The sequence below is a fragment of the Ostrea edulis genome, chromosome 9 (assembly GCF_947568905.1).
Source record: "Ostrea edulis chromosome 9, xbOstEdul1.1, whole genome shotgun sequence".
Lineage (NCBI taxonomy): Eukaryota > Metazoa > Mollusca > Bivalvia > Ostreida > Ostreidae > Ostrea > Ostrea edulis.
This window is the reverse complement of record NC_079172.1, coordinates 18,205,181-18,276,735: the sequence shown is the minus strand read 5'-3', so window position 1 is coordinate 18,276,735 and position 71,555 is coordinate 18,205,181. Positions and strand designations below refer to the sequence as shown.

Genomic DNA, 71,555 nt, shown 5'->3' with positions numbered 1-71,555 from the left:
AAGGTCATGACCCCTTTCAAGGGGACCCCCCCCCCCCCACACACACACACAAAATCCTCTGTATCCAAAAAGGCAAATCTTCCTCATAGAATAAAGGTTTGAGGAAGTAGGAAGTTTTACATAGGAACAAGAGAAATTGTGTTTAGCTCACCTGAGCTGAAGACTTTTCTGACCAAAATTTGTCCGTTGGCGTCGTAAACTTTTCACATTTTCATCTTCTTTTCCAGAACCACTGGACCAATTTGAACCAAACTTAATAGAAAGCACCCTTGGGTGAAGGAGATTCAAGTTTATTCAAATGAAGGACCATGCCCCCTTCAAAGGGGAGATAATGTGCAAAAATAGGGTGGATTCATTTAAAATCTTCTTCTCAAGGACCTGAAATTTACATGAAAGCTTCCTGACAAAGTGGAGATTAATTTTGTAAAAATAATGACCCTTGGGGTTAGAGTGGGGTCACAATAGGGGATCAAAGTTTTACATACAAATGTATAGGGAAACAAACTTGGTACAAAGCATCCTTAGATGAAATTTGTTAATATGAAAGGCCATACTCGTCTGCAAAAGTATATGATAATTAATAAATTTGTTGTCAAGTTTAATAATTAAGTTTGATAATTAATTGATATTTAGTCATTACCTTTGAAAAGTTTTTTTCTGAACCAATCTGCTCGTATAATGATAGTTTTGCTTAAGCTTGTTTATAGCTAGGAACTGCTGTTCAGGTGAGCGATGTGGCCCATGGGCCTCATTAAAAATCTTCTCAAATCCCCCAAGAGTAAATTTGTCAACTTTATAGGCAAGCATTTAAATATAGTTCAGATTCAAGTCCACCCTATGACTTCTTTGAGACCCTAAAGGAATTTAGAATATTAAATGGGAACATGAAAGAAATTTTTTTTAAATCCTCTTAAGAATCATAATGGCACAATTTGTCATATGAATATACACCATCACCTGTGTTTTGATATCATATTTCTGTGTTCCATTAGTAAAAGTTGCAATGTTACATGTGCTTGTCACTTCACAACATATTCAGTCATCATGTTGCCGACCATGACAAAAAAAGGAATGGTTCTATATGTGTTTTAATATTTTTTTTTAGAATGCACAAGCACCGAACATCACACTATCTGGCAAAATTTTAAGAACTAAAGCAAAACAATTCAAGAACCAAATGCCTATATGTATTTACATGTTTTGGACAACAATAAAAGGACAATAATTAATTAATTCATTAACCTCATTTATTCTAAAATTAATGAACCTAAAAATAGTCAAACTCTTTATAATGCCACCCTCGATATGCTGCTCAGATGAGTGACGAAGTCCATGTGCCGTTTGATTCATTACTATTCATTACAAATTTATAATGAAGCAATTAATGGAATTCTTAAATACATGTTATTATTTCTGCTGCTAAATAGATACTTAAGCAATACATTTGATTATTTCTGATCCTTGACGATACTTAGGCAATACATCTTATTATTTCTGATACTTGACGATACTAAAGCAGTACAATTTATTATTTCTGATACTTGACGATACTAAACAGTACATTTTATTATTTCTGATACTTGACGATACTTAGGCAGTACATTTTATTATTTCTGATACTTGAATGCTGATGCTTTCTTCAATGACAGGTTCTTTACCCTGACCAGAAAAGCTATCTCATCACTCCACAGAAATCTCACTTCACCAAGCTAAACCCGCTCCATTACAGATTAAACTCCGAAGTGATAGTTTCACATTCCCTCTGGTCAGGTAAGTTCCACAGTTATCTCCCTTTGGAGGAGGTCACGTGATCATCCAAACTGAGAAAACAGTTTGGGTGGATCCAGAATATTTCCTGGACGTTTATTTATGGAAGATATTACTGTATATCCACATGGAGATTAGATTTCTCTATAGGTCTACCAATATGACTTGAAAATTCAGAGGATAGGGGTCTCATTGGGATCCGGGTTAGAATAGGTCCTCTGTAACCCTTGCTTGTTGTAAGGGGTGACTAAATGAGATGGTCCTTCGGATGAGACCGCAATAACCAAGGCTCTGTGTCACAGCAGGTGTGTCACAATAAAGATCCCTCTCGGCTCAAAGGCCATTAGCGCTGAGCATAGGCCTAAATTTTGCAGCCCTTCACCAGCAATGGTGACGTCTCCATGTAAATGAAATATTCTCGAGAGGGGCGTTAAACAATATACATTGTACAATCAATCAATCAGAGGCGAGAGAGGAAACTTCACTCCTGTAGGATCCACCCATGATTTAACAAGTCAATAAGTCTGTAGTCTGCAGATGACAGCCCCAAGATTTCTAAGAATATTTAATGTTATTGATTGCAGAAAGAGATTATGATTGTTCAATCTGAGTACATCTCCTATGTTTTCAAGAATTTTATAAGCAAATTAGATCTAAATATACTTTTCAGTGCAGTTTCATCCTATCAATAACTATTTAAAATCAGGAAATAATATACTGTTGATGACTGTGTCTGGTTACTTACTGTTTTTATTTTTGTTTTCAGATCAGTCACACATAGAAATTGGTATCGTTTTAGAAAACCAAGACAACGAGTCTGTAAGTCATCAAGAACTGTGTCAACCAGTGCGGGTTCTGGTAGCTCCCAAAGCTGCCAAACGTTGAGGAGACCATGTTGTAGTGTGTGTCTTTGTAGCACTCAAAGCTGCCAAACATTGAAAAGACCTAATTTTAATTAATGTAATATTGTAATTAAACTATTTTCATACACATGTGTAAGGCTTTGTTCTTCTGTGGGTTATCTTCATTTGTTTGTTTACATACTCTGTAGACTGAAAAAAGGATTAAGATTTCTCTCCATTTATAGTCCTGCAGTATAATGAAAATGCAGACCTTGGTAAACTCATTATCTATATATTACTTGGAAATATTATGTTCATTTGATGTAAATGATTCCCACATTTTGTTCACCACTAGTTCGACTCTGCCCTGAGATAGTGCATATGTAGATGAATTATGAAAAATTTATGATTATAGTTGCTTAGGGCTGTTCCAGTAAAACATACATGGGACAGGGGGAAGGCACTTAAAAATTAGGATATCCACCTATAGAAGTGATTGATTGATTGATTGTTTGCTGTTTTCCACCACACTCAACAATTTTTCAGTTTTCTGGTGGCGCCCAGTTTTATATTGGTGGAAGAAAGAATCCAGATATGTACCTGGGAAGAGACCACCGACCTTCCGAAAGTAAACTGGGAAACTTTCTCACTTACCGGCGTGAGCGGGATTCGAACCCGCACCAACCAGAAGTGAGAGGCCATGTGATTTTGAGCGCGATGCTCTAACCATTCGGCCACGGAGGCCCCATAGAAGTGATTTTGGTACACTCCTATCCACCCATAGAGACAAATAATGAAGCTTTATAGGCACCTATAGAAGCAAATTGGTTTATTTGAAAAGTAGAATTTGAAATATTCCCAAATCAGATTTTTCTCCCCATCATACAACACAAAATACCTTTTCATCTTGATATCAATTTTATTTCAGTATTCAGTACATCTATATGCAATTCCCTTTCAAGCCAAGGACGCCAAGATTGCCTCTGTCATTTGTATGTTCTTCTGATTATTTTCCCACAGATTACCCTGGGATATGGTTTAGTAAAAGCAATTTTCATGCAAAAGCCACCTACCATAGAATCAATATCCCACCAGTGTGAACCACCCACAGATTTTTAAACTGCCTTCCCCTGGTACCCCATATGTTTTAATGGAACACCCCTTATCACAATTAAATAGATATGATTGAAATAAATCTTAACATTCTCTACCACTCAGTAGTGGTTGATAACTTGTAGTTATGATATAACATTAATTTGTTTACCAACATATGATACAACATTAATTTGTTTACCAACATATGATACAACATTAATTTCTTTACCAATATATGATACAACATTAATTTCTTTACCAATATATGATACAACATTAATTTGTTTCCCAACATATGGTATAACATTAATTTGTTTACCAACATATGATATAACATTAATTTCTTTACCAACATATGATACAACATTAATTTCTTTACCAACATATGATACAACATTAATTTCTTTACCAACATATGATACAACATTAATTTCTTTACCAACATATGATACAACATTAATTTGTTTCCCAACATATGATATAACATTAATTTGTTTACCAACATATAATATTACATTAATTTGTTTACCAATATATGATATAACATTAATTTGTTTACCAATATTTGATATTACATTAATTTGTTTACCAATATATGATATAACATTAATTTGTTTACCAATATATGATATAACATTAATTTGTTTACCAGCATATGATATAACATTAATTTGTTTCCCAACATATGATACAACATTAATTTGTTTACCAACATATGATACAACATTAATTTGTTTCCCAACATATGATATAACATTAATTTGTTTACCAACATATGATATAACATTAATTTGTTTACCAACATATAATATTACATTAATTTGTTTACCAATATATGATATAACATTAATTTGTTTACCAATATTTGATATTACATTAATTTGTTTACGAATATATGATATAACATTAATTTGTTTACCAATCAAGTGCTCTTAGGGTCATATATACATATACAGTTAAACAGTTAAAAACAACAAACACAATAACAGTAACTATTGTTCATTTGGTTTGCTAGTATAACAGATATTCATGGTTAACTGTATCATGCAAAATACAGTTGAACTTACTATCTCAAACATCGATATCTCGAATTCCATGGATATGTCAAAGAGAGATGGAAATTCCAACTAGCATATTCTTTATGGGACCAATATGTCGAACCCTCGGAAGTTTTTTAGATAACGAGAGTTGACTGTATAATACTCCCAATTATTGATTGCATGTTGAAGGTTCCCTTATTGCAATCTGAAGATTATTATTACACACTACAACACCATCATGTTGCTGCCGCCATGTTGTTCTGTCAGGGAGGTGGTTTGAATGGTTTTGATGAACTTGTTCTGATTTTAGAGGAAACAAACAGTAAACCAGTTTCATTCAAATCCAGTTTAAAATTGGTCTGAGAAACAAATACATGCAGAATTTTTACCAGTTGAGACTATTCTAGAGTGCATGGCGTTGTCCTTTTAAACAATCTAATCTTTGTATTGTAGTTTCTCTCACTTCATCAAGATGACAATTCGAATTTAAATTACAGTATGAGTTATCACAAAAGAGAGTCTAGAAGAAGAATGGTCCATCGATTATAAATCAAACAAACTTCACCAAATATTTAGGGGAGACGTATTGTTTTTGTACTTTCTGTTTGTCCGTCCGTCTGTCACAAAATCTTGTGAATGTTTCTCCTCCTATATAGCTTATATGATAGATTTGAAACTTTGTACATTGCTTCAATACCATGTGTAGATGTGCATATTGTATGGACAGGAGGATCCAATTGTCCTAAGATATAAGATGAGATAAGATAAGAAAACTTTATTTCAATTCGGCATGTATAAAACACAAATAACATAAGCTCTATAGAGCTTTTTACCGAATATAAAACATATACATCAACATTAAAATAATAAGACAACATGCAGCAATATTTAAGATTCATGCAATCTGGTATTTCATATAGATCCTAGCCGGAGATCAGGTGGCAAGCGCCTCTCTGTCCAACGACCAACATCTACATGCAATATGACATACAACAAACAGGGAGAAAGATTAATTTTTCATGGTTGAGTAAAAATTTATAAATACGATTAAGACATAGAACTTAGAATTTAAAATAACTAGATGATTTCTAAAAATATGGTTATTTTAAATAAATATTATAAGCTAAAAAAAAGTTACAACTGAAAAGGAGCAAACCAGAAAATACAATCATCTGCATGCAGAACAGCAACATTTAGTACCATTCCAGGACTGCATTAAGCTCTTAAATTGAGAGAAGCTATTTTCAGTCCTGAAATGGTCTGGAAGGCTGTTCCACAGTGTGGCAGCAGCAAATTTAAAAGATCTCTTGCCATATTTTGATGTTCTGACTTGTAAGTTATAGTGGACCTACAGTACACGACACGAGTTTTATACACCCCACCGTGGAAAGACCACGGTGGAAAATCCACGGAGATACACCGTGTCCTCCGTGTTCCATGGTGTGTGTTATTTGCGAATACACACAGCTGCTAAAAGCTTTGTTCTAGCCACGGGCCTTGCGGGAGATGTGAAAATGTGCCGCAGGCCAAATAATCAAGATAAGGGTGGAATTTTAAGAAAAGAAAAAAATGTCATTATTTTCCCTCCTGATACTTATATTGTTTTTCAGCATTTTGAGCCAATTCTAACGATACCAAACACTATATATTATGTTTTTAAGAAAACCTGGTTTTGAATTTTTTTCTTTAATAGTTTTCTTTCTTCATTAAAATATTCTTAAATTCTATGTTTAAATAATGGGTACTTGCAGGCAATTCCTGTTTTGAATGCGAATTAGTATATTCAATAAATGAAAAACATACATGTACAACATGTGATAGGGATATTTAATAATTACCGATGTGCTCTCTCTCTCTCTGACAAATGCGCTGTTTAACATAATTATTTCCATCATATTGTGTTAATATGCATCTTGACAAATATAACTTGATCCAATATAGAAATTAGAGCATTGTCGATGATTAACAAATTGGAATTAATTTATTACGTAATTAATAGAAGCAAAAATACAAACCATCGAATGATTTATTTTTAAAATCCCGAGTTAATTGCATTTGACCGAGACTTATGTTCGATGTACTTTGATAAGAGGTTTTCATTAAAAAAAATATTCATCGGGAGTGTCTGGATAATTCAATGATTTTTGTATAATAAGTATATGCCATGCAAATTCCTAGGGTCTTTGTCACAGTGTAACTAAATTACGGTTAGCTAGTTTGGGTTTTGACTTCTTATGAAAAATGTGAAATATATTGGGTCGGCGCGATATCAGATCTAGTCTAAGATCACGGGTATCTTGCGCCGACCCAATATATTTCACACTTTCCGCAAGCTCTTCTGTTGATTTCAAATACACGGATTAGCTGACCCCCATTGTTCTACTGAGGCGAAAACCCCTTCGAATTTGCATGGAATGTACAAGTTATACACAGGTCATTGTTATAGTCATACATCATAGTACTGCAAACCCGACAAACATTTTTTTTTTTTATTTTGAATAAGTTATTGAATGACGAAGTATGATCAAACTGCAGATTAAACTTTATAGAGCCCCGTGTTAACATTACTTATATTTTTCAATGTATCAGTAGGGGTATGTTGCCGGTTAAGTTGTGTAAATTTCTTGACAAGCAATAAAATAACAACAAAAATGGTGCTTAAATTGTCCGATTACGAAAACCTTAAATTGGGAGAGAGAGAGAGTGTGTGTGTGTGGGGGGGGGGGGGGGGGGGGTGTTAGTTGACTGAAACTGTCTCAATTCCCCCTTCCGACTTCAATTTCTTAAATCGTGCAGTGGGTAGGTCGCTACAAACTACAAGGCTAAATCCTTAACTTTCAAGTTTTCAAATTACACCCTCTCCGATTCTACGTGCTTGTAATCAATATTTAAGGATGTAAATCTGCAACTACATGTAGTTCATGAAAAAGACTAATATCAACATAAACAGAAATGACTTACCAATTATTTGCTGTTATTCATATACGCTATCGATTATTAAAATCTTTAATTTAATCTTTAGATGTATTAGATAATGAAAGCAACACGAACACACACACACAGAGAGAGAGAGAGAGAGAGAGAGAGAGAGAGCCGGCATTGGCAATCATTGATTATAATAATATTTATGATTGTATGCAGATACGGGAAGTTTAATACGTTCAATATAAATCTTGAAAGTACAATTTCTTTCTGATTAATTATCCATTCCCTTTCATTCTGATATTGTTTTTTATTTCCCATTTTGTTTTCTTTACATGTTAATTTTTTCGGCTGGTCCGGGTTAGGACTAATGAATGAGCCCCCCCCCCCCCCCCCCTTCCAAAACGATGTTACGTGCTTAGCTGTCTATCTCCCTCTCAGTCAAAAATAAAATAAATACATGCTATATATACTGCAACATCATTGGATTTACTGGATAATTCTTCGATTTCACCTTCATAATACATGTTAATGCAAGCGGACTATCTAGGCTCCCCCCCCCCCCCCCCCCCCCCCCCCCCCCCCCCCATCTTCGCTAGCCGAGATTATTCGTCCACGAAGGCACAGTTGACTCAAAACCCATTGCTAGCGGAGATTAGATGAATTTTACCCCCGTATTATGTTATAACTGACCAAAACCTAGTACGTTTGTTTTACAACTTTCATTCAGAAGACCCGCAAGTTATTGAGTTACTAAATAAACGAGAAAAGGTCTGCATTTTTATTTTAATGGTTGTCAACTCACAGGCACTCGACGTTTTAAATATCTATAATAACTCACAGGCACTCGACGTTTTAAATATCTATAATAAAAATAAAAATGTCTTCCTGTAAACATAATATTGACAAGGTCAATATTATGTTTACAGGAAGACAAATTTTTTTATTATAGATATTTAAAACGTCGAGTGCCTGTGTGTCAACTCTATACTTTGTGTAGCTGCAGAACTGTAGCTCTCTGAAAAAATATTTTGACATAACAGAGAGCTACAGAGCCACCCCTTATAAAAACCTTCGATTTACGGCGCACAAAAAGCTGCGCACGGTTGAGGCCTTATATCGTTGTATTCTTGAGTTACTGTCTCATAAATTTAATATCAAAAAATTCTTAACATATTTTCCTACTATACTTGTGTCTAAACATACCTTCAAATATTCATTAAAGCCCCACATGACCTGAAAACTCCCAGCTTCAAATGATTTCGTTTGTTGACGTAGCCATGTTAGGTAGCCGGTCAATTCGAATCCTGATTAATTTCCATACTTGCACAATAACGTCTAGATGTGAACTAATATCCCCACAAATATTTTAGCTAAATATTTTAAATCATATATCATCCCAGTGCCTTTAAATAATAATTATTCAAATAGCTAAACTCACGACAATGCGGCTTTCATTAGTCTGGTCCGGTCTCCATCCCTGTCACACGAGTGTTAAGGACTTTAGTAGCATTTTCATGAATCAAGAGCTTATTTTACCTTTAGAAAAACTTTATTTTTTAATTTCTATAAATTATTGGTATTGATAATAAATGAAGAGCGAATACATAACATATAACGAATTTTATGAATATATACCAAAAACAACAGGGTACGAGCTGACCCGGCTACCTAACATGGCTACGTCAACAAACGAAATCATTTGAAGCTGGGAGTTTTCAGGTCATGTGGGGCTTTAATGAATATTTGAAGGTATGTTTAGACACAAGTATAGTAGGAAAATATGTTAAGAATTTTTTGATATTAAATTTATGAGACAGTAACTCAAGAATACAACGATATAAGGCCTCAACCGTGCGCAGCTTTTTGTGCGCCGTAAATCGAAGGTTTTTATAAGGGGTGGCTCTGTAGCTCTCTGTTATGTCAAAATATTTTTTCAGAGAGCTACAGTTCTGCAGCTATACTTTGTGATATTTCAAGACTTCATGGATTGTACTCAACTCAATTTATTGGATCTCATCACCATTATGCAATGGTATACAAAAATATAAAGACAAAAAGCTGTTATATATACATTTAGTAAATAATACATGCGTGAAATAAAGTATTTTTCAAGTTAGAAAAAAACCCTTAAAAAACCGTGTTATTATTAATGTGAAGTATGGGCATTCTAGGTAGGGGAGCACATCTTATTTTATTATTTTCTTAATGAAAGTACGGAGTTTTCTAAAGGTTTGTTTAAAAGTAAAGATATTCTTAATTTTTATTTGTTTAGGTGATAAAAATTTTATTCTTTGCTCACATTGCTTCACAGTTGAGTACATAATGAAATTCATCTCCAATGTAAACATGTACATGTATATAGCTGACCTTAATCACATATTCCTAATTACAATGAAAACTTTACGTAAAAATAAACCATTGCTTATGGTACACATTTCTTTGAACTGCTATTTATCAAATTGAAATTACTGGCATGTGATTGTCGTTGTTCACGACCCTTCTTTTATTTAGTGAAATTCTGCTGCACGTGCCGTGAAACAATGTACCGACGAGTGGTAGGAATAACACAGGTGTTTATATACAGGATGTCGAGAATTTGGGCGTTTCATAAAAAGGTGTGAACGTCTGCAGGGAAGTCTACAATCGGATATGTACCGAAAACACCAACGTATCATTAAACAGCAATTACAAGAATTGAATGATTGATAGCTAATTTCTAAATAAGTAATGGGGTGGGGGCTTGCTTGCTGGCTAAGCGAAAAGGTCTTTGGGGTGAATCATTTCGGAAATTATTTCTTTGTTTTATCACACGGAGGTACACGGTGGCATCGACGGAGGTACAGGTGACATCCACGGAGATGCGCGGTGGCATCCACGGAGATCCTCCGTGGACTTCAATGTCTAGCTCGCGCGGAAAAATAGGACTTCAAAGGTGCCGACAATTTTAAAGGTCCACCGTGTTTGGGGCAAATTTGTTCCACCGCGTTGCGTGGAACACGCATAAAACTCGTGTCGTGTACTGTACGGGGTGGAGGGTGTAAAATAGTTTGTGAACACTATGTGGCTTATCGGAGTTGATAATGTTGATGTTCCTGTTCATGCTTTCTCCTCCATGGATACCATGCTGTACATAAAGGGGAGGAGGTTTCATTTCATTAAAAAAAAGCGATCTCTAGTTTACTAACATGACGTTTCCAATTACATGTAAGTCAAGGTATATTATTACACAGGTATTCCATGGCTCAGTGGTTTTGCATTGAATTCATTGTATATACATGTACTAGTATATTAAACATACATACATAGGCTCGGGTATGAAAATATCCGTTTGTTTTATTAGTCAAGTTGCGTAGCAAATATCGGCTTTTAAATTGGCGAAGGATGGGTGTTCAGTCGGGCGGGTGGGTGGGTGACAATTAGTTTGTCCGGTCTCTAACTTTCATACTTTTTGGTGCATCTTTGTGAGACTTGCATATCATGATCACATCCAAAAGAGGAAGGTTCCTATTTATTTTGAGGTCCAAACGTCAAGGTCACTTTATCACTAAATGCCATAGATTTGAGCTTGTCCGGTCTCCAACTTTCATACTACTTGGTGCGTCTTTGTCAGATTTGCATATTTTTATCACACCCAAAAGAGGAAGGTTACTATTTATTTTGGCGTCAAAAGGTCAAGGTCTCTTTTTCACTATATACTGTAGATTTGAGCTTGCCTCTAACTTTTATACATGTACTTGCTGGTGCATGTTTATCAGACTTCAAATCCTGATGACATTCAAGATTCGTGTTGCTTTTAAAATCCAAAGGTCAAGGTCATTATCACACTTAAATGCCTATTACAGCCATTCAAAGCTTCATACTTATAAACTATATTAAAATTTAAATACGTGCATGTTTCTACTTTGTGAATGCAAGCGTGCATAATTTTATCGGAAATATTTGCTTCAACAAACATTATATTGTCCACAGAGAGGTTTGTTCTAACTTCAAAGTAAGTATTTTCCCTTCTCTTAAATGTTCTGTGTAACTTACTGTTCATTTTTACTAAAACAGTGTTCACATTCACAAATTAGGGTCATTCCAATTAACATTCCAAACTGCAACTCGGCCATACGCATCTTTAATGCGTTCTAGCGATTTTTACTTTATTTAAAGTAGTGTATCTTAAGATTTTTTAGCTTATAACATATGATATAGTTATTTTGAATTCACGGTATGTATATTAAGAATATTCATATAAATGAATGATATCTGTCTTTTCGTCTAGATTTTAATTGTTCCTCTAACCCTAACCATGTCACAGTTATCATGTGTATAGGTACATGTAAAGGTCTAAAGGAATAAGAATGTTCCTAACTTAAGATGTTCCTAAGACATCGTCGAGACACATCCTAAGGCATGTCCTTTGTTGATCTTGGGATTTTCCTAACTTTTTTTTCGTAAGTTATATCTTGCATATCTCTGGAAAGTTTCGTGAACATGCCTGTTGGTCTGTATTAATGACGTTTGAGTTTCATACTTTAATCCAATGATATAAATTGGCAACAAAATACCTTTAATCCAATGATATAAATTGGCAACAAAATGTTGATGCTCACAAGCTTGATTGTTGTTTATTTCAATAGCTCGGTGCAACTTCACCAATGACGTCCATTTTAAGGAGGTATGCTACACAAGAGAAATTTGACATGGATGAAAACTGGAGGATAAGTACAACAATACTGAATAGACAAACATTGCTGATATTCATATTTCCCTCCATATTTTAAAAGTAAGTCAGCCATTATGACGATGTACAGTACTTTCTTAAGATATGGAAAACTTTTATAGATAACCTGTTTTTGAGCGTTGCTGTGATGAATATGTTGTTGTGTATATAAAACTGAATCAATCAAACTCCATAACTTTGATCGTTTGTTGTTGTTTTTTTAGTTGTTTTGTTTTTAGTTGGGTTTTTTTTAGGTGTTGTTTTTTTAGCTGTTTTTTTTTAGTTGTTTTTTTTTTATTAAGAACACAAAAACCTGCTCTCACAAACCATACAGTACAATTTTTTTTAAAATTCTCCTTGACAATTTATGAAACATTGAGCAGTGTATATATATATGACAAAATGTTTTGTGGAAAAGGCAACTGGATAGAACCTTCAGTGAATCGTGTACAAAGAGATTGTCAACTCTTTCTTCAAGTCTCTTCTTCTAGAACACCTTTATACAACCAGAATTTGACAAAAAATGACAATTTTTGAACCACACAAAATCTGAACTCGGTCATTGTATTGGTTTGTGAAATGTAAAGACGGTATTATGTCAAAAATGTTCGCGGCTGTTGCTGCACGGTACAAAACGTGACTAGAGCTTATGTTCAGGTCACGTGAAAAGCTTTCTCAAGCTAGCACCTGAGTCTTGGGGCGTCTTTTTTTTGGGGGGGGGGTGGATTTAAAGTATAATTTTGATATCTATATTGAGGAGGAATAATGAATTTAATAAGAAAAACTGGGGTCATGGTGCTTCTTTTTGACTTGTATAGTGTGTTAAACTTGACCTTACAGCACTTCAAATTTACTTACTATTTATTCTCATAAAGTCGTTTTGTCTGTTGATGTCAACAAACATAAAGGATAAGTAACATAAATTACACATCAAATGAATATACACCCATGTCTTCTAACAATATAGATACAAAAAGTTCAATGCTAGTAAATTTAAAAAAATAACCTCATCTTGAATTTGAGAGTTTAAAAGAACATATTATGAGTATTGTCATTATTTTCAAAATTGCACATAAGTTATAAAATTTTGAATTATTGGCCCAAACACAAAATTTTTATTCAAAATTTAGAGTAAATTGATATCTATGTAAATGTTTTTAAGAATCAGTGTTCTGTTTGGATAACTGATACTCACCGTTTTATCTGATACAAGTCTAAAAAGTGTATTTATTTCCATTTATAAGAGTTAAAACTAGTAAATCATCAAATAAAATATACAGGTCATCACAGTTTTAAGATGCTAGTCATACATAAACAGAATCATATATGACTATCAGAAAATTGCAAAGTTCCTTAAACAGTGTTACCAACATTCTCTCTCTCTCCCCCCCCCCCCCAAAAAAAAACCCCCACACACAACTGGTTATGACGATATAATAGCATTCATAACAATTTCATGAAACTCTTCACAAAAATATACAAAATGTCTGTAAAAAAAAAATAAAGGAAATATATCGCGTAATAGACTTATTAAAGAAATTAATAAAAACAGAGTTATTACCCTTGGGTGCAGTATTTTAAAACTTATCGTTGATTATTCATCTATAGATAACTTAGACTTTTAAAGTAGTTTACTTTTAACAAGATATTTTTTACAATTAACTATCAGAAAAGACTCTAACAACATTTATGTTCCTATCATGCATCAATCTAAATAAATCATTCATTTTGCAAAATCTGATGACATCACAGGAGGGTGGAATTACTTAAACCAAATGATTTGAATTAGTTCCAGGCCTCTACTACATATATCATAAATACAAAATTGAAACACACGTCCAGGAGTATATTTGGATATTGACGATATATTGGATAAAACATAAACTGTAAAATCGTGCACATTTAGGACTATTTGATCAAGCAATTCTTCCGCCACAAAATATAGTCCTTTCCAAAGCCCTTTCAAAATTTAGCTGACGTGAAATTTTTCAACTGGATAGATTTAAGTAATAAATATATGATATGTTTGGACCAATGAAAAAGTATTGGGCCAGTATCTACACAGTTATAACATCCTGCGCAGTTGTGCTCAGACGTTAACTTCCTATTTCTCAATCTGGTTTAAGACAAGTATCATTATGACAAAATCGTAGGTAGGTTGGAAATCATGAGATTTAAGGTAAGATTTTTAAAGATTGGTGGCCCGAAGACCTGGATGATGGTATCGGGCAATTGAACTCTGACCTGTTCCTAACACTTCTGGGAAAAAATCTTGTCGATTACCAAAGTTTCCATAAATTAACCAGAAATATAGAGAAATAGAAACAACGTTACGCCGACGTTAACGAGCAAAAATATCCAAAAGCATAAAAAGTCAATAGCTGACGTCACGTCGCCCCATTCTACGTCAGCGTCCGCTGACTGTTTCTCTTCATTTTCGTCAATTTTCTCCACAACGGTAATGTCCTTTCCTCTGCGAGTACAACGTGTTTTAACGCATCTCAAGCACTGTCCGATCTTCACTATCCTCACAAAGAATTTCGATATACCGTGGTCGCTTTTTCTGTGATGGAGACGCAACTGAAGCCCCGATATGACAAGTACTAACTCGCCGATTACCATCTGAAGAATAACATAGAAACTCAGAGTGGACGTACTCTCAGAATTTGTTGGAAGTTCAGCGCTGATAATTGTCAGGAATACCGCAAACGACAAAAAGACTGTAATAGAATACGACATCTTCTCTCCTGCATCAACAGGAATTACAAAAACAAGAATGTTTAAAATTCCCAAGCAGATGATAGGGACAATCATATTCATGACAAAATATTGAGGTTTTCGTTTCAAATAAATAGTAAACGTTATTCTTGATTCATAGGTAGATTGAATTACTTCAGCTTTGGTTGATACTACCGTCCAAACACTGTTTTCCTGGAATTCATAATTATCTATCCCTTTGGAAGATTTTCTTATGCTAACTTCTGAATCGAAGTAACTCCATACGATGAACGTTATATCACAACTTTGCTCATCATAGGGATAATATGTGATGTCCATGGAACAACGGGTTTCCAGCACCTCGAACGGGTACCAGTTGACTTGGCCTTCATTAGTTATACGAAGCATGTGGAAATTTGCCCCCATTTCTTCGAACTTCTTAAAACCATTTTTCAGCACCAAGTCTGGTTTCCAGATTTCGTTCTGAAATGATTATACCATGGTTAAAGGTAGTATGTTCATATTTGTTTATAAATTTCTCCTTTCATTTCATATCATGTTCTTTGACCTTGTGACCTTGTATTTTTACCTACTGTTGATATGATATCTCCTGAATTGGTCGCGGTAACTCCGTGAGATCGGTCGCTCCGTAACCGGGAGGTCGTGAGTTCGAGCCCCGCTCGTGTCAAGGCCGCGTCAAACCTTAACACATGTAGTGATTGCTCCTTCGCCAAAAGCTCGGCATTTAGAAGTGAGAATCATGGGTATTTCGGATATGAACTTAAAATCGGAGGTCCCGTGCCGCGGCAGGCGTTGGTACGATAAAGAACCCTCACTGCTACGTGTACGTACAACCCTGCGCGCTTAGCATAGGTCTAACTTTGTGGTACTTCACCCTCAGCTGGTGACGTCTCAATATGAGTGAAAAATTTTCGACGGGACAAGCAATCAATCAATCATATTTGGTTTAAGAAAAATTCCGGGTGTGTGCTAAAACGCGGAACGGATAACGGAACTAAAAATCAAAAATATTTTTTGTTATATTATTGTTTTATGCGTGCATTAATTAATATCAATGCACATTAATTCATGTCAATCAAGATAAGGTACATTATTCAATTATTTTACGCACGGTCATCAATTTTTGCTCTCATTCCACTTAAATTATTTGTGTACCTATATATAGAGCTAGAAAATCGCCAAATTTGAAAGCCACGGATTGCCGACACGTTTAAAAAGGACATTCTCATCAAGGACAAAAGGGTGCAGAAAACTGCTGTCATAAAATTTGCGATCAAACAAAACTGAAAACTTTGTTTAAAATTTTGTGATCAAATTCTGTTCTGGCCAAAACGGGTAAACAGAAATAACGAATACAGCGAAGTCGTGAGAAATGAAGGACCGGGGTTCTGATTTTTTTTCATTTCCACAATTGCAAAACTTATCCAGACTTGGATTACTGTGTATACAGATCTATATGATTGTATTTATTAAATAAAGTTTTCCCGATTTATAATATAATATAGAAATATCATTTTAATTTGTGAAAGAAATATCGCGACAGTGTCCAGTCGGTATTCATTCGAACAAAATTTCCATGATACTCGCAGCACACAATTAATTTACAAATGTCAGTAGTCAGTTAATGAATGGATTTCTCTCTCTCTCTCTCTCTCTCTCTCTCTCTCTCTCTCTCTCTCTCTCTCTCTCTCCAAGCATATATACCTGAATGACATGAATTTCCTTAATGCCATTATTCCTGTCTGGAGTCCACGTCAGGAGTTCGTCATACCAACTCAGACTGATGTAACCTGTAGTGACCATCTTCTCGTCCACCTCATCTACTTCGTTCACAGTGGAGAGGAAAAAACTCACATCGAGGGTGATGGCGTCATTCTGGTCAGTCACTGGACGAACAGAAGGGTCGTAATCAGCAAACAGATCCGTCCTTAGCTTGTTAACATCAGCTGGTGTCGTCTGACATTGGACAGATCCTCCAAGACACACTAAAACTACATACCCGAAGGAAAGGTGCATCTTTGACTTAGACATTTGTCCTATAAGATAAGAGCGCGCTTTTTTCTTCTTTCGAAAAACAGGTGTGCTTGAATTTTCTGAGGATGAGGATGGATCGATTATTTTATCTACTTACACCGTCATGGATAACTGAATAAAGTCGGTCCGATGTATATCAGAGCAGTAAAGCGTTTTACATTAGCAGACGGTTATCTGGAGTCAGAGTGAGGTCACCAATTATTTCTCAAGAAGATTGAGCTTTTAGAAGTCTTTGAATGTTTTTCTTTCAGTAGACAAAATAAATGTTAATTAGGTGTTAATTTTCTACGAATTGTATTGAAGTGATATTCACTGACCGCTTGTTTCCGATTCTAAGAGGTATATACATGTGACATGAGGTTTCAAGATCGAAGACAGAGTTCCGTGGGGATCCGGGTTAGAATAGGTCCTTGAGCAGTACCCCATGCTTGTCGTAAGAGGCGACTAGATGGGACGGTTCTCCGGATGAGACCTTAAAAAATCGAGGCCCCATGTCACACCAGCTGTGGCACGATAAATTCCTTCCCGCTCAAACGCCGAGCAAAGGCCTAAAATTTGCATTCCTTCACCGGCAATGGTGACGTCTCCTTTTGAGTAAAAAATCAGATAAAAGTTTGAGTAATCTACATACAGGTATAATTGTAAAATCAGGTGACAATTAGCAATTGTTTCATGAAAATACATCAAAAACATGATCAATACATGTATCTAGTTACTTTTTTTCAGATCAGGCGCGCCATCAAATCTCCCAGACAGCCCTTATGACAAAATAAATCACCTCCTCGATCCGCTCCTTTATTTTTATGATGTCGCTATACGAGGAATAAAGGAGCGGATCGAGGAGCTGATTTTGATCAGATTGACAGATTTTGTACCACACAATTTAGGATTTCAGTGTATAACTCGAGATGACGTAATTCAGAAGCACACACGTAAACTCGCCAAATATCTCTTCACTTCCGGTTTTACAGGGTCTTGGATGGCTCTTAGGTACGCATACAAAAGAGGCCGCAGGAGATCGTGCAGTCTATATAAACACAGCCCCTTCTGAAGCCTGAATTGTTTCAATGATATTAATATACCGAGGTCATAACTTATTTACAGGAACAAGTGCCTTAGTGTGGATTAGTCCTCGAAAATCCCGAGACTAAACTAGTGTCAGTGCGGACCAATTACACGACGCATATCATCATTACTTATAAGGTTTTAGAACCTCTGCATGATTTTTCTGTTGTACATAGTTATCAATGCTGACACTTCGTAACTGGAAGGTCTTGAGTTCGACCCCGTGGGGACCCGGCTTAGAATAGGTCCTCAGTACCCCTTGCTTGTCGTAAGAGGCGACTAAATGCATGGGGCGGTCCTTCGGATGAGACCGCAAAAACCGAGGCTACGTGTCACAGCAGGTGTGGCACGATGAAGATCCCTCCCTGCTCAAAGGTCATAAGCGTCGAGCATAGGTCTTAATTTTGCAGTCCTTCACCAGCAATAGTAACGTCTCCATATGATTGAAATATTTTCGAGAGGGGCGTTAAACGATATTCAATCAATCGTGAGTTCGAGTCCCGCTCGTGCCATGGCCGCGTCAAACCTAACACATAAACATAGGCATAGGTAGTGATGGCGCCTTCGCCAAACGCTCGTGATTTAGAAGTGAGAATCACGGGTTTTTCGGGTGTGACCTTTGATAGGAGATCGCAGCAGGCGAACCCTTACTGCTGCGCGTGGTAATTAATAATCTACAACTTGTAACGTCTCAAAATGAGTGAAAAATTCTCGATGGGACCTAAAACAAATAACAACAATTAATGCTGACATGATATTGCTATTCATTTGTTCAAATTTTTTAGTTTCTAATATTGCGCCCCCCCCCCCCCCCCCCGATTTTAAAGGGTACCTGTAAAGTGCGAAACGAAATCGAAACGAAACGAAATCTGCCGAAACAAAACGAAATCCACCGAAACCTAACGAAACGAAACAGATTGTATAAACAAACTCTTTTAATTATAATAATTAAAAAATGGTATCTTAGAACCCTGTGAAAGTTACAACATATAAATAAAATTCGCCTCCCCTTTGATGTAGGCTTTCGGCTTGACTGATACAAAGTTTTGAAAGTTGGAAATTTAAGGGGTGGGGGGTGGGGGTGAGTAAGCACAAAATATCCGAAGTTGATTAAATACCATATGCAATTAGTTTCGGATCCATAAATTTCAGAACGGAGGGTTACAGTCTCACAAGTCAGAGGTCTGGGGAAACATTCTAAACGAGGAGTGGGGTCGCCGGCGCTGGATCCGCCTTTTGGGCATAAATACATGTTTCAGTATTTTTTGCTCTAAAGACAAATCTATGTATACATGTGGGTATTGTGTATTTGTATGTAGTGCATCAAACGGTGGACTCTGAGTATGTCCTCCCGTGCTCTTTGTAATTTCTGCTTCCCTTGTTCATAAGCCTTTTGATTTTACAAAATGCTGACCTCCTCCTGATATTATTGCATTAAAAAATCCGTTTTCCGTCCCGTTTTCAATTCTCCGTCTTAGCAACACCCCAAATGTATAGAGTTATCTTTAGACTCACTACATATCAATAATAATGTTTAATAACACATGTATATATATCTTACCGAATTGCATTCATATAATATGGTATACTGTTTAAGTTTTTCCATTATTGAAAGTACTCGCACCTAGCAGTTAGAGAGAAAATAAGAGGTTAAGAGTTCTTCCTGCTTTCAACTTTCTAAGACCCCAGCTTCTTCAAACAATGTATATATGTCCAAAGGCGGATCCAACGCCGGCGACCCCACGTCTCATTTAGTGTGTTTTCCCAGACCTCTGAGATTGTAACCATCCGATCTGAAATTTATGGATCCGAAACTAATTGCACATGGTATTTAATCAACTTCGGATATTTTGTGCTTACTCATCCACACACCCCCCCCCTTTCCAACTTTAGTCAAGCCGAAAGCCTTCATCAAAGGGGAGGCGAATTTTATATTTATGTGGTAACTTTCACAGGGGCCTAAGATACCATTTTTAATTATTATAATTAAAAGAGTTCAGTTTCGTTTCGTTTCGGTAGGTTTCGTTTCGTTTCGGTAGATTTCGTTTCGTTTCGATTTCGTTTCGCACTTTACAGGTACCCGATTTTAAAGCGTTTTTACTTTGTAGTGTGTTGTACAAAGAATTCCGAGTGCTGTATCTTACTTGTAAGTCAACAACTGATATTCAAATTTCGGATGACCATTAGAAATGCTTCAATTAAGCTTTGTGAACAATAAAAAATGGAAAACTAATATTTGAAAATTTTCAACCCAAATCATGTCCATGCGCTTTTTATATGAAAACGAACCATTTAAAATCTCTTGATATTCTACATGTATTAAATGATGACATCCTAAAGATTGGTATACATTTTTGTGTTGTCAATTTATGTGTCTCTCATACGTGCCTTCTACCGAACACTAGTGATCAAATATATCTATTTTCTGCTTGACTTTGATTTTTCATCTGTAAACCGTAAAGTATGAAACACAGGCTATGTTCAATACCTTTTGAATTAATAGCTCGAAGTAAAGTTACCAAAATAAGACAAGGGTATTAGCGTATAATTTAAGAATCCTTTCTCAACAGCAATGATGCTTTGTGTCCTTGTTAGCAGACATAAATTCTTTACGCCATGATGCCCAAATTAATCCAAAATGTCTTTTGTCAGTCAAGGGTGGTACGCAATTAATTTTTTATTCGTGTAATTTTGATGAAATATTCCTATTGAAGATTGACTCTAGCCCTTGCATGTTTATTAATTAATGAACAAAACAGTTCATTTTACAGGGGAGAAAAAATAATATGTTCATACGCATGGATGTTAAGTCTAGCATCAATCTTACCTTAGTCGTATATAATAAACAGATTATAATTATTCATCATCTTAGATTATACTTTTTAAAATGAATCGGGAACAAAATTTTGTTTCCGTACAGTTATGAGGGCTGTCCCAAAATAGGGTAAACAAAATTTTTCCTTACTGTCATCAAAGTTCTCGGAATATCGCTTATGCCATTAAATACAAGTCCGGATAAAATTCTGTTGTGTTTTACATTGTGAGTTACATTGGTGATAACCAAATCTTCAATTCAGTGATATGACGGTGAACCCACCTTTGGTGTTGCCATTTTTTTTTTCAGAATGCAAGCAACATACTGACATATCTAAACATCATAATTTCTTTTGAATTCCGTCATATAAAAAGACGCAAAAGAATTCTGAGAGAGAAAAAGCTGTAAAATATTGTTATAAAATACTTCATTTATTTAGTGTTCGGAACATTTTACAGCATTTTTCCCCGCGGAATGTTTTTTTCTTTTCTTGTTCGCAAATCAGACCCTATAAGTGTACATATGTGATTTCTTTCATTTGAGGAACGAATTAGACAGAAACCAATTTCGTTTCCCACCTCGCAGTTCGTGTTAGAAATAGGTGAACACTTCAACAATATTCGGCAACCACACGTAAGGATGCAAATTTGATCGATATTTTGGTGAAATTTTCAATTAATTCTGCCACTCCACCTAATTAACTAATACGCATGGTTTCTGCACATAACTCTGTAGCAGATACTGCTATGATTTCGGAAATTTCACGTCAAACAAACGGTGAAAACTCCAATTTTAGTGTGTGCCACTAGGGGTTACAGCTTTCAGTGGAGGTAGGGGGCAATGAACCAATCTCTAAGTTATTGGTTTTTAAGGAAATAGAAATTATTTTCAAAAATACGCATGGATTACAGCAATGAATTTATTCAGACGTTATGCCTATGTTCACTTTTTATGTTCTTTTAAATTACAACACATAAAAGTTTCTTTTACAAAACGTTATTAATATTTGGTAATTAAACACAGTAACCCTTTATCCATAACCACGTATTTTCATGCATGTACGAAAGGATCTAATGTAAAATGAATAATGTTATTTAAATTTTGATTGTGAAAATTCAACTTGTATAAAATATACTTATCTATTTATTATCTAATGTGTATAATTCAGTTGTTGATTGTCTTTAAATGAAAGAATAAATGGTTTCAATACGAAATTGGCCCTGTATTTTTCTAAAATGTGAAATTGTTGAACCCACTAATATCGTGTCTATTTTTGTTTGGCCAATCGCTCTTGGACCACCCCTAAAATACAAGAATTTAGCGTTGTAAAGTCTATATCCAACATGCCAAAACCTCTTTGTAACTAACCTGTATCACATATTGCTATTATTTTAGGTCACCTGAGTCGTTAGTCGTCGTCCGTTAGCAAGTTTACATGTTTAATTTCTTGAAAGCTACAAGGCCAATTGTTATCATTTTGTGATGTGGAACTTCGTTAGGATAAGAGGAATGTAAATTGTGAAATTTGTTATCTTAGCTCCCAAAATTACCACAACAAATGCCAAATTTTCAAAAATCTTCTTCTCTACTCCCACACGTGTGAGAAAAAACAAATGCATGGTTATGATGTACATGAAGCCCTTTACCAATAATGTGAAATTCACGGCCCCTTAGTCAGGGGTTCAGTCTCTAGGGTGGGGCAAGTTTGGCCATTTATTATAGCTATGTTAAATCTTTAAAAAACTTCTCTACTCTCAGTCCTGATTGAGAAAAATTAAATGCAAGGTTGTGATGTTCATGGACATCTCTATTGTGAAAATCATGGCCCCTGGATTAGGGGTTTAGGCCATAGGGTGGGGCCAATATAGCTCTCTAGTGAAAACGTATCAAATATTCCTTCTTTACTCTCAGACATACGAGAGGAAAAGCAAAACGTATGACCTATGTAAAGGCTTTGGTACTCGGACGACCGTTAAGGCCTGTGGGGCTCTTGTCTAAAGAGTAGAATCAGACCGCCTCCAAAAACAGCGAGTGCACTAGTGGAACTTTAACAACAAACCCACCCCCACTCTTTAGGCCAAAATGAAATATGTGTGTTTCCTATTTCACTCCTAAATATATTTAGGTAGGGTTGTTAGGTAAAAAAAAAAAATTCATTAAAACATTTTATTTGAAATCTACGTTTTTGATACGCTTTCAATACAGGTCTATATACATTACAAATAATACTTTTCACACATTTTAAAGATCAATTGATAGTAGTTTTAATGTAAATCAGAGAAACTCGAATGCAAAGTTAGCGTTCAATAAATTCTCAGGATATTGAACGCTAACATTCTCAAGATTTTACGCAGATTTTATAATAGACTATTTATTAGCTATATAATAAACATGTATATCAAAGAAAATAGAAATCCTGAATAAAAGGGTTATTGAACTTATATAGGTGAATATTGGCACTCGTTGGCTGTCAAAATGCACTCGCAAGCTCGTGCATATTTACAGCCAACTCGTGCCAATATTCACCAATATAAGTTCAATAACCCTATAATATTATCAATGAATTATTTAGGATCGGCAGCAAAAGGGTAGGTAGGGTCGGGAAACCGGAAACACACATACATTTTATTTTCGCCTTATTAGAGACATGTAGTCCATGCAAATTGTGACTGGATTTTGGTGTAAACACTACATCTTTTTCAGTTGTATAAAGACGAGTGTCCATTCCCTTTTTATTGCTATCATATTTTGGTCATATTGCCCACTGCAGCCTTTTTTCTTTAGTTTGGTGTACGTGTATGTTGTAACGTTCTTTTCAGTAGGTGTAACCAACGTTTACTTTTTCTTCATGCCATCACCCTGCAGTTACTAGCAAAATCAATTATAATTGAACTGAGAGTCTAAATTAAATTTCAAGCCTGAATATCACAAAGTAAATTTTAATCAGTAAAGTTTACAACTCTTTGATATTTTCATTTACATAGATTAAATATTTTAACATGTAAATACAGTGAAATATCTTTTCCGTGACAACAATACAATAAGCATTGCCCCAAAACGATGTCCCTTTTCTTAGATGACGTCAGTTTTGAAACCCAATTTTGGAACATCTTGATATAAAAACATTACAAATAATTCTCTGGTCAGAAATGTTAAAGGACACATCTCATGTTTTCAAAGTATACAATATTACATGCATTTTGTCTTCTTTATGCTTATAGTAATTAATTCTAATAGTTCGTTCGCCGAAATTTTGCGATATTTAACCACAATACACATTTAAATCTAAGCCCCGATTTCAAAAAGTCAAGTTAATTAGGTAGGTAGTCACGTGGTACAGTGACGTCACATGCGCCCTTCGGATTGTGAAAGTACTGCGAGATATTATTAAAAACTCAACTTTTAGGGGCCTAATTCATTTACCATGGGCAACATTTAAATCGATATTGATAAATTGTCCGAGTTTTATATGTGTTCGCCACCAGTGCACACATATAACGATGTAAATACCCAAATATAGCGAGTAAAGCGTGTATGAAATCGGCAAAATTGTGAGTAAATAATGTTTATATGGGCCGCTGTCTACAAACTGTTTGGGGATGTTATTCCTTTATACATCTGTAATTGGCGCTGTTTTTCTAAAATAAACAGTGCAATCATTATTTATTTTTGGATTAGACAAATTATGATACGTTAAATTGTTGACAATAAGGCCCTATGCCAAGCTATTGTCACGCGTGCATTTCGGAAAGAAAGAAAAAGACAACACACACACAAATCAATAAAAATATTCAAATTTAAAGTGGTAATCACATTATTTTATTTTGATAAAGCAATCTTATTACTATTTTTGAATTGTGATCTGCACGTCTTTAGGAAGTACGAAGTGGGAGCACGGCGTTATAGCCTACTGACGCACTCAAGATGCTACGAGTTCAATAAAGAAATTATTTTATAATTCAATTTAAAGTTAGGAAATACAATATTCTATTATTTGTATAATTAAAAGTTCAATTATTTTGTATTTTTATTTTTTGTCGTTGTAAATCTACCAGTTGGTAGAAGTTACATTGTATCGTCGATATATGTTGTTACAAGGTGAAGGTCAGTTGATCCGAGTGTGTATTGAATTTGAAGAGCAAAACAGAATGTATGCTATAGGCCTACCAGTGCTTATAGCTTCGATATATCCATTTTCTCGCAGTTTATCAGGGTGTCTGGCCAAGCGATGTTTGAAAAGGTGACTGGGTGTGTTTTTAAAGGTAAAGTTCTTGCTCCAACAAAAAAATTATCTACGTCTTTTTTCTCGTACCTTCCTTCGAAAAATTGAAAAATACTCAGTCTAAATCCTTTCTACCGACAACTAGTACACCCGAGCACGGCACAAAACATCTTAATGCATTATTATTTACAAGCCGTTAACGTGACAATTGGTTTTTTGTCGATTAAATCTAATCTGTTTATGAAATGGCTAATAGATGTTTTCAAACCCGAGGGCGCACATGACGTCACACAAAATGGCGCGTAAACTAGCGAAAGAAAATATGCATATCGCAAGATTTGAATTTCATTGCTTTCAAACTCGAAAACTACGCAAAATATTTCATTTAAAACATATTTAAAGTAGTTTTAGGCATAAAAAGAGTTAATTTTGCTGAAAAAATGAAAAAGTTTAGAAACATGCGTTGTGTCCTTTAATATACATGTACAAGCGACATTTCAAATCAAAGAATGATTACATCGCAAAGATGGTTTAATATTAATCTTAAATCCAAATGACACTTTCTTAAACTCATCACATTATGATTGGTTCATTGCCCTCTACCTCCACTGAAAGCTGTACCCCCTAGTGGCACACACTAAAATTGAAGCTTTCACCGTTTATTTGACGTGGAATTTCGGAAATGCTACAGTGTTATGTGCAGAAAGCATACGTATTAGTTATATTATGTGGAGTGGCAGTATAATTGAAAATTTCGCCAAATATCGATCAAATTTGCAACCTTACGTGTGGTTACCGAATATTGTTGAAGTGTTCACCAATTTCTAACACGAACTGCGAGATGGGAAACGAGTAAGAGTAAGCGCAGACATCACTGTGTTCCGTCGTATGTTAATATAAGACTAGTTTTATCTCTATAGCTGTAACCAAGCTAAATATGTCAACTTGTCTAGTAAAACACGCTTCGAATTCCGTAACCCCTAAGGTCACTATTCCGCACCCCCGTTGTACACGGTGAAGATCATAACTTTTGAATGCTGAGTGATAATCTTTCATGTTTCGTGTAAGCATTCCTTCTTATGAATCAAAATGTTTTATATTGTAATCTTGACATTGGATTATGATCTACTTTAAGAAAAGTTGACCTCTGAACTATTTAAGGATTCTGTGTCTAGATTCCTTATGGCAAGACCTTACATTTCATAACATGATATTTTATATCTTGTGACATTGTATTCATGGTTATATCGTGACCCTATGGGACTAGGTTGGGGCCACAATATGGGGCCAAAATTTTTCATAGGAATAAAGATTGCAAAAAATCACAATAGCTAAACAACAGCAGGGCCAAGGCGGCTCATGTGAGCGATGTGGCCCATGAGCCTCTTGTTTATATGTTTTCTCTGAACTTCCTCGAATCGGATATACATATACATTTTGTATTGTAGCACTTATGAGTTAAAGATATTTTGGGGTACACCTGCTGATTTTAAAAATGATTATTCTAAGTTCCCCTGCATTTTTACCCGGGCGCATCCAATATTGACACCTAAAGAAAATTATATTTACATTTATGATTTTTTTTATTTTGGAAAACTCTAAAAGAAACACTGTCGCTCATTCCTAGAAAATCAGATAGCAAAATTACGGGGAATTCTGTATTTTGTCGTCTTTTCGACTTTTGGATGCATAAAAAGTATGACACACCCTGATGATTGCTGATACTACTTGAAGGCAAGTTCTACAAATCATAGTGTAAGAAAACAACCCTTTTCATGGGCGTGTTATGTAACGTTGGCGGTACTCTTGCTGGTTCTGGGTATGAGTTGTTTTCCACAAGTCGTCCAACCATCAGTTTCGTATCTCAGGATCAGTTGTTATAGCGAACGCAATGCCCTCTGGTGTAATAATGAGGCATAAAATGACGAATGCAATGAAGTATAATGGGATTATCAAGGGAAACGGAACTACAGATTGAATCTCGATAAATCAAGAATGTCAGATTGTAAATTCTAAGTTAGAATTATATAAAATGCACCGAATGCAATAAGGTAAGATGGAATTAAGGATGTCATATATATTGTAATCAAGATGTAAGAATGAAGCAAGACGAGAGCAAATAGAAAATGTAATAATGTGTCATGGCAGTTATGGTGTCATGAGCTTAAAATTTAGAATTAAGAGTGGAAATGTTATATAAGGTAACATGGATTTAAAAATAGAGTAAATAAGAATACAAGAAGGATGCATAGAATTATGGCTCTAATTCTCTTCCATACGCACTAAAGGTACACAAATATTTCACGTATTGAAAGGAACCTCTGATTGTGCACTGTTAAGTGTTGAATCAGACAGACTTCAGTTGACTGTGAGTCCACCTGAACTATCACTAAGACATTTCCCTGGGGGTATTTTCTCTCACCTCAAAAGGCTTGCTGAATTTCGCTGATTTACCTGTTCTGTTGAAAAACAAACATATTCATACTGATGCAGCGTGTTGTGATGCAGAGATAGAAGAACCGTTTAATGCCGTCGGTCATGTGTATGTGTGTGTGTGTGTGTGTGTGGTGGGGAGAGGTAGTTGTGTGTGTGTGTGGGGGGGGGGGGGAGAACCGTTTAATGCCGTCGGTCATGTGTGTGTGTGTGTGGTGGGGAGAGGTGGTTGTGTGTGTGTGTGGGGGGGGGGTCCTCTGTAACATTTTCTTTAGATCCGCCTCTGGTGGCATTAATACCGGTCTTTATTGTTTTTCTTTCAATATTTAATTACAAACAAAACAGAAATAAGGTGTCAGGTTAATTTTACGGCCCATGGCCTGTTTTGTCTTATTGGTATATATATGCTTTATTCGCCATTTTTTTCCACAGATTTTCTTTTTTATTTCATAAAGAATTGATGTATTGAATATCTATACATACACATTACGCACGGTACTGTCCATAAAATGTTTTCGCTCGTGGGACTATTCTTCTAGGACTTTCATAGTGGTGCATCTTTACCCTCTCCTCTGACTCAAGTGCGATAGGAATCGGGTACATTGTTTTCTTGCCAATACGAAAACGAAATCCAATGGAAACCTCTTCAATTGGTAGGCAGTCTTCCGCTATAAGTGCTGGAAGTTTAGATGACTGCAGGGTAACTTTGTTCGGTCGAAGAATTTCACGATGTGCGAAACACTCTGGTTCTTTCCGTTTCAAGTCCTCTATGCAGAAGTATGTTTTGGGGTAGGAGTATCTTTCTGGATGGAAAGCCAAGTTCGTGATGGGTGTTTGGTAACATGGTTCCGATTTCATAGTTCGGGTGTTACAAGTCAGAATTCGCCTGTTGTGAAGAAATGTTCGAGCTATGTACACGGGTAAATTCTTTCCAGAAGTTTCATTTGAACAGTGATAATAAATTGCCGGTTTTGAGGACTTTGCACAACAGTGTCTGTGAACTGTTCTAGACGTATGTACTTGCTCTGTAGAATCAGACGAATCACCATCTCCTGATTGTTTTGACAGTGTCACCTCCAGTTCTGTCATGGCTCTCGCTTTACAGTTTTCGCAGGTTATTTTCCGCCCAGGTAGATTCATGGTGCATGTTTCATTATCAATTGCATCAAAATGACCAATCTTAGGCAAAGTCATGCTCGTAGATCCCTTATAATCACGACACATATATTCTTGTCGCGCTTTGTGCTTTGGAATGGCAACTTCACTACCTGTATTCTCACCTTCCCGATCTAATCCTTGATGAGGAACCGGTGGAGACTTTTTTATGGTCGTGGTCTTTTGATCTTTGGTGCCATTCTCTTGCTCACTTCCTTCTAACTGTTGTAAATACTTTAAAGGATCTAGTACAACAGTTTTCTTTCCGGTCTTATGATTTCCATATTTCTTCGTCAGCGCCCGTAAACTGTCGTCTGTTGCCTTCTTACCGCGAGACGTAGATTTCTTGTGGTGCTTCCGCCGTGGATGGGATTTGTGTAGAGTTTCTGTCACATCAGCACAAATTGGAACCACCACTTTGATCTGTGTATTTGGTTTCGAGTGTGGCTTTTCCGGTTTCCCAGATGCCGGGTAATCATCGTTAGAGTCCGTCATTTGATTGGTTTCGCTGTGAGAATCTTGCGACACATCTTGCATTAAGTTTAATTTCTCTCTGGTGGTCTCTATTAGAATTTTGGAACTGTTTACAAAGGCAGAATGCCCGTCTTCTATGCCATCTGAAATACGAAATACTTGTGTGTAATTACTTTTAAATATTCAACATTACGGCGGATGTAGTGAATTTGCTCTTACGTAACATACGGTGTGCACTTAATGCTGCCATTTTGTACTGTGGTAAACGTCTGTAAATTTCATGGTTTCTGACGTGATCCCGGCAAACCCGTGCACGGATTTATCTCCGTCGTCATTAAAAATTAATGCATTCAATCCAGGTATGCGTGACCATTGTCGTAAAAGATAAAGAAGCCATTAAGATTTTCAGTTTTATCCCTTTCTCGCGTGTATCAAAGAAACGTTTGTCTCGATCAGACAACCAATTAACGGTGTAATATTATTGGACTTGCTACAGAGGTCCGGTGTACGCCACAATACTGGCAGGTGAATCTGTTTGAAATTTCTTTGAAAAGATGGAAGAATAACTGAATGTTCCATCTATATCGTAAGCTCGCTGTCAATTGTAATAAAAGAAAGTACTACATTTCAATTGCTGTGGTCATCATCAATTCGATTGCATGTGTAATTTCATTAACAATCTCTGACAATATTTTGTTTTCTAATTTAGCATTATCAAATTCCATATATTTGTGGTAAAAAAAAAAAAGTATAATTACCCCTTGTCCGAGCTGTGTTTACCCGTGGTACATATAGGCGTTTTTACCCGCGATACATATAGGCGTGTTTACCCGCGGTACATTTAGGCGTGTTTACCCGCGGTACATATAGCTGTGTTTACCCGCGGTACATATAGGCGTGTTACTCGCGATACATATAGACATATTTACCCGCGTTACATATAGACATATTTACCCGCGTTACATATAGACATATTTACCCGCGTTACATATAGGCGTGTTTACCCGCGGTACATATAGGCGTGTTGCTCGCGATACATATAGACATATTTACCCGCGGTACATATAGGCGTGTTTACCCGCGGTACATATAGGCGTGTTACTCGCGATACATATAGACATATTTACCCGCGTTACATATAGACATATTTACCCGCGTTACATATAGGCGTGTTTACCCGCCGTACATATAGGCGTGTTGCTCGCGATACATATAGACATATTTACCCGCGGTACATATAGGCGTGTTTACCCGCGGTACATATAGGCGTGTTACTCGCGATACATATAGACGTGTTTACCCGCGGTATATATAGGCGTGTATACCCGCGGTACATATAGGCGTGTTTACCCGCGGTACATTTAGGCGTGTTTACCCGCGGTACATATAGGCGAGTTACTCGCGATACATATAGACGTGTTTACCCGCGGTATATATAGGCGTGTTTACCCGCGGTACATATAGGCGTGTTTACCCGCGGTACATATAGGCGTGTTTAACCGCGGTACATTTAGGCGTGTTACTCGCGATACATATAGACGTGTTTACCCGCGGTATATATAGGCGTGTATACCCGCGGTACATATAGGCGTGTTTACCCGCGGTACATATAGACGTGTTTAACCGCGGTACATATAGGCGTGTATACCCGCGGTACATATAGGCGTGTTTACCCGCGGTACATTTAGGCGTGTTTACCCGCGGTACATATAGGCGAGTTACTCGCGATACATATAGACGTGTTTACCCGCGGTATATATAGGCGTGTTTACCCGCGGTACATATAGGCGTGTTTACCCGCGGTATATATAGGCGTGTATACCCGCGGTACATATAGGCGTGTTACTCGCGATACATATAGACGTGTTTACCCGCGGTATATATAGGCGTGTATACCCGCGGTACATATAGGCGTGTTTACCCGCGGTACATTTAGGCGTGTTTACCCGCGGTACATATAGGCGAGTTACTCGCGATACATATAGACGTGTTTACCCGCGGTATATATAGGCGTGTTTACCCGCGGTACATATAGGCGTGTTTACCCGCGGTACATATAGGCGTGTTTACCCGCGGTACATTTAGGCGTGTTACTCGCGATACATATAGACGTGTTTACCCGCGGTATATATAGGCGTGTATACCCGCGGTACATATAGGCGTGTTTACCCGCGGTACATATAGACGTGTTTAACCGCGGTACATATAGGCGTGTATACCCGCGGTACATATAGGCGTGTTTACCCGCGGTACATTTAGGCGTGTTTACCCGCGGTGCATATAGGTGTGTTTACCCGCGGTACATATAGGCGTGTTTACCCGAGGTACATGTCCGGGGAAAAAGATTGTGACTGTCACTTCTAAATACCGAGATCTACATAAATTAGAGTGGTGATATTTCAATTGAAGAGAGCAGTATATTTTGTATTTCAAGGAGAGTGATCCATGATTTGAGTCTAATTCGACTTGATAATGCCTAATTCAGTTGAGGATATCTCCTATGACTTGATTATATCATTAGATGATAAAACATCGCTACAATTACTCAATACACACACACACACACACACACACACACACACACACACACACACACACACACACACATATATATATATGATATCCTGGAATTACTCTAGCTCCGGTAAAGCTTACATGTATTTTCTAAACATACCGGGTATATAACATTGTTAAAGGTTGCTCTTATCTGTTGATAGATTGGATAGTTCTGCTATTTATTTAGACCCATCTGTAAAGCAATTAATTATAAAATCCGTTAATTACATCATTCCACAAATGAGAAGTATAATCTAATCTCTTATAAGTATAATTGGAAGTACATCTCCTTTGTTTGGATTGTTGCCATCTCTTATTGAATTACGGAGAACAGTGTTAGTACACACATACTTCAATTAGAGAAATAAAATTATCTACTTCTAAGGAATCAGTGCTGGTTTTCCATCATAGTATTTTTATTTCAATATGTTCTATGAATTGTAATCTTGGTTGTAATTTCTATGTTAATATCCATTCTAAACAAGGCTTCAAATCATCGCAATACAATTTCTTCGTGTCCTCGCTCCTCAGTATTTGAGAGTGTAAAATTTGAAATATAACTGACACGAAAACGAACGACTTGATACACGTGCATGTTTTTGACGAATACCTGATTTCGTGTTCGATTTTTAACATATATGCAGGCCAACATATCTAATTTGATGGATACATATGTAAAACGGATTTTTCAAATAGCTTACTTTTACTGAGAATGTTATCATCAGTATTGTTGCTTCATTTTAAAAGCAAACCAGGAAACGACAGTATTTTTGAAAGATATGACATCCTTTTGATACATGTTTAAAGAAAACAAATAAGAAGTGGTACTCACCCATATTGACCGTTCGTGAATCCGGTTTACAAGGCGACATGCCCTCCGCTTTCTTCACATGAGTGTGGTCTGTTTAGGCGATAAAATCTATCATCTCTCCCAACACCCAACACAAGATTATTTAAGGATGGCGTTTCGTAAATAATTGATGCGCCGCCATTGCTGTGTGTCGTCTAATGGCCATATATTTCTGTGTAAATTACTATTTCTCGTACAGAAATTCTGATTTGGGATGCATTAAAATGCACAACATGTGATATAAACAGTGTTCATTACCCCGTTTTGATCGACATATTTCTCCTCGCAATATTACCTAGTTCAATAATTCAGCATTGACCAACACCTCACCTTGTGAAATAAAATAAACACCTATAATTACAGAATCTTCAACTAAAGCTTTGCCTTAACAACGGAAATGTTAATGAATACAAAGCTGTTCATTATACGGTTTAGTCTATTTTTGCATAGTTTATACCGATAGAATACAAGAACGATTTCAAATATTGAAAAGGGGTAAATAGCATTTATCGCCTTACTTTTCTTTACTTTTCTTGCATACTTTTCTTTAATTAATGACAGTGTATAAAAAGACACACATTTCTTTAGTTGAGAAAAGTATCTCTTTAATGAAGAACGATATTTCTTTAATGAAGAGAGATATTTCTCTAACGGAGAGGGTTATCGCTTTAACGATCGAAGAGAAATATCTCTTTTGATTGAGAAATATATTCTATAGTCGCATGTACATGTAGATCTCTTTTGTTTTGAAAGATGTGATCACTCATGCGTGTATTCCTATAAAGATATCGCTTTAAGTTAAAGAGACATCTCGCTAAGCGAAAGATATCAGCGACTTTCTAAGTGAAATAGTAGATAGATATCATCCTTAAGTTGAGAAATATCTCTTAACTTAAAGAGATGTCTCCTTTTCTACTATAAGGGAAAATAAGAGATATCTTTTTGAATTAGAGATATGTCTCAAACCATTTCCCGAATAGTCAAACGGCAAGCCATTTCAGTTCTTTTTTTCTCTTGGCTACGTCTCGTTGCGATAGAGCTGTATATAGCTACGTAACAACCCATTCCTCCGTCTCCTCCTTACCTATTTCTGTTTATGTTGCTTTTCTCATTCTGTTTCTGTCTGTTTCTATTCTACTGCTTTCTGTGTCGTCTGGATAATCCCGACGTTTGTGTGTACGCCAACTCCCCACAGTAAATGAAATAAAAGACATCACACCCACATCTGCTTCGTACTTATATATTCTATTGAATATAAATATGAACGGCAAACTAACAACTCAACTTTATGACAAACAGGATGATTTTAGCTTCTCCATCGTCAACTTCCCATATTTATGTAGAAATATTCTATCATCACCTGCAAATGGTGTCTATGTCTTTCAACTGATTCGATACGCAAGAGCTTGTTCTGTGTATGATCAGGTTTTAAATCGAGGCAGGCTCAAACAGGAGGTGTTACAGGGGTTTCAGCAGTCTCGTTTAAAGTTAGCATTTCGCAAATTCTATGGTCGTTATAACGATTTTGTTGCCAACACAACATGTGCTGCCTGATCTGTTTCGTACCTATTCTTATGCCGTTCTTTATACACTGATGTTGACTACAGACTCCATTCTGAGACCAGAAGAAAACTTTATATGTGGAGGTAGATATAGGTGCGTCACTCTTCTGTAATGCCAACCCCCTAGGAATGAACGTCATAAACCTACCACACCAAATACTCTTCCTATAGCCCTTCGTCACAATGTGCTTTTGTTCAGGTATAGCGGTATGTACATGCATGCATCTGTCAGCTACCATAAATGTAATGATGAACGAATGAAATAACAAGTTTAATTTGGAACTCTGGCATTCATGAACTATCACCAGCTTTGCTAAGTTCTGGTCGGCTCAGTATACATTATATACAATTCCAAGTAGTCCAGGAGAAATAGTACTGTACGGGGTTTGTAATTCTGCATTTTCGCAGGCCAAAAGGTTTAATCTCGCTGTTCTCTCGTGGAATTAAATGTGACTATACAGAGTGTGGATGCACCATGATACTCACCACATTGAAATGAACAGACACGTAGCAAATGCTGGATTTATGCTGATATACATGCAACTGTTGTATTGATCAAAATGTAGAAAAACAAAAGATATTTTTAAAAATCTTAAAACCTTCATTAAATTTTTTTTTCCATATTTTCCACTAAATGTTAGGATTGTGTATTTTAATGCAAGTTTTGAATTAGGACAATACTTCCTTTTTTTCCTTTTTTATTGTGTGGAAGCTTGTATGTTTCAGACGCAAGTGATTTCTAATCAAAGAAGCCTCTTACATTACAAAATACTGGTAACTTCAAAAGCACTGTTTGTGAAATACCAGCATGGTAATAGCGTTTAAGAGTTCAGCATACCTGCTAATCTGAAGACATTATATACACATGTAGCAGTTTTCAGTCGAAATTACATGCACGTATTCCTATATGTCTTACCGCAGGAATAACTCTATTGTGTTTCTTCCTGAAAATTAAGGATGGGATTTATGAAACACAAATGAATATGATACAGAGAACATTTATATAACATGACACAACCGAGAATTCCTGATTTTTAAAAAACCATTTCGCTGGATAGCAAGACTCGTGCTTATCAAAATAACAGTTATAATATATATTGCATGTTATATAGGTTATCATATAAAAACTTGAGAATGAAAAATCAGATATCTACCACTTACATGTATCGTTTTCATTCTGGCTATCGTAATTTCATCTTTGACTATAGATTGGGGTGTGATAGCTTGCTAAAGGTGTGAATTCGGGTTTAGAATTTTATACTATAAAACTGCGTGTAAAAGTAAATGCACCATACCACTGTTGTACGTCTGAAGCAAAATTTGCCATCAACCATGGTAAGTTGTTTTTGTTTTTAAGAAACATGCTCTCTCTCTCTCTCTCTCTCTCTCTCTCTCTCTCTCTCTCTCTCTCTCCATATATATATATGTAAGACTCCAAAGTGCGATGGGACTCAAAAGTGCGATGGTCACGCCAAAGTGCAATAGTCTGCGCCAAACCCCGATGGTGTGACACGCCAAAGTACTATGGTCCACACTCATGCGCCAAAGTGTGATGGTCTGACTCGCCAAAGTGCGATGGTGTGACACGCCGAAATCCATTGGTTTGTAAACGACACAGTGTTTTGGTAAAGACTGAACCAACCGTTTGTTGTTTCACCAAAATATCAGTGCAAAATTCATGCACAAGAAATAAAAATAAGAACTTATTTCATTACCATTTAGTTGTCATGCTATCAAACACAATATTTTCCAACACGAAATCGTATAGAATGTTTTGTATTATAGCATATCCCCAGGAATTTAATACGAGTACGTCATAGTAATAAATGACCATGAATTACAGAATGTTTGGGCGAAGTAGAGAGTTCGACAACAAATGTTTTTTGCCGTTCTCACTATCCTCAACAGTGTAAACCTTGCCGTTGCTGTCGTCCATGTTGCATTTCTTCGGTTTTATTTGGAATGACGTGACGTCACAAACGTTACTGAACTCCGCACCATCGGGCTTTGGCGTGACCATCGCACTTTGGCGTCCGTAACGTTAACAAACCATTACACTTTGGCACAGACCATCGCACTTTGGCGTGACCATCGCACTTTGGAGCGACCATCGCACTTTAGAGTCTTACATATATATATATATATATAACTGATCCGTAGCCATTTTTTATAACAGCATAAAGAAACGAGAAGAATTTGATGACTTTTCTGTTGTTTTCGAGTACTTTTATCATATATTGCAAAGAATTACTAGAATGTGTGTATTAAGAGATTCATAAATCATGTAAATTTTCCTCTACATATAAATACCTAACAGTAGCTGTACTGATCCTTAATTTCTGAATGTTGGAAATTTTGCCAGTAAGCAAGTTGTGTGACATAGAAAAATAATTCATTATTCTAATATCAAAGTCTAAAGTCAAATGAGAGGGAAACAACACATCTACAGGCATTTTATATATGAAGATTGAAAATAACGAAGACGCATCATGGACTACCTCATGCTACTCCTGGTTAATAGATGAAAAATGACAAGCAAGCTTTTAAAAAAACCACTTTCCTTCTCTACGAACAATATTTAAAAAAAATATTGAAGTGGCATACTATACATGCACATACCGGAAGTTGATGCAGTTATAGTGCAGATGCTTAATTTTTTAAGACACATAATCCTTTATAAATTTTATTAACTTCCGAAACATGTGCGTGCATACAATTGTTTAGGTAGTCTTTCAAGTGCAAATTATTATCAGATAAAAATATTAGTCATATATTGTTCACAAGGACAAAATTGGGGAGGGGTGCTATAACAGTTTTAAAGTCATACATGGGCATGCAAAAAGGAGACATTTTCGTGTAAATGAATATTCGAAATATAGAAATGCTATTAAAACTGGCTTACAATGTATTTACTTTGTCATCTTCGTTCCGTTCGGAACATAGGACCCGCACTGTTGTTCTCCATCTTCGTTCCGTTCGGAACATAGGACCCTCACTGTTGTTTTCCATCTTGTTCTGTCTTGGGCTGTTCTCTTGGCTTCATCCCAGGTCATGTTGATGTTCCTGAGCTCTGCCTGTAGAGTTCTTCTCCAGGTGGTGACTGGTCGTCCCCTCCCTCGCTTTCCCTGTGGGTTCCAGTCCAGGGGGTGGTTTGAGATGTTGTTTGGTCCTCTGCGCAGGATGTGTCCAACCCAATCCATTTCCTGCTCTGGGTGGTCTTTGCAATTGGGTCTTTCTTCGTCCGGCGCATGAGTTCCTCATTTGAAATCCGCTCAGGCCATCTGATATGTAGGATCTGGCGAAAACAGGTGTTGATAAAGACTTGTAACTTGCTATGTGATGGTCTCCAGGTCTCCGAACAACACGGACTTGATATTGATGTTGAACAGCCTAACCTTGGTGTGAACTAAGGTTGTCATTTCTCCACACTGGTTTATAGAGTTATACTTTCAGTCAAATTTAATGTAATAATGTTGTTATAGGATTAAAATCCTCGGTATCTTGTGATAGGAGAGTTTGACTGTTTTGACACTATTTTAAAAATAATTGGTCACCCGCACCTTAATTTGTATTATTGTATATATAATGATAATAAATAAGCCAACCCCCAACCCAGGGTAGGGACAAGTTATCCTACCTAACTTAGACGGGATATATATTTATATATATATATATATATATATATATATATATATATATATACATGTATTTACCTAACTACTAACTTTTAGATTTTGGGGTCTAAAATAATTTAACAGGAGCCATGAGAAAAAGACTGGTGCAACCTGGTAAATGCCTAATAAACCTGAATCTAAACTGAGATACTTACAGCAAGTTAATGCTTTCTAAGTCCCCCAACTAACTAACTAACGAAAATCAGGTTATTTATACGAAATTAGTACAATAGAAAATCATAACTTTGAATATATTGAATAGAAATACTGAGGATATGAACTTACGCGTATTTTAATACCACCCTTAGAGGTTAAATCATGTACTTCCGGATAATTATCCAATGAAAATCAAGGTTACGAAAGTGAAAGATTGTTTTGATGATTGAACACGTAGGCATCTGCAGGAACTGTCAAATAAGACTTGCGTGTAAATAAACAACTAAAACGAAGGCAGTACACTGTACAATATTAAAGACAAGTAGATATATCAAATAAAACATAAATAATATGCATATAAATTCATTCCTGCTAGAATGTTCTTCGAAACAACGTTAGACGAGATTGACTTGGCTATTCGTTTTTTCATTTTGTTTTTCAATTTTATTTGTTAAGATTGAAAGTTTTGTAAAAAAAAAAAAAAATAATAATTTGTACGTACATTGCAAATTAAATCAACACCAAATTATCTCCCTTCTAAAGAACAGCATTTCAACCAAGTATTGTAAATTTTCATATCATGTATTTTCCACCAATCACTATTGAGGGGAAATACATAGTCGGGAGGAAGAAATTTCTACTAGGCCTATATTTTCCCTCATATGTACGCTCAAACTCCTTAAAAATACGTATTTCATATTTGTACATCCCCTCCCCGGTATATAGTATTTTATCAGATGGGTTTTAATTCACATACCTTTTTCTGCCCTCACCATTGATCTGAATCTTCCTGTTAAACCCTTAGTGGAAGCAAATTTGAAACGTCAAAGAATGGTCTTTCATTAGCTTAATTACACTTTTAAGAATGGATCTTGGTTATCAGCCAGGAAATTCGTGGCTATAGATATCTGCCTAGCGCTGCAGGGATCCCCTGTTCGATTTTACATACATGCCATATAGTTTCGTAATCAGTCCCTTCATGAGTCAGTATATCGTTCTAAAGGTGGGTATTAGAAACGACGGGGGTATAGAGCGCCACATATGCTAGAGTTCCTCATTGACAATATCTTCGTGGTCTTCGGTGATCAGGTCATCCAACAGTCTATTGCAATTCCCAGGGGCACGAATTGCGCTCCTTTGTTAGGTGACCTGCATTTATATTCATATGAAGCAGAATATTTTCTTAAATTTCTATGTAAGAAGAAAAAACCTCTTGCTTTGGCCTTCAATTCAACATTTAGATATATCGACGACGTTTTGTCTATTAACAATAATAACTTTCATTCATATGTCGATTCGATATATCCCTGTGAGTTCAAAATAAAAGATACCACAGAGTCGTCCACTTTTGCGTATGGTTAGTTTTTGAATCGAGGCAAGCAACTGACAAACAAGTTGATGGTACAGGAGTTTCAACAGTCTCGATTAAAGTCAGCATTTCGAAAATTCTATTATAACGATCTAGTTCGTCAATACAACCTATCATTGGGTCAAACGCTGTCTGACGTGTTTCATACCGATTGTTAGTTCGTTCTTGGTACACTGATTTTGACTACGGATAACTCCGTTTACCTGATCAGGATGTAGGGCTTACGACGGGTGTGACCGGTCGACAGGGGATGCTTTCTCCTCCTGGGCACCTGACCCCACCTCTGGTGTGTCCAGGGGTCCGTGTTTGCCAAACTATCTATTTTGCATTTCTTGTAGGAATTATGAGAATGATCACTGTTCAGTGTCTTCATCTTTCATTAACATAAACTCAAATAATTGGAATCTTTAATTATTTGATGATATAATTAATTCAATCTATGTGCGCAACAATTCCATTTTGATTGTATTCAAATAATTAATGAAATCTTCAAATCTGCGCGCATTAATTGAATTGCTGATAGCACTGTTTATTATGCTGAATTGAGTATCACTATTATGGAATTGTTGCTATCTTCAAATGAATTGATGCGCGCATTAAAGTGTTGTAAATTATTAAATACATATATGTATATCTTCAGTTGGATTAAAGAGTTTATCAAATCACTTATACCGAGCTTTAAATCAAATTCTGCGAGCAATGATTCCACCACATTGATGGGCGCATCAATTGAATTGACGAGAGCAATAATTGAATTGAAAAGCATGTTTAGAATTTCAAAGCATATCTTATATGAAAATGACTCCTTGATATGCGCGATAGATACCAGTAATCTATTCCCGTGGGGATCCGGGTTAGAATAGGTCCTCAGTACCCCCTTGGTTGTCGTAAGAGGCGACTAAATGGGGCAGTCCTTCGGATGAGACCGCAAAACCGAGATCCCGTGTCACAGCAGATGTGACACGATAAAGATCCCTCCCTGCTCAATAGCCATAAGCGTCGAGCATAGGCCTAAATTTTGCAGCCCTTCACCGGCAGTGGTGACTTCTCCATATGAGTGAAATATTCCCAAGAGTGACGTTAAACAACATTCAATCAATCAATTCTATTCCTTGTCGTAGCCTGCTACTGCTTATCAATAACTATAGTTATTATTCCTTATCACAGCCTAATACTGACTATCAATAACTATAGTTATTATTCCTTATCACAGCCTTATACTGACTATCAATAACTATAGTCATTATTCCTTATCACAGCTTAATACTGACTATCAATAACTATAGTTATTATTCCTTATCACAGCCTAATACTGACTATCAATAACTATAGTAATTATTCCTTATAGTAGCCTAATACTGACTATCAATAACTATAGTTATTATTCCTTATCACAGCCTAATACTCACTACCAATAACTATAGTTATTATTCCTTATAGTAGCCTAATATTGACTATCAATAACTATAGTTATTATTACTTATCACAGCCTAATACTCACTACCAATAACTATAGTAATTATTCCTTATCACAGCTTAATACTGACTATCAATAACTATAGTTATTATTCCTTATCACAGCCTAATACTGACTATCAATAACTATAGTTATTATTCCTTATCACAGCTTAATACTGACTATCAATAACTATATTTATTATTCCTTATCACAGCCTAATACTGACTATCAATAACTATAGATATTATTCCTTATCACAGCTTAATACTGACTATCAATAACTATAGTTATTATTCCTTATCACAGCTTAATACTGACTATCAATAACTATAGTTATTATTCCTTATCACAGCTTAATACTGACTATCAATAACTATAGTTATTATTCCTTATCACAGCCTAATACTGACTACCAATAACTATAGTTATTATTCCTTATCACAGCTTAATACTGACTATCAATAACTATAGTTACTATTCTTTATCACAGCCTAATATTGAATATCAATAACTATAATTATTATTCCTTATCACAGCCTAATACTGACTATCAATAACTATAGTTATTATTCCTTATCACAGCTTAATACTGATTATCAATAACTATAGTTATTATTCCTTATCGCAGCTTAATACTGACTATCAATAACTATAGTTATTATTCCTTGTCACCGCCTAATCCTGACTATCAATAGCTATAGTTATTATTCCTTATAGTAGCTTAATACTGACTATCAATAACTATAGTTATTATTCCTTATCACAGCCTAATCCTGACTATCAATAGCTATAGTTATTATTCCTTATAGTAGCTTAATACTGACTATCAATAACTATAGTTATTATTCCTTATCACAGCCTAATACTGACTATCAATAACTATAATTATTATTCCTTATCACAGCTTAATACTGACTATCAATAACTATAGTTATTATTCCTTATCACAGCTTAATACTGACTATCAATAACTATTGATACTATTCCTAATCACAGCCTAATACTGACTATCAATAACTATAGTTATTTTTCCTTATAGTAGCCTAATACTGACTATCAATGACTATAGTTATTATTGCTTGTCACAACCTAATACTGACTACCAATAACGATAGTTATTATTCCTTATCACAGCCTAATACTCACTACCAATAACTATAGTTATTATTCCTTATCACAGCCTCATACTGGCTATCAATAACTATAATTATTATTCCTTATCACAGCCTAATACTGACTATCAATAACTATAGTTATTATTCCTTATCACAGCCTAACACTGACTATCAATAACTATAGTAATTATTCCTTATAGTAGCCTAATACTGACTATCAATAACTATAGTTATTATTCCTTATCACCGCCTAATACTGACTATCAATAACTATAGTTATTATTCCTTATCACAGCCTAATACTGACTATCAATAACTATAGTTATTATTCCTTATCGCAGCCTAATATCGACTATCAATAACTATAGTTATTATTCCTTATCACAGCCTAACACTGACTATCAATAACTATAGTAATTATTCCTTATAGTAGCCTAATACTGACTATCAATAACTATAGTTATTATTCCTTATCACCGCCTAATACTGACTATCAATAACTATAGTTATTATTCCTTATCACAGCCTAATACTGACTATCAATAACTATAGTTATTATTCCTTATCGCAGCCTAATACTGACTATCAATAACTATAGTTATTATTCCTTATCACAGCCTAATACTGACTATCAATAACTATAGCTATTATTTCTTATTGCAACCTAGTACTGACTATCAATAACTATAATTATTATTCCTTATCAGAGCCTAATACTGGCTATCAATAACTATACTGAGAGAGAGAGAGAGAGAGAGAGAGAGAGAGAGAGAGAGAGAGAGAGAGAGAGAGAGAGAGACTGATTATGATTAATCCACGAATTTGAATATCACTCTCAACGATTTTACGCAGTGCTGGACAAATAGAAATTTGAAATCAACAATGATTATTCGACAATAATTGTATTTAAGTCAAATAACTCAAATATATTTACATAATGAATGTGTATTTCTCCACATATTACAAATATAATGACAAATTCTGAACGTTTAAAGCCCCAGCGTTATGAATTTTTGTTAACTCACCACACATGACTATTTGCTCCATTTAATATGCACATATAACATATAACACATATAACATATAACACAAGACGTCAAACATTAACGAAATGACAAAACTGAAGAAAACCCACTTAAAATGAATGTAAACGATCATTTTAAAATATTCGCTTTAAAAATGCACATTCAGCTATTGTTCACCCTGTATATAAACCTAGCAAAACATTTGGCAAGTAATTGACAACTGCAAAATCCAAGGTGGGGAGGCATGCAATTTTACCATTTACCTGAGAAAAATATGATATGAAATACCAAAAGCTTCAGAATCTCACACACACACACACACACACACACACACACACACACAGAGAGAGAGAGAGAGAGAGAGAGAGAGAGAGAGAGAGAGAGGCCCCTCTCAGATGAAAGGTCGTTATATATATATATAATGTTTCGGTTTTTCCTTGTACTTCAGAATTCAGATTTTTATTTCATATCATAAGTTCGTGCTGTACATATACATCCCCTTCACGTTTTTTTTTACTCATCTTTGTATTTTCAAGGGCACATTTATATGGGCTGTATCACTTGCCTGGTGGCTTCCGTTTCCTTCATGTCAGTTTTCTTTTCATCCTTGGATGAATGGCGGTGGTTCTACAAAACCTACAATGGAGGAGAAGGAATATGTCCACAACCTGACGGAATGGATCCATGATGATACAATGAGATTTTACATTCAGTCTCACTTATTATTTTGTCCGGGGCAAGATATGTGCCTTGGAAAGCGTTTTATGAGAAACTTCACCTTTACCTTACCGTTTCGAAGTTGCTCCCGTTGTAAATGTGAATATGAATGTACCAGAAAGAAGAATTGCTGTCCTTGGAGACTTTACCAGCAAGATGCAAAAACAACACCAGACTATATATCATATGTTGATTATAATGACTATACAGTTTCTAAATACGTTAATGTATCGTTGCAGTGTATCACACCACAGGTTAATAACCAAAGCTTACACCGTTCCACGAGATCGTTTTATATGATCTCCAAATGTCATTTCAATTACGGCGACTTTAGAACACGCCAAAGATGTGAGCAGTCTTTACAAGAAAAAGATCTGTATTTGTACCAACCGGTATTTTCTACTATTTCCAATGAAACTTTCAAAAATCATGATTGTGCCGTTTGTAACGGAGAACATATGAATAGCCTTATTCCGTGGAAGTCAACGTTGATATGTTCTTCAAAACAAATACTATTAAAAAGGCGTTCATTCCCTGAGCTGCAGTCGGTCGTTTATAAAAACAATTCTTTCTGCAACGTGGTATATATTCCACCACCATCCACACAGACGAGTGAATGTGTAATCAAGGAATTGTATGTCAGCATTTGTAATGAATCTGGATATTGGGACATTTTTGACAGCAAGATCTTGAATGCGTGTCATTCAGATGTAGTGGATGTTTATTTAGATTGTAGTTTTCCATTTCAGAGGAAAGTGTACAAAAATATCTTCTGTGCCATGTGTAACATCCCGGATTGGATTAATCGTCTAGCAATGGAGTGTATATCTTCCATTGAAACATTTGATTGGAGAGCCAAGTTGGTATCTTTTTCAGCTTTAATCGATTTTGGAGCCAACGACGAAGTGGAAATCCCAGATAAAGGGACAGAGTGTTCTGTTGATTCATTATATGAATCTCGTGTGGTAAGTTAAATTCAGAAACTACCCATGTTAAATCACGTTTAGCGTTATGGAATATTCTGTTTCTAGTAAATCCTTGTTAATTTCGGCTGTATCGGCGGCGGTGCCTCAGGGGCTAGAATATTCGCTTTGTTACCAGGACATCGTGCGCGCGAACCGCTCTCCTAAACGTATGACTTTTCAACATTTTACACGACCATTCCTCACGATAAATCAAAGACCAGATTTTTTTTACACCATAGACAGTTGCTTCTTCAACAAAAATGAAAAACGGAAACATTCATATCTATTGATCAGTCATCTAAAAAATTATTTTGTTAAAACCATATTTATATAAAGCAGAATTTATGATTAATCGACGACGTTTTATCAATCCACAATAATAGTTTTCATACATACGTCGACTTGATATACCACAGAGAACTAGAAATAAAAGAAACCACAGAGTCGTACACTTCTGCTTCATACTTAGTTATTTTATTGAAAGTAGATATTAACGGCAAAATAACAACTCAACTTGAGGAGAAACAGGATGATTTCAGCTTTTCCATCGTCAACTTCCCATATTTATGTAGCAATATTCCATTATCACCTGCATATGGTGTTTATATTTCCCAACTGATTCGATACGCAAGATCTGGTTCTGCATATAGTCAGTTTTTTAAATCGAGACAAGCTACTGACAGACAAGTTGATGGTGTAGGGGTTTAAACAGTCTCGTTTAAAGTCAGTATTTCGCAAATTCTATGGTCTTTATAACGATCTACTTTGCCAATACAACTTATCGTTGGGTCAAATGCTGTCTGACTTGTTTCATACCGATTGTTAGTTTGTTCTTGGTACACTGATTTTGACTACGGAAAGCTCCGTTTTCCTGATCAAGATGAAGGCCTCACGGCGGGTAAAACCGGTCTGGAAGGGTTGCTTACTCCTCCTAAGCACCTGATCCTACCTCTGATGTGTCCGGGGGTCCCTGTTTGCCCAACAATTTATTTTGTATTGCTTATAGGAGTTATGAGATAGATCACTGTTCATTATCTTCACCTTTCACCTAAGATGTCGAGATCAGTAATGACTATTTCCTCGCCAAATGGCTGGAATAAAATAAAGTGAGAGTCACGGGTCTTTCGGATGATATCTTGCATAGATTTAAACTGGCACTGAAACTCCAATTGGTGACATCTTAATATAAATGAAACATTCTCAAAGGGTTCGTAAAACAATTTTAAAAAACGCTCTCTTTATCTTTAATTCTTTCATATTTAAAACATGGCATTGATATATGTTTTCTTGAGACAAAATATTTCTAAAAAATGTTTCAAATCCCTATTTCAATGTTGCATCTCTCTTTATTTGATTATTGTAGGATGATTGTCTTCCCATTGTTTGTGAAGAAGGAATGGTATACACGGATTCGGAGTGCATTCCCATTCATCGGGTGATTAAGCAAAACAATTACGAAATGAATTATATATTTTATCCCACTTCCAACCATTCATCGAGCTCACAAGTTTCTGCTGTAGAAATATTTAATTTCGTTAAAAAGTTTTTGCTCCTACACAGACTGTGGGACTATCTCTGTACTTTGTGGATACTTCACCACCCCGATGAAAGGCTATGGGACGAAGAATCTTATTACTTTATTGCAAACATCGAAATTTCTGTTTCTGTTTGGCATGACTATAGTAACTTCATACATCATCTAAACAAAAGACTGAATGAGATAGATGGTTCTATTGTTTCAAATCTTATTGTTTGGCATCTTGGGCAATCATTTTCGAATTATTTTGAAGCTACCATGAATGGATTGCAATGTTTGCAGAACCCCATGACAAAAGATGTTATGATAAAAGATCGGGTTTACCATGGAAAGATTTTCGAAGGCCCTCCATGCTTTTTCACAGAAACTACTCTCACTTCTTCAATGATCGCTGCTTGGTCTCTCTGTCCAAGACTTGTAATAGATAAGCTTAAATTTCATGTAGTGATATCTAATTTCACTCTTTATTTTGTTGACTTTGATTTCTATGTAGAATCACAGTATTTTAGGGAGTCAGACGACAAAAGTCAAGTAGAGGTGTGTGTAGAACAGTATCAAATAGCAAGAAGAAGTTCGCTAAAAATCCAAGAGTTTGACCTCGAGGAGAAATATTTGTCCTTTGTCTGCACAATTCTTTCTTCATTTGGATGCGTGGCCACATTATTAGCACATGTATTTTTCCATAAAACAAATTCTCTCCATAAGTATAACATGATGGCTCTCTCCTTTACCATGTTGCTTGCAAATGCAGTGTATTCAGTCTCCAAACTCGCTCGCTCTTACCCTATCTTATGTACTATCATGGGAGGTTTAACCCAATTTCTCTGGCTAGAAGTGGTGAGTCTGATGTTCATGTCCTGTTTCTCAATATTCCGGACATTAACATCCTGGAATATTACGAAAACCGATAGACAGCCCCCAATGCAACTTCTGGTTAACCTCGCATCCAGTTTTGTGGTACCAGTATTTTGTACAATAACGAATATTCTAGTCAGTCGATATTTTTACCTTGACCAAAATTCGGGTTACTCTTTGTCATCATGCTATATTTCAAACCTAAATCTTAACATCTTTACCTTTTCCATACCTGTTGCCATCATGATTATTCTTAATATTTTCATGTTCCTTCTTATTGCGAGAGAAATCCGTATAAAGAAAACTCTTCCGATTTCGAGCACCAAAGAAAGACAGCAGCTGAAGATTTATTTTAAGCTCTCCTCTATCACCGGATCCACCTGGCTTTTGGGCTACTTATATCAGATTTTTTCGCTACAGATATTATCTTACCTTCATATAATTTTCAACGGTAGTCAAGGTTTGTTTCTTTTCTTTTCCTTTGGATTGCCGTTATTGTTAAGTTATGGAAGATCAAAAGAAAAAACAATTAAAGATTATTAGAGCAAAAGTCTGCATATGTCTCTCAATTTGTTTATCTGTATTAAACTTGTTACTTTTCAACTTTCTTCAGATCAAGTGTTATAAATATTCTTCTAGTGGTCTTAAAATAATTGTTTGTTTGTAAACCCTATTTAAGTAAAACAGTACTTCCCTATTGTGATTGCCTTACATCGATTTTGTTAACGTAGTAAATAGAGAGCACCTGATTAGTAATGCTGGGATCACTGGACTGTTTCTTGATTAACAATTAAACAACGAGTCAACCCTGCTACTTGGAAACACGAAGATATTGTCTAATACTAGTAAATTGCAATGGTTTAGGTAACTAGTATATGGACTGTGGATATTGAACTGGATAGATCAGTTGTTAGGACACCTGATTATTAATGCAGGGATACCTGAACTTCAGGTGACAGTCGAGTACAAAAGAACCATCGACGATGAAGACAATTTGAGGTGAGAAGAATGTAGTAGTTTGAGCTATATAGACTGCGGATATTGGCCTGGATATCTCAGTGGTTAGAGCGCCTGACTGGTAATGCAAGGATCCCGGATTCGACTCCCAATCAAATCATACCTTTTCTCCTTTCCTGTTACAGAGTAGTGGCGATTTTTTTATTTTTAGCATGTGCGTCTTCAGTTTGGTAATACATACATTTGTGTATGTTCTTAAGAATTTTAAAACAATAAAACTGGGAAAGGCAATGTACTTCGTTAAGACAATGTACTTGGAAATTCCATGGGCACAAATTGTGTTCCTTTGTTAGCTGACCTGGTTTTCATTCATATGAAGCAGAATTTATTCATAAACTTTTACGTGAGAAGACAAAATATGTTGTTGTGGCCTTCAACGCGAAATATAGATATATCGACGACGTTTTATCTATCAACAATAATAATTTTCATCCATATGTCGATTTGATATATCCCAATGAATTCGAAGTAAAAAAAAAAACACCACAGAGTCGTCCACTTCTCTTTCATACTTAGATATTTTTATTGAAAAGTAGACATTAACGGCAAATTAACAAAACAATTTCATGACACACGGGATTATTTCAGCTGATCTATCACTTTCCATATTTATGTAGCAATATTCCATTATCACCCGCATATGGTGTTTATATCTTTCAACTGATTCGATACGCAAGAACTTGTTCTGCTTATGGTCAATTTTTAAATCAAAGCAGGCTACTGACAAACAAGTTGATGGTACAGGGGTTTCAATAGTCTCGTTTAAAGTAAGTATTTCGCAAATTATATGGTCGTTATAACGATCTAGTTTGCCAACACAACATATCATTGAGTCAAATGTTATCTGAAGTGTTTCATAGGCCGTTCCTGGCATATTAATTTTGAGTATGGATAATTCCATTTACCTGATCAAAATAGAGCTCACGGAGGGTGTGACTGGTCGACAGGGGATGTTTACTCCTCCTAAACACCTGATCCCACCCCTGGTGTGTCCAGGAGTCTGTGTTTGCTCATCACTTTATTTTATATTTGTGATAGGAGTTATGAGATTGATCAGGTAAACGGAGTTATCCGTAGTAAAAATCAGTGTGCCAAAAACGGCCTCACAATTGGTATGAAACAAGCCAGACAGCACTTGACCCAATGATGGATAATAGGGATTTAATATTGTTCAAATTAAGGTTCATACCCCCTTCAACCACGAAATGGCAAAAAATAGCGTGGGGTCGTTGAAAAATCATATCTAGAACCACTTCGTCATAAAAGTTGAAAGTTACATAAACGTTTCCAGGCATAGTGCAGATTCAAGCTTGTTGAAATCACGACCCCCTGTGGTAGGATGGGACCAAAATAGGGGATCAAAGTTTTACATGCAAATATATGTGGAAAATCTTTTCAAATTGTTTTCTAAAGAACCACATTCAGAAAAGTTGAAATCTACATGAAAGCTTCCTTTTGAAGTTTGTACAAATCATGGTCCACCGGGGTAAATGGGACAACAATAGAAGATTACAGTTTCATATGCTGACATATAGGGGAAATCTTTAGAATTTTCTTTTTAAGCTATGTTTTGTATATACATTCTTTACGGAAAGACCTTTCATTTGATGCAATGATGTGTGATTTTATTACCTTAAACTGGAAGTTTAACATAGTTCTGATAAAAATCTCACATATCTTGTATATACATACTGTATGTTATGACAGCAACTTTCATTTCATATTATGATCTTTGACATTGTGACCTTGAACTCAAAGTTTGACCATATTTGAAGAAAACATAACCTATCAATTATATCTGGAATTTATGTTAGTTAGGAATTATTTTGTGATACAATTGTGTTTGATCTTTAGACAGATTTAAGACAGACTTTCATATTTTGTACATATATTCTTTATGGCAAGATCTCATTATTCCGTAAAGATTGACCATGTGATCTTGAAATTGGACCTACTTTTTAGATATCTGACCTATTCAATATCTCCTGAACTATTTAAAAAATGATCTTTCAAAATCTGTTTATAAGTTTTTAATGGCATATTTGATTTTGTACTATAAACTGTTTTAATGTTTGTGATATTCATTGTACATCATGGACTAATGTGATTGCAAATAAAAATTTCTCTTAAACTGTTGTTGATATCATAGTTGTAAAAAGGTACAAAGTTTACGAAGTGTATTATATTAATAACAGCAAGATTTAGGAATAGCCATGTTTATTTTAGTACGTACAAGTCAAGTGAAACCACTACCACGGATTTACTGACAGTAACAGCACTCTAGAAAATATGTACAAGTTTCTATGGCAACGAAATGTGGAACGGAAAATCATGTACGAAGTAAAATAAAACAATAACTCGTTGATATTTTAAATAATTCAACATATATGTTAATCATGATGAATTTCTTTTTTAAACTTGAACACAATCCCTCTAACATGTGGCATGACAGGAATAAACTGAGTGAGAATGTGGAATTTTATGTGGAAATTGTCATTTCCAAGTACGTCAACACTTTTAAAGGATTATGTAACAATCATCCCAATTTATCAAGACAGAAATTACATGATGTAAAACTTATGCGGTACCAATTTTGATGTACCAGATGCGCATTTCGACAAATAATGTCTCTTCAGTGATGCTCAACCGAAATGTTTGAAATCCGAAATAACTATGAAGTTTTAGAGCTAAATATAGCCAAAACCAGCGTGCCAAAAAAGTGGAGCCGTAAGAATCAAATTCCTCTTGAATTTCTATGATAGACAAATCCTAACATGCATAAAATTACATGAAATCAAATATATTGACCGAAAAAACACTTTTAAAACGTGATTCAGTCTTGAAAAAAGCTGAACAATTGACAGCTTGGATTGCAATCAGATCTGTTCCAGTGTAGACCCAACAAAGCTATGGATCTAATGTCAGCAAGACAACAGGCTACAGGCCTGCTGTGTCGCAGGGTCCTATCACAGTCAAACAGGAAAGGGAGACAACCTCACACAGTGCTTCAGTACAAACACAAAATGCTACAAGAGGATAGCTACAGACGAATCCAATATAATGGTTTGTTTCTTGGGTTTCCTTTTTTGCGTTTGTTTGGGTTTTTTCTTCTTCAGAAATTGACGTCCGTTATGTCATATAACAATAGATCAATATAGAGTCACCGAAAAAAGTGATTTTTCAAACAAAAATGATGATTACCTGAGAAACCTATCAGAAGCAGTCAGTGTACGGTATTTATTTTGTGTGGTACATGTAACATTTTCCAATAAGTATATATATCATTCAGTTCAACATAAACAAGAGTCTACCATCAGCAATCTGAGCAGGTTTCTATCAAGTGTGTTTCTCCAATGTGATAACACAAAAATATATAATTTTCACATCTTAACTGCAATTTAAATCACATGGTATCTAAAAAAAAATTGTAACTGATAACAAATGTGCAGATACATGTACAGTGGTTCACCAAAATTTTGATAATTACCATGCATTGCTTTGTAATTTTTATATAAACTGTAAAAGATTTTTTAAAACATTCAGTTTTAAAGTAAAGCTTTATAAAAAAAAAAATATATGAGAAGTCAAACTTCAAGACAACCGTTGCTCCGTCAGAATATGCTAGAGATGATTTTGACCACAGTATATTTTATCATCGAATGTAAAATAAGCAAAGAACTTGTTTATAGGAAAACAAATTATTAATGTGGTGTATTCAGTTAATGTTAGTTATGTTTTATGCAGACTGTACAAAATAAACAGTAGAACTATATATTAATTCAAACATGTTTAAAAACAAACAACGTCATTATAAATCATTTACAGCCCATTTTTATGCATAATAGTTACACTTAAATTTGTGAGCACCCTTAAAAATCAACAATGAAATGTTAAAACAAGTTTATCTCATAGAGTCCAAATATGCATTAAATTAACGCTCAGACTTTCAATATTGCCCTAGTCAATATCATACGACATAACACAATACCGAACCATTAGCCGTACTCCTGACTTTAGTAACTACACAGTTAGTAACACTATCTGTATATGCACAGTATTTAAGTCATAAAAATACTTTGAATCAAAATCATAACACAACACTAGACTCGGAGAACTTACAGGGCTTGTATTCATTACCACACGTACCTTATCATGACAAAGAAACGGACAGCATTGCATTTCTTTAAAAAAAAATCAATGTTAATAACAAAAATTGTTTACTTCCTGGTTTTATATATTTTATCATCCAAACGAGGACGCATGGATATAAGAAGTGGGGTAATATAACGGTAATAGTAAATTAGGGAAGGAGACAGTGAGTTCTGCAAGGATCCTCAGGTCGTAAATTCCCGAACTCCTGACTCTGCCGAATGTGACGTATCACGTGCTATGCCCAGTGTATATATACAGCTTTCGAGAATCTTTTTCTACAGGCTCGAGAGAGCCATTATCACTGGTAAGGTGTATTAGATGCATATCAATATTGCTGCGCGTTTTGCGGAACAATTCCTGTGTAACTTTCCTGTGTGAGCATTGCAAGTTCTGATACTGGTAGTTTAACTGAATATAAAATCAGAGTTATGCTTAGAAGCGACGTGCTGGCGCTTCAGTTGCATGTCCTATTTAGGCTGCTTCATAGCGACGGTTGTGGAGGCTCCATTGATGAAAGAAAGCGTTACTTTTGTTCACTTTCCTAACCAGCGCCCTAGGGAAGCACCTATTTTATGTTCGCCTAGCAATTGTAAATGAAATATATTTATCAGTAATCAAACACCTCAGTAAGTGATCTGAAACCCGAGGAAAACTTTATAAGTGTGGAGGCAAGCATAGGTGCGTCATTCTTCTGTAATATCAAACATGAATAAACGTCATCAACACACCTCACCCAATACTCTTCCTAACACCCTTCGTCACAATGGGATTTTGTTCAGGTATAGAGACATGTACATGACCTATCTGTCAGCAGAACAACAAGTAGCATTATCCTAAATGTATTAATGAAAGAAAGAAACAATAATTTAAATTCGGAACTCTGACATTCAATCATCAGCATTCTGCTTTTCGAAATCTAAATCACCAGCTTTGCCAACCTCTCGTCGGTTCAGAATATATTTGTATACGTTACAACTCCAAGTAGTCCAGGAGAAGGAGAAATGATACTGTCTGACGTCTTTCATGCCCATTGTTAGACCGTTCTTGGCACACTGATTTTGACTACGGATAACTCCATTTACCTGATCAAGATATAGGGCTCACGGCGGGTGTGACCGGTCGACAGGGGATGGTTACCCCTCCTAGGCACCTGATCTCACCTCTTGTAGATTGAGGGGTCCGTGTTTGCCCAACTCTCTATTTTGTATTGCTTATAGGAGTTATGAGATTGATCACTGTTCGTTATTTTCACCTTTCATACTGTACGGGGTTTGTAATTCTGCATTTTCGCAAGACAAAAAGTTTTCTCTCGTGGAATCAAATGTGACTATAGATGCACCATGATACTTACCACATTGAAATGCCGGATTTATGCTGATATACTTACAACTGTTGTATTGATCAAAATGTAGAAAAATAAAATATTTATTAAAATCTTTCAACCTTCGTTCAATATTTTTTAATTTTTCACTTGATGTTAATGTAAATCTTATATGGTAGTGATGCTCAAGCCGAAGTTTTGGAAATTCTAACATTAAACTTGTGAGACCTAAAAAGAAAAATAGAGTGTCAAAAACTGGAACCAAATTTGTCCAAGGATAGAGCCATGAATGAGGGAGATAATCCTTAATTTTGAAACGAATTTCTAAATTTTATCCCAGCAGTTAAATATACAAGCTATAGCTAGTAACGAAGTACTTAGCTACTGGGCTGTAGATACCCTCGGGAACTAACAGTCCACCAGCAGAGGCATCGACCCAGGGGTCGTAATGTAAAACTTATAGAGTACCAATTTTGATGAACCAGATGCGCATTTCGACAAATAATGTCTCTTCAGTGATGCTCAAGCCAAAGTTTTGGAAATTTGAAATAACAATAAACGTGTACGAGTTAAAAAGAAAACAAACTAGAGTACCAAACACTGGAGCCAAATTCGTCCAAGGATAGAGCTATGCATGAGGGAGATAATCCTTAATTTTGAAATGAATATAATACAAAAACCCATTGAGCTCATTATCGTAGCTGGAAAATAATCATTTTTCGCGTTATAACGCACAGCTTTCGCGAAAAAATGCGTGACTTTCGCGTTATAACGCTAAAGTAATGCGTTCTTACGTGAAACTTATAAACTCGAAACGTTGGCATAAACTTCAATTCCTTTATTAATTGGTCTCAATATTTAAAAAGTAGTATGAAATAATCTTCATTACAATGAAGACTGACTATAGACTTGTCCAGCTGTCATTTGTTTTGGGGTTAGATTTTGTGTATGCATATTTCGTGATATAATTTGACTGCTTCATGACAGCAGATCATCTTATTGACTTTTGATTCTATTGAACTTAAGTTCTGGAAAATATTTTATCCTATTAACTGTTACATATGAGATATCTTTTTAGACAATAAAATATGCCCGAACCAAACCAAAAGGATATAAAATGACAAAGTTAAGGTTCCTGTGAGATTTATATTTGTTTCCCCAAGGGACATAACCTTTTAAAAGTGTAGATCCATCTTTCATCGAAAGAAAATTTCTGACAGGTGTTTCAGGTTATCAAATGAATCGCATTATTTGCTCAATTATGTAACATTCATTCAGAGATATAGCGATAATGCAAAAGTTTTTTATAATTTTGCGACATTTTAAGGCTTGATTTAAATGGACGAAATTTTGTATCCCCGTATTACAAGCTATTGTTAATTAAGTAACACTGGTATTAATCAATTACAAATATGAATTCTGCTTTGCATTCAATAAAATTGGCCAAACATTCTAAATTATGCGTGTGCAAAATGTAGCATATGTATATAGTTCTTTACAGATATTAAAATCCCGCATTAGACACATGAAAACAAAAGTACGTACCATCTATCCTTCTGTGTTTAGTAAACCAGAAGTGATAAAAGAATTAGATGGTTACATGAGGAATATGTTTTGGTTCCAGCTGACAAGGCTAGTAACAACATTGTCTTTGTTTGTAAGGCTCATTATTACAACTGTATTTTAAACGAACTTGGCATTAATTCCACTTTTGGTAAGCATACTTATACTCCAACTGCCCTTTCAAAAGACGAAATTCTTCAAAACCATGCTTCAGTTTTAGACACATTTAATATTCCAGTCAATGGGTCGAATGAATATGAGTTACCGTACCTATACTGGATTCCTAAACTACATAAAAACCCTTACAAACAAAGATACATTGCTGGATCCAGTAAGTGCTCTACCAAGCCCCTATCTTTGCTCCTCACGAAAATGTTAACAGCTGTGAAGGAGAAACTTCAAACTTACTGTGCGATTACATATGCCAGAAGTGGTGTTAATCAAATGTGGATTCTAAAAAATTCTAAAGAACTTTTAGTAAACTTGAAATCACAGAATTTTTCCCAAATCAATAGCATTAAAACCTATGACTTTTCAACACTATACACGACCATTCCTTACGATAAATTAAAGACTAGACTTTTTAACATCATAGACAGTTGCTTCTTCAACAAAAACGGAAAACGGAAATATTCATATCTAGTGATCAGTCATTCAAAAACTTACTTTTTTAAACACCACTCTGATTCCACGCACAAGTACTCTGAAGTTGAAATAAAAAATATGCTAGAGTTCCTCATTGACAATATCTTCGTGGTCTTTGGTGATCAGGTCTTCCAACAGTCTGTTGGAATTCCCATGGGCACGAATTGTGCTCCTTTGTTTTAATATTCATATGAAGCAGAATTTATTCAAAAACTTCTACGTGAGAAGAAAAAATCTCTCTGTGACCTTCAATTCGACTTTTAGATATATCGATGACGTTATGTCTATTAACAATGATAACTTTCATTCATATGTCGATTTGATATATCCCTGTGAGCTGGAAATAAAGGACACCACAGAGTCGTCCACTTCTGCTTCATACTTAGATATTTTATTGAAAGTAGACATTAACGGCAAACTAACAACTCAACTGTATGACAAACGGGATGATTTCAGCTTCTCTATCGTCAACTTTCCACATTTATGTAGCAATATTCCATTATCACCTGCATATGGTGTTTATATATCTCAACTGATTCGATATGCAAGAGCTTGTTCTGGGTATAGTCAGTTTTTAAATCGAGGTAAGCTACTGACAAACAAGTTGATGGTACAGGGATTTCAACAGTCTCGATTGAAGTCAGCATTTCGCAAATTCTATGGTCGTTATAACGATCTAGTTCGTCAATACAATCTCGCATTGGGTCAAATGCTGTCTGACGTGTTTCATACCGATTGTTAAGCCGTTCTTGGCACACTGATTTTGACTGCGGATAACTCCGTTTACCTGATCACGATATGGGGCTCACGGTGGGTGTGACCGGTCAACAGGGGATGCTTACTCCTCCTAGGCACCTGATCCTACCTCTGGTGTGTCCAGGGGTCCGTGTTTGCCCAACTATCTATTTTGTATTGCTTGTAGGAGTTATGAGATTGATCACTGTTCGTTATCTTCACCTTGCATACATATATTCGTATATGTCTTAACGCAGGAATAACTCTATTGTGTTTCTTCCTGAAAATTAAGGATGGGATTTATGAAATAGAAATGGATATGATACCGAAAACAGATAACATTACAAAACCGAGAATTTTTTATGCTATTGAAACCATTTCGCTGCTTATCATAATAACAGTTAAAATATATTGCATAACATATAGGCTATCATGTAGAAACTTGAGAATGAAAAATCAAATATCTATCACTTGCATATATTTTTTTCATTCTGCCTATCGTAATTTTATCGTTGACTATAGATTGGGGTGTGATACCTTGCTAAAGGTGTGAATTTGGGTTTAGAAATTCAGACTATAAAACTTCATCAAAAAAATAATTGCACAATTCTGCTGTGGTAGAGTTGAAGTAAACTTTGTCATCAGCCAGCCATGGTAAGTTGGGTTTTTTTTCAAGGAACATGCTACATATTGGTACAACTGATCCGTAGCCAATTTTTAAAAACACATGCAGATAATAGTTTAAATTTTACAGATAAAAGTGTGAATTTTACAGATTAAAGTGTAACGTTTACAGATTAAAAAGTAAATTTTACAGATTAAAGTGTAAAATATATATGTAAAAAACGAAAAGTAAAATCGTGGCACTAATACGCTTCCGTAGGAAACAACACATCTACAGGCATTTTGTATATGAAGATTGAAGATAGCACAGACACATCACGGACTACCTCGAATTACTCCTGGTTAAGAGTTGAGAGATGACAAGCATAGCTTTGATTTGAACGTACTTTATAGAAAATATAATTACAAAGAGATCAAGCACAAGTTCTAAAAACTTAGACCGCCCTCTTCCTATATACCTTGTAATAACATAACTGCAAAGGCTTTCGTAATATGCATGATTATTAATTAACATTAAGAATATGAGTATACTAGGAAATAATCAATATCATACATGGCATCTAACATTAAAACATATAACTCCATTTACCTGATCAGATTACTAGATTAACGAATAAATCGATTACTTTGTTTAATAGATATATGAATAAGAGAGAAAAGATTTTCTTTATTGCTGAGAGAAGTGTCATCCCACAGTCGAACATGCGTGTTCACTATTTGAAGTTTGTCAACACTGAATATTTTGTAAAACATTTCGTGTCTGGCATTTCTGTACCCACTACAAGAAAAGAAATAACGATATTAGTCATCCTCTACTAAACCACACGTACATAAGGGACTCTTAGCGATATTGCAGCGGAATAAATCTTTATCAAGAATGCAGTTGTGTCGATGCCTTGTATGCATAACATTTAAACGCCTCTCTCCGAATGAAAAATAAGAGGAAGGGGATTTTTCAATGTAACGTGCATTTCGTAAATTTTGATAGAGTCTGAGATTGCCTCGTCTCCAAAGGCAAGGAGTTCGATAATTCCAATCCTGTATGACTGTTGGAACAAAGGAGTTTATAAATTTGTAGTCTACATCTTGGTGTACTATTATCTTGAAAAATTCTTGTTACATAATTTGAAGAATTGGGAAAATAATCAACAGGTAATCAGGAGGTAAATTGCATAGCTTTATTAAAACTGCATGCTATACATGTACATGTATGTTCGGGTACTGGAAGTTAATGCAAGAATAGTGCTTTATTTTACACTCATAGGCCATTGTAAAATGTTATTAATTTCCAACACATGTACGTGCATACACGGTGGGTTTTTTTTTTAGGTAGCGAGTCTTTCAAACGTGTAAATTGTCAGCTAAGAAATACAAGTCATGTATTAGTCTCGGAAACATGGTTTTATAGAAATTTAGTATCTTCCAACAGTCTGTTGGAATTCGCATGGCCACGAATTGTGCTCCTTTGTTTGCTAACGTGTTTCTATATTCATAGGAAGAAGAATTTATTCAAAAACTTCTAGGTGAGAAGAAAAAATCTCTTGCTGTGGCCTTCAATTCGACATTTAGATATATCGACGACGTTTTGTCTATTAAGAGTAATAAATTTCATCCATATGTCGATTTGATATACCACAGTGAACTCGAAATACCAGACACCACAAAGTCGTCCAATTCTGCTTCATACCTAGATATTTTTTTGAAAGTAGACATTAATGGCAAACTGACAACTCAACTGTATAACAAACGGGATGATTTCAGCTTTTCCATCGTCAACTTCCCATGTTTATGAAGCATATAATGTATTCCATTTTTCATTATCACCTGCATATGGTGTTTATATTTCTCAACTGATTCAATACGCTAGAGCTTGTTCTGCTGATAGCCAGTTTCTAAATCGATGCAAGCTACTGACAGTCTCGCTTGAAGTCAGTATTTCGCAAATTCTATGGTCGTTATAACGATCTAGTTCGTCAATGCAACCTATCATTGGGTAAAACGCTGTCTGACGTGTTCCATACCGATTGTTAGGTCACTGATTTGACTACGGATGACTCCGTTTACCTGATCAGGATATAAGGCTCACGGCGGATGTGACCGGCCGACAAGCGATGCTTACTCATCCTAGACACCTCATCCCACCTCTGGTGTGTCCAGGAGTCCGTGTTTGCCCAACTCTCTATTTTGAATTGCTTATAGGAGTTATGAGATTGATCACTGTTCGTTATCTTCACCTTTCATTTGACTGGTCAAAAGCTCACTTCCCTTTTAGCTACTTCCTCCAGATGATAAAAAAAATCCGATTTTCTTATCATTTCATTAGATACTGTGGAGGTGATTTAGCTATTGCTAGTTTGGACACTTGTTTCTGTACTTTTTTCAAATTCGGTTTTTACTTTTTCTTCCATCGGGTCGTGTTGTGTAGGTAAATGGAAAGGCAAATACGGACCCCTGGATATACCAGATGTGGGATTATGTGCCTAGGAAGAGTAAACATCCCCTGTCGACCGCTCACACTCAACGTGAACGATATATCTTGATCAGATAAACGTAGTTATCCGTAGTTAAAATCAGTGTGCTAAGAACTGCCTAACAATAAATTGATAAATAGGAGTTGTGGAACTGTCAAAATTGCTGCTATCAATATCGCTCACTAAGCACTCTTGAATTAGGATTATCACTTTCATCAAAAGAGAATAAAATCATGACAACAGAATTTTTACCGTTATGATACTGCTCTGTCTCCGGTTTTACCGGTCACATCACTATCTACTTCACCACTGCTACCACTATTGTAAGAACTAGATTCAATTGTCTTACTATTATTACAGTTATCTCATACAATATGAAGTCATTGTGATGGATCGTCAAAACACTTTTACAATTCTGGGAATTTTTTTCTCAGCGAGTTTATCCAATGCTGGACAAGTAGAAAGTTGAAATCAACTATGGTTGTTTGACAATAGTTGTTGTTAGGTCAAATCACTCGGATATATTTACACATTAAATGCGTATTTATCCACAAATTACAAAATAATAGCCAATTCTGACTGTTTAAAAACTGAACATTATCAATAGAATATTTTTGTCAACAAATGACTATTCGCTCTGTTTATTACATCACAGATATATATAGAACAAGGTGAAATTGAAAGAGGTCATTCATCAACGAAATAACGAAACTTCTGGACAGAACTCTTCTTAAAGTTATATGTAAAACATATATTTTCAGTTATCTGGTGGCGCCCAGACCACCGCGCCGGTAAGTGAGAAAGTTTCCCAGTTTACTTTCGGAAGGTCGGTGGTCTCTTCCCAAGTACTTTGTATCTGGGTTCTCTCTTCCACCAATAAAAACTGGGCTCCACCAGATAACTGAAAATTTGTTCAGTGTGGCGGAAAACATCAATCAATATATTTACTGGAAAATGTTTGCAAAAAAATGCGCATTTTAGCTATTCTTTACGATGAATATCAACCTAGCAAAACATTTGACAGGTAATTGACAATTGCAAAATCAAAGGTTTGAAATCATACAATTTTATGAATCACCTGAAAAACAATATTTAATAACAAGAACTTGACACCTCTCTGTCTCTGTCTCTGTCTCTCTCTGTCTCTCTGTCTCTCTCTCTCTCTCTCTCTCTCTCATAGAAGCCATTTGCCATTTTACAGAAGAGAGGTCGATCTGTAGCTCCTTGATGTTTCGTGTTATAATTTTTTTTCATTGTACTTCAGAATTCAGATACATTTTTCATATTAGAGTTCGTGCTGTACATAGAGACTCCCGTTATGTTTTTTACTCATCTTTGTATTTTCAAGGGCACATTTATATGGGCTGTATCACTTGCCTGGTGGCTTCCATTTCCTTCCTGTCAGTTTTCCTTTCATCCTTGGATGGATGGCGGTGGTTCTAAAAACCTACAATGGAGGAGAAGGAATATGTCCACAAACTGACGGAATGGATCCATAACGATACAATGAGATTCTACATTCAATCTCACTTATTATTTTGTCCGGGGCAAGATATGTGCCTTGGAAAGCATTTTATGAGGAACTGCACCTGTACCTTACCATTTCGAAGTTGTTCCCACTGTGAATGTGAATATGAATGTACCAGAAAGAAGAATTGCTGTCCTTGGAGATTTTACCAGCAAGATGGAACGACAACACCAGATTATATATCATATGTTGATTATAATGACTATATAGTTTCTAAATACGTTAATGTATCGCTGCAGTGTATCACACCACAGGTTAATAACCAAAGCTTACATCGTTCCACGAGATCGTTTTATATGATCTCCAAATGTCATTTCAATTACGGCGACTTTAGAACACGCCAAAGATGTGAGCAGTCTTTACAAGAAAAAGATATGTATTTGTACCAACCGGTATTTTCTACCATTTCCAATGAAACCTTCAAAATCATGATTGTGCCGTTTGTAACGGAGAACTTATGACTAGCCTTATTCCGTGTAAGTCAACCTTGATTTGCTCTTCGAAACAAATACTATTAAAAGGGCGTTCGTTTCCTGAGCTGCAGTCTGTCGTTTTTCAAAATAATTATTTCTGCAACGTGGTATATATTCCACCACCATCCACACAGACGAGTGAATGTGTAATCAAGGAATTGTATGTCAGCACTTGTAATGAATCTGGAGAATGGGAACATTTTGATAGTAAGATCTTGAATGCGTGTCATTGAGATTTAGTGAACGTGTATTTAGATTGTGGTTTTCCATTTGTGAGGAAATTGTACAAAAATATCTTCTTTGCCATGTGTAACATCCCGGATTGTATTAATCATCTAGCAATTGAGTGTATATCTTCGACTGAAACATTTGATTGGAGAACGAACTTCGTATCTTTTTCAGCTTTAATCGATTTTGAAGCAAACGACGAAGTGGAAATTTCAGATAAAGGGACAGAGTGTTCTGTTGATTCAATATATGAATCTCGTGTGGTAAGTTAAATTCAGAAACTACTCATGTTAAATCACGTTTAGCGTTATAGAATCTTTTGTTACTAGTAAATTTTTTGTCATTTTCTGCTAATGGCATCGGCTGCGGTGCCTCAGTGGTTGGAGCATTCGCTTCGTCACTAGGAAGTCGTGGGCGTGAACTCCACCAGTGTCTTGGTTGCGTCAGACCTAAGATGTCGACATCAGTAGTGATAGTTTCTTCGGCAAACGCTGGATATAAAGTGAGAGTCGCGGGTCTTTCGAATGACACTAGGCGTTGTGGCACGATAAAGACCGCTCCTACTACTCTGCTTCTGAGCGTCCTGCATAGATTTATAGTGGCACTTCACCTACCGTTGATGACGTCTCAATATGAATGAAAAATTCTCAAAGGGACGTAAATCAACAAACAAACAAACGTTCTTCTTATTTTTTAAATGGCAGTTATATTCATTTTCTTCAGAATAAATATATCTTAATAATATTTTAAATCCATATTTAGATGTTGCATATCTCTTTAGTTGATTATTACAGGATGATTGTCTTCCCATTGTTTGTGAAGAAGGAATGGTGTACACGAATTTGGAGTACATTCCTATTCATCGGGTTATTAAACAAAACAATTACGAAATAAATCTTATATTTTATTCCACTTCCAACCATTCATCGAACAGACAACTTTCTTCTAGAGAAATATTTCATTTCGTCAAGAAGTTTTTGCTCCTACACAGACTGTGGGACTATCTCTGTACTTTGTGGATACTTCACCACCCTGATGAAAGGCTATGGAACGAGGAATCATATTACTTTATTGCAAACATCGAAATTTCTGTTTCTGTTTGGCATGACTATAGTAACTTCATACATCATCTAAACAAAAGACTGAATGAGATAGATGGTTCTATTGTTTCCAATTTTCTTGTTTGACATCTGGGACAATCATTTTCGAATTATTTTGAAGCTGAATTGAATGGATTGCAATGTTTGCAGAACCCCATGACAAGAGATGTTATGTTAAAATCTGGGTTTTACAGAGGAAAGGTTTACGAAACTACAGTATGTTTTTCCACAGAGACTACTCTCACTTCTTCAATGATCACTGCTTGGTCTCTCTGTCCAAGACTTGTAATATATAAGCGTAAATTTCATGTAGTGATATCTAATTTCACTCTTTATTTTGTTGACTTTGATTTCTATGTAGAATCACAGTATTTTAGGGAGTCAGACGACAAAAGTCAAGTAGAGGTGTGTGTAGAACAGTATCAAATAGCAAGAAGAAGTTCGCTAAAAATCCAAGAGTTTGACCTCGAGGAGAAATATTTGTCCTTTGTCTGCACCATTCTTTCTTCATTTGGATGCGTGGCCACATTATTAGCACATGTATTTTTTCATAAAACAAATTCTCTCCATAAGTATAACATGATGGCTCTCTCCTTTACCATGTTGCTTGCGAATGCAGTGTATTCAGTCTCCAAACTCGCTCGGTCTTACCCTATCTTATGTATTATCATGGGAGGTTTAACCCAGTTTCTCTGGCTAGAAGTGGTGAGTCTGATGTTCATGTCCTGTTTCTCAATATTCCGAACATTAACATCCTGGAATATTACAGTTTCAATATTTTAGTCAGTCGATATTTTTACCTTGACCAAAATTCGGGTTACTCTTTGTCATCATGCTATATTTCATACCTATATCTTAACATCTTTACCTTTTCCATTCCTGTTGCCAGCATTATTATTCTTAATATTTTCATGTTCCTTCTTATTGCGAGAGAAATCCGTACAAAGAAAAATATTGCAATTTCGAGCACGAAAGGAACACACCAGCTGACGATTTACCTTAAGCTCTCCTCTATTACCGGATCCACCTGTCTTTTGAATTACTTATATCAGATTTCTCCGCTACATATATTATCTTACCTTCATATAATTTTTATTGATAGTCAAGGTTTGTTTCTTTTCTTTTCCTTTGGATTGCCGTTACTGTTAAGTTATGAAAGATCAAAAGAAACAAACAACTAAAGATTATTAGAGCAACAGTTTGTCTGCGTCTGTCAATATGTTTATCTGTATTAAACTACTTTTTCAACTTTCTTCAGATCAAGTGTTATAAATATTCTTCTAGTGGTCTTAAAATAATTGTTTGTTTGTAAACCCTATTTAAGTAAAACAGTACTTCCCTATCGTGATTGCCTTACATCAATTTTGCCAACGTAGTAAATAGAGAGCACCTGATTAGTAATGCAGGTATCACTGGACTGTTTCTGGATCCAGCCATAAGCATTCCCCTTTTGTGTTATATTTGCCGTTTATCGCCCATGGACTTCAATTGAAAGTCCTGTCGGGGGGAAAGGAATCTGATTTGTGTGTCTTCGAGGGTGAAGAACATTTAAGGCGGGAAGAATCTGGTGCATCAAAATTGGTACCGTATAAGTTTTACATATAGCGCGGGTACTTCAGTGAATAGAGCAGCTGACTAGTTCAAGAGGTCCAGTCCCAGTTCAGTCATAATTTTCTCCTTTCCTGTAACAAAGTAATGGCGACTCGCTTGAACTTTCTTATTTTTAGCATGTGCGTCTTCAGTTTGGTTATACATACATTAATTTTGTGAGATTGATCACTGTTCGTTATCTTCAGCTTTCATACACTGTACGTATGTGTATGTGTTTAAGAATTTAAGAACAATAAACCAAGGTAAAGCAATATAGATCTGACTAATTAACTTGCTTGATTCACTTCACAAGTATACAGGGTCATGTACTCACAGTAACCATTTACATGCATGTTCCTTCCCTTAGCAATGTCCTTGCCTCTACCCATCAAAATAAGAATTATAGTTTCCACTATTCCTATGTAAACCCCTCTATGTTCCTTCCCTTAGCAATGTCCTTGCCTCTACCCATCAAAATAAAAATCATAGTTTCCACTAATCCTATGTAAACCCCTCGACCTCATGCATCCCTGGAATTTTTCTACAGGATCCCAGTCCAATGTCTGCTTTGTGTCGTTTTCGTGATATGGAATTTAATGGTGATGTGTGTTGGTTCATTGGCATATTTCTATTTATTGTATCTGGTCATTTCACTCATCATATGTATTTCATAGGCAAAGGTTTATGTAGGAGACTTTCAATGGATGTTGATGTTCCCTTCCATGTCTTTGATACGAAAATATCATTTGTTATGTTTTTGTCCTTGGTGTTCCATTTTTCGTCTTTAGATTTCACATATGGTATATAATTGTTGTATTTACCATGGCTTTAATGTCTTCACATGTTCCTTCATGGTTGCTTGCTATGCTGCCGAGGTATGTACAAAACCTTCCACTTTTTTACCTCTGATCTCCGGGGGACTAGGCTGGGAACACAATAGGGGATCAAATTTTTACATACGAATATAAGGGGAAAATCTTCAAGACATTTATCAAGAACCACAGGTCCAGATAAGTTGAAATTCACAACAAAGCTTCCTGACATAAAGTAGATTTAAGTCTGTTCAAATCATGGTCCCCGGGGATAGGGTGTAACCACAATAGGGGATCAAAGTTTTGCAAGCGAATGTATAGGGAAAATCATTACAAATCTTCTCAAAAACCACTGGACCAGAAAAGTGGAAATTTACATGAAAGTTTCTTGACATGGAGTGGATCTAGGTTATACAAATCATAGTCCCCCAGGGTAGGAGGGACCACAATACGAGATCAAAGTTTTATATAGACAGTTGCTTCTCCAATAAAAATGGAAAACGCAAATTTTCCTATTTAGTGATCAGTCATTAAAAAAAATACTTTGTCAAATGCCACTGATTCCACGCACAAGTACTCTGTAGATCATGCTGGAGTTCCTCATTGACAATATCTTCGAAGTCTTTCGTGATCATGTCACCCAACAGTCTGTTGGAATCCCCATGGGCAGGAACTGTACTCCTTTGCTAGCTGACCTGTATTCATGTTCATATGAAGCAGAATTTATTTGAAAGCTTCTACGTGACAAGAACAAATTTCTTGCTGTGGCATTCGATTGGACATTTAGATATATCGACGACGAATTATCTATTAAATATAATAATTTTATTCATATGTTGATTCGATATATCCCAGTGAACTCGAAATAAAAGACACCACAGAGTCGTCCACTTCTGCTTCATACTTGGATATCTTATTGAAAGTATATATAAACGGCGAACTAATAACTCAACTTTATGACAAACGGGATGATTTCAGGTTCTCCATCGTCAACTTCCCATACTTATGTAGCAAAATCCCAATATCACCTGCATATGGTGTTATACCTCTGAACTGATTCGATACGCAAGAGCTTGTTCTCTGAACTGAATCAATACGGAAGAGCTTGTTCTCTGAACTGAATCAATACGCAAGAGCTTGTTTTCTGAACTGATTCGATACACAAGAGTTTGCTCTGCTTATGATCCACTTTTAAATCAAAGCAGGCTACTGAGAAACAAGTTGATGGTGCAGGGGTTCCAACAGTTTCGTTTAAAGTCAGTATTTCGCAAATTATATGGTCGTTATAACGATTTAGGTTGCCAATACAACCTATCATTGGGTCAAATGTTGTCAGACGTGTTTCATAGTGATTGTTAGGCTGTTTTTGGAACACTGATTTTGACTACGAATAGCTCCGTTTACCTGATCAAGATATAGGGCTCACGGCGGGTGTGACCGGTCTGCAGGGGATGCTTACTCCTCCTAGTCATCTGATTCCACCTCTGGTATACCCAGGGGTCAGTGTTTACCCAACTATCTATCTTGTATTGCTTGTGGGAATTATGAGATTGATCACTGTTCGTTATCTTCACCCTTCATAGGGGAAATCTTCAAAAATAACTCTTGGAAGTATTTAAGCTAGGGCTTTCCTAGTTTGCATATGCATTATTTACGAAAATACCTTTCATTTGATGCAATGATGTGTAATTTTGCGACCTTGACCTGGAAGTTGACCTACTTTTGATAAAACTCTCACCTATCATTATGTGCTAAACTATCTAAAGTAGATCTTTCATATCTTGTATATATTTATTTTATGACACCTTTCATTTCATATCATGATCTTTGACCTTGAACTGAAGAGTTTGATCTAATTCTAAGAAAACATAATCTATAAGATATATTTGGAATTATTTTAGGTAGGGATTTCATATTTTTTTATATAGATTCTTTTTGGCAAAATATTGTGATACAATGGTGCTTGATCTTTTGGCCTTAAAGTTTGACCTACTTATTGAAAAAATTACCTATTCAATATCTCCTGAACTATTTAAGGTAGGGTTTTCATATTTTGTATATATATGTTCTCTTTGGCTAGACCTCATTATTCCGTAAAGTTTGACCTTGTGACCTTAGAATTGGACTGAGTTTATAAATTTCTGACCTATACAATATATCCTGAACTATTCAAGGTAGATCTCTTATATTCTCTATATAGATTTCTTATGGCATGACCTTTGATTTTATACTATGAACTCGGAAGATGTTCTACTTTTTAAAAACGTAACCTATGAAATATTTTCGGAACTCTTGAAAGTAGGGCTTTCATATTTTGCATATAGATTCTTTATGACAGGGTCTTGTGACTCAATCATATCGATCTTATGACCTTGACCTATTTTTTAAGAAAACTGACTTAATATTTTCAGAACTATTTAAGGTAGATCTTTCATATTTTGTATATAGATTCTTTATGGCAAGACCTTGTTATACTTTGTGACCTTGACCTCGAAGTGTACCCTACTTTTAATAAAAATTCTGACCAATTCAATATCTCCTGAACTATATGAACTAAAGCTTTCATATTTTGAAAATAGGTTTTTTAATGTAAGGTCTTTCATATCATACCATTATCTATGACCTTGTGACTTTCACCTTATCCAGAACGGAAATATCATGTTAGTCATATTGGTATTGAGGCATATCTGTGTTATGTGAATTCATTTTCAGTTATGTTATGATCCTTTGGGGCTAGGTTGAGGCTATAATATGGGGTCAAAAGTTTTTATACCCAAAAAATTATAACAAGAAATCTTTGAAAAATCACAAAAGCTGAACAATAGCAGGGCTACAGTGATTCAAGTGATCTGTGTGGTCCTTGGGCCTCTTGTTGTTCTTACTAGAATTTTAAATTTGATCTTTTGCCTTGGTTTTGAAGTAACTGGCTTGTTTTTTGGCAGTCTTGAAACGATTGAGCTTTGAGTATATCATTATGGGTATCTCATCGGCTGATTATGAGTATGTCATCGGCTGATTATAAGTATTTAATTAGCTGATTATGAGTATGATATCGGCTGATTATGAGTATGCCAATGACTGATTATGAGTATGCCATTGGCTGATTACGAATATGTCATTGGCTGATTATGAGTATGCCATTGGCTGATTATGGGTATGCTGATTACTTTCTATCTCATCACCAAATGTTGTAAATTTTTATTTGAAACATCATAATTAATCATTTTCTATTATGATCTCCTTCAAAATATCATAAGGTTTCAGTCATTAAACTCTTCATTGATCAAATATATTTTGGGATATTGCGTACTGCAATATCTTAATAAGGTTTAGACCCAACATCTGCATTGAAGTTGAATTTCGTATTTTAGGTAATTCCATGTTTCCTCATTTACTGTTTTAATGTTTGTGATATTAATTGTACATCATGGAGTAATGTGATTGTCAATAAAAACTTCTTTTAAACTGTTGTTGATATCATAGTTGTTAAAAGGTACAAAGTTTAAGAAGTGTATTATATTGATAACAGCAAGATTTTGGAATAAACATGTTTATTTTAGTACGTACTTGATATATATTTGATCAATGATGAGTTTAGTGACTGAAACCTTATGATATTTTGAAGGAGATCATAATAGAAAATGATTTTAGTACGTACAAGTCAAGTGAAACCACAACCACGGATTTACTGACAAATGAACAGAACAAGTATTTGTTTTTCAGACAAAGAAACATAACTCTTGCAATCAATTGATTTGCACGGTTTTGACACTATCCCCCCAAATACCTATTATGATACTTTCCCCTTTCTAATCCCTGTGTATATATAGTGCGCAAGCGCTAATTGCTAGTCCTCTTTGAGTTGGATGTCAACGAAAATCCAAATTGAAACTATCTAGAATTCTAATTCAACACCATCACCCCGTCCTCGACTGACACACCATATATTTGGGTATAGTAAAAACATATCTAAACTGCGGTACGTATTTACGTTTGATTATTTTTGCTTAATTTGACAGTTGAACGTTTTTCTTCATGGGTTTTACAAGGCGACTCGCTTCATCTACACCGCCATTGCACACTTCGTGTTGGCATCATGGTCGGTTCTTTGATATTATTGAATTAATTCTGAATGATTTAAGAGTTGCTATTTTATTCCCATACATCTACTGTAATATTTAAGCATTTATTTTTGTTGATATTTTAAACTTATCTGTAAGATCGTAACGTTCATTTAGGCCTACTTACATGTAGCTAGCCTGACAACACATCTTAATTCATAGTATTCCTCTGATGATATTGTTCAACTTCGTAGAAAATGTTGCGACGTACCAAGCGCCCATCTAAATCGCCTTACGCTAGACCGGCACAACACCCAGCTCTTCGGTCACTGCCCACACAGAATCTGACCCCTGCAATTCCAACCCGGATTCAGCCCCGTCCGACATCAAGTCAACCCCAAGAGGAGAACCAGATAGGCCCAGAGGACACAGCTACCATATCATTCAATCACAAAGATAGCCTCCCAGCCTAATCTCGGAAACTACCGCATCCACACAGCCATCGGCGACACCCTTCATAACAGGTGAAAATCCCCATTCTTAATGCACAGCATGTTTTAAATTTTTGTAACTTTACTTCACATTATTGATTGTTTTGCAAGCATTGTTTTGATATTACCTGTCTTAATGTTATTGTAATTTCCTTTTACTACTTTTATAACATACTGTGTCATTTTTATTGTATGCAGCTCTTTAGAATGGTTATTTATAGTCATATAGGGCGCTATATAAATGATTATTATTATATTATCCTGAATATAATTAGTATGCCCCCTTCAAAGAAGAGGGGCTTAATGGTTTGCAACTGTCGGTTGGTAGACCACGTATTGTCCGCTCAATATCTAAAGAACCAATTACTTCATCGTAATGATATTTCATATGTGGGTTGGTTATGAGTAGAAGAGGACCCCTATTGTTTTTTCAGGTCAAGGGTCAATCTACTCTGGACATAGGAAGACCTTGTCCGCTCAATATCTTGAGAACCCTTTGCTTGACAGACATCAAACTTGGTACACTGGTACATCCCAGTGGGTAGATGACCCCTATTAATTTTGAGGTCACATGGTCAATGGTCAAATTGGACAGTCACAGGAATATACTGTCCGTTCAATATCTTGAACCCTTTGCCAGACAGACATCAAACTTGGTACACCCTAAGGAGTAAATGACCCCTATTGATTTTGAGGTCACATTTTTAAAGGCCAAGGGTCAAACTGAACATAGGTATATACTGACCACTCAATATCTTGAGAACACTTTACTTGACAGACATCATATTTGGTACACGGGTACATCTTCAGGAGAAGATGACCCCTATTGATTTTGAGGTCACACGGTCAAAGGTCAATGCTTTAACTGGACATAGTATATTGTTTCCTATATATTAAGAATTATTTGCTTGGTTGACACCAAACCTGGTATACTGGTACATGCATAAGGAGTATATGACCCCCATTGATTTTAGGTCATTTGGTCAATCCACTCTTGACATTGGAAGATATTGTCTGCACAATATTTCGAATTGGTGAAACTACTATGAATCAAATTAGGCATGTGTATGCCCCTTTTCAATCTTGCACCATGGGGGGCATATATGTTTTACAAACATCTCTTGTTATTACAAGCATTACTGATAAACTTGGGGTTCACGTTCCTCAAGCCATCAAAGATAAAATTTGGGGAAAGCAATGTGTCAATTTGTCAAAACTCCTGAATTCACAATCACACAAAAACCATGATATGCACAAATTTCCAATCATACAAGGTCAATTAGTTGTCGAACCAAAGGTCAAACATCACAAAATTGCCACAATTGATAACTGGATAGGTGGATTTTTAATATTCGCAAATATATATCTTGCTAGACATCTAGGCACCCTTCTGACATCTAGGGCACCTTAAAATATATTCATGCCATTCGCATCGCACATGGTCGTAACACTAGTTCTAACCGGCTCGAGTACGATAGGCAGTTTAGGTTAAAAAATCCCTCTATTTCCTTTGGTTCCTTTGATGCTGAGTTATGGCTCATGTATATGCAATCCTAGGTTTCCTACCAGGTAACCCTTCAAATCAGTCAA

General features: G+C 35.7%; 3 protein-coding genes across 3 annotated transcripts in view; 1 reads left to right on the top strand and 2 right to left on the bottom strand.

Moving 5' to 3' along the window:
* Positions 1–2,761, top strand: part of LOC125657724 (integrator complex subunit 4-like) — a 53,432-nt gene extending 50,671 nt beyond the window's left edge. Inside the window, 2 exon segments of the mRNA XM_056148711.1 lie at positions 1,650–1,770; positions 2,534–2,761. Coding sequence (XP_056004686.1) covers positions 1,650–1,770; positions 2,534–2,652 — 240 coding nt within the window. The 3' untranslated portion in view covers positions 2,653–2,761.
* Positions 2,762–13,768: 11,007 nt separating this feature from the next.
* LOC125660247 (acetylcholine receptor subunit beta-like) lies at positions 13,769–17,132 on the bottom strand. The gene is made up of 2 exons (XM_048892080.2): positions 16,821–17,132; positions 13,769–15,578 (listed from the first exon to the last, which is right to left on the bottom strand). The coding sequence occupies exons 1-2, from the start codon at positions 17,130–17,132 to the stop codon at positions 14,676–14,678; spliced, it is 1,215 nt and encodes a 404-aa protein (XP_048748037.2). The 3' UTR covers positions 13,769–14,675.
* Positions 17,133–27,971: 10,839 nt separating this feature from the next.
* LOC125660246 (uncharacterized) lies at positions 27,972–29,564 on the bottom strand. The gene is made up of 2 exons (XM_048892079.2): positions 29,543–29,564; positions 27,972–29,457 (listed from the first exon to the last, which is right to left on the bottom strand). Exons 1-2 carry the CDS (start codon positions 29,562–29,564, stop codon positions 28,172–28,174), a joined length of 1,308 nt encoding a protein of 435 aa, XP_048748036.2. The 3' UTR covers positions 27,972–28,171.
* Between the last annotated feature and the right edge of the window lie 41,991 nt (positions 29,565–71,555).

Excerpts from the sequence above, each read along its gene's own strand:
- LOC125660246 (XM_048892079.2), bottom strand. The coding sequence starts at position 29,564 with ATGGCAGCATTAAGTGCACACC. Across the intron at positions 29,458-29,542 it reads GGCAGCATTAAGTGCACACC|ATGGCATAGAAGACGGGCAT; the intron begins GTATGTTACGTA and ends TTCGTATTTCAG.
- LOC125660247 (XM_048892080.2), bottom strand. The coding sequence starts at position 17,132 with ATGCACCTTTCCTTCGGGTATGTAGTTTTAGTGTGTCTTGGAGGATCT. Across the intron at positions 15,579-16,820 it reads AGGAAATTCATGTCATTCAG|AACGAAATCTGGAAACCAGA; the intron begins GTATATATGCTT and ends TAATCATTTCAG.